The sequence below is a fragment of the Macaca thibetana genome, chromosome 14, assembly GCF_024542745.1.
Source record: "Macaca thibetana thibetana isolate TM-01 chromosome 14, ASM2454274v1, whole genome shotgun sequence".
In the NCBI taxonomy this organism is placed as follows: Eukaryota; Metazoa; Chordata; class Mammalia; order Primates; family Cercopithecidae; genus Macaca; species Macaca thibetana.
In genome coordinates, this window is record NC_065591.1 from 25807200 (window position 1) to 25879288 (window position 72089).

General features: G+C 35.9%; 1 long non-coding RNA gene across 1 annotated transcript; it reads left to right on the forward strand.

The window, feature by feature from the left end:
- The first annotated feature begins 14008 nt into the window (after window positions 1–14008).
- LOC126935003 (uncharacterized) lies at window positions 14009–39428 on the forward strand. The gene is made up of 3 exons (XR_007719189.1): window positions 14009–14098; window positions 32257–32398; window positions 39313–39428. It is a non-coding gene; the product is annotated as an uncharacterized LOC126935003 (long non-coding RNA).
- The last annotated feature ends 32661 nt before the right edge of the window (window positions 39429–72089 follow it).

The following is a 72089-nucleotide window of genomic DNA, read 5'->3' on the forward strand; positions in this document are numbered from 1 at the left end:
CATGCCACTGCACTCCAGCCTGGACCTGCGAAACAGAGTAAGACGTTGTTTGGAAAAAAGAAAAGAAAAAGACCCACGATTCAGATGATAAAGAGTGATGGATAAGCATAGGTGTCTATCTCAGCATACTCTTCTCTCCCCATTCCATTTTTAAACTTAACGTTACTTTCCATATTTGGCTCTCTTATTTTCCTATAAATTCTTCCTCCTTAGCAACTCCCAGAGTTATAACTAATACACCAAAGTAAACTATGGTTCATTCATTTCCATTTCTGACTTCAATTTTTTTTTGTTGAGACGGAGTCTCGCTCTGTCGCACAGGCTGGAGTGCAGTGGCGGCTCACTGTAAACCTCTGCTGACCGGGTTCAAGCGATTCTCTTCCCTCAGCCTCCTGAGTAGGTGGGAAGACAGGCGCACGCCACCACTTCCGGCTAATTTTTTTTGTATTTTTAGTAGAGAAGGGGTTGCGCCATGTTGGCGAGGCTGTTCTCGAACTCCTGACCTCAGGTGATCCTCCCGCCTCAGCCTCCTAAAGTGCTGGGATTACAGGCGTGAGCCACTGCGCCTGGCCCCAATTTTTCAGTTCAAGTGGAAGTCCACTGGATGTGTCCACTGGATGTGTCCACAGGAGGGTCTGCTAAAAGCTTTAATCACACATACTCAATATCCTTCCGCCCCATATATATCTCTAATTTGGGGTTCCTTGTTTTGTCTGCCATCAGTTAGCTTCTTAGTAACTGAAGTTCTAGGTCTCAGTCAACCTTGATTTTCTTTATGTTGTTATGTATTGGCCATACAGTTCATTGTTGGAACATTTCTTATATCTAGTCCCTTCTTGCATGTCATTGCTACTACCATCTTCCAAATCCTTGTAATATTTTCTTAGACTTTTTCATTTCTCAGTAACCTGTTACCTTGCTTCTGGAATGCATCTATTTTATCTCATGTAAAATGTTTCTGTTAAATTCTCCAAAATACTATTATAATTTTGTTTTCCTTTTTTTGAAAAATAATCAGTGGTTTACCATTACCTATACCAAAAGCTAGCAGGCAGTCTCTGTAAAGGGCCAGGTGGTAAATATTGTATTTTTCTGATATATACTGCCTCTGTTACAGCTGGTCAAATATACCATTGCAGTGAAAAGCTATAACCAATATCTAAACTAATGGGTATGGTTTATATTCCAGTAAAACCTTATTTACAGGCAGGGTTAATCTGTAGGCCCTAGTTTACTGACCAACATGTAGAGTTACTTTTCATATTTGGCTCCTTTTATACCCAGTAAATCTAGGGATCTGTTTTAAGAAAGACTGGTCTGAAGATTAAAGTCTGACTTTTTATGCTACTCTTCAACAGCTCTCATGTTCTTCCTATATAAGCTTTCTAGGTACCTCCTTTTCAGGCCTGGTATGCCTATCTGACCAGGTGACCTCTTTCTTCTGTCCTTATTATCTCTATAATCTCCTTTTCACTGTCTTTAAGTATACCTTTTGCTTCCGTGCACAAGTCCTCTCTGATTTCTCCAACCATAGGTGGATTCACTACTCCTGAAGTCTGTGGACTCTACATGTTTATGTTAAGGAAAAAAAAAATCACACACACACACATCCACACACACGCACAAACACACACAAACACACATACATTATATAAATATGTATAATGTATATATTATATATAATGTATATATAATATAATGTATATATAATATGTAATATATAATATATAATGTGTTTGTGTGTGCATGTGTGTGGATATACATTATATAAATATATATTATATATTAATATAATGTGTGTGTTTGTGTATATAATTTATGCATATTTTAATATATATATCCTGGAAAGGAAGAGATGTTACTAGGAGTTTGATGTCACAAACAGAATGTGCAAGGTACAGTGTATAATAAGTATGGGCTGGTAGTCTAGTACAACATCAAGTTGAAAATGCAGAAGAGAAGGCAATTTTTCTACTGTAGATAGTTGATAAATAACACTACTAAGAATTTTAGGGGAAGAACTTGATCTTGGAGTCAAATGGCTTTAGCTATAAGGAGAAGTGTAATAGACAGGTGGAATTAGAAAGTGACCTTGTCATGGGGCACGTAGTTTTCTAAAGAAGTGCATTTTTTTCTGAACAGGCACTTAGATTGTTAGTATCAGAGGTTAGTTCAAGAATAAGTCACTCCAGAGTGCCTCCTTATGTATTATACAAACTAGGCCTGTTTCTTCAGATCTTTAGTAGGAGCCAAACCAACTCCTCTAGGGACTACAGGACCTGCTAGTTTTATTCTGTGTGTTTTCTTCTCCTCTTCATCTTTAATATTGACGATTCGGAGAGATCCTAAAAGCTATCAAAGTTCCCTGTTGGTGTTCAACACACATCAAATAATAATGAGAGGAGACTTGAAGGTGACATCCCTCTAATCCAGTTTACAGGGACAAGTTTGCTCTTGCAATAGCACACCATGAAACTTTAATAATTTAATAACTTTGCAAAAGAAATAATTTACGTATCTCTAGAGTTCTTTCCTTCTCTTTTCCTGACACCTCCTGTGATATTTTCCAAGAATGCACGCATATTTTAAACTAAAGTGTGTTTTGAGACAACTCTACACAAAGAGTAGTATGGGTGTTTGCTGTGATTCTCTGCAGTGGGGTGGCTTCTGGGAAGGAAATGCGAGGACAGACATCTCAGTAGCCTTTCTTCTCCCAGGAATATATATATGTTTCTTGCTGCTCTTGAGGTCTACACAAAATAAGTAAGGGTAATAAGGAATTTTACTATTATGACTAAGTGGATTGAAGGGAAGGGGAATTATTACCAATACCTCCTACAGGAAAACAGATTTTGTCACAATACTATAACCTCAACTCCTCTGGACTTAGGAGACCTGATTATCTTGGTAGGGAAGAATGTATTTTTCTTGCAATGAACGTCTATACATGTATAAGGTGGTAGAGCCAAAAAAAAAATCATTTCTGTGTACTTGCTCATGTGGGGCATATTCACTAATGTTTTTTCCTGCTTGGTTAAAGATATTGAACTTCATAAATATAAAAAGTTGTTTACTAAAAATTTTGTTCACTGGGCATAGTGGCTCACGCCTGTAATCCCAACAATTTTGGAGGCCAAGGCGGGCGGATCGCTAGTTCAGGAGTTCAAGATCAGCCTGGCCAAAATGGTGAAAACCCCTCTCTACTAAAAATACAAAAATTAGCTGGGCATGTGTGTGCACCTGTAATCCAGCTACTCGGGAGGCTGAGGCAGGAGAATTGCTTGAACCCAGGAGGCAGAGGCTGCAGTGAGCCGAGATTGTGCCATTGCACCCCAGTGACAGAGCGAGACTCAGTCTCAAAACAAACAAACAAAAACAAATTTGTTATACTGTTATAAGATCATGAAAGCTCAAATATGTGGTTAGGAAGAGGTCTTTGTATATTCCATAAAGAGAAATTAATGCCCTGGCTTTGTTCTATGGGACACCCATGATTAGACATGGTTAAAGGTAAATAACTACACATATATACATAAATTTTATTACGTCAGTGTTCTATAGTAACAGCAATAAAAGAAATGGAGAAAAGTTTAGTCTATTTGATTTTTTTTTCTTACTCAACATTTACTAAGCATTTTAAAGTGAGGAATACTATATTAAAGTATCAAAATTAAAAAAAAAATTCCGCATTGGCTGATCTCATAGTTTAGCAAAATAGAAAGTTTCATCAAAACTATATAAAAAACAAAAGCTATAAGGAATCTCTAAAGGAATAATAAACCTATTGCCACCTGAACCTACAGTGTTTTGCATGTTCGTTGGTTGTTACGGTTTATGCTTTTTGTATCCTATTGAAGAAATATTTGCCTAATCTGAAGTTGCAAGGATTTTCTTCTATTTTTTTTCTAGATGTTATATGGTTTTAGCTCATAAATTTAAGTACACAATATACTTCATTTTTATACGTATATGTAGTGTGAGGAAAAAAAGTTTTTTCGGATATGGATATCTAATTATTTCAATACCATTTATTTACAAAACTACCTTTTCCGCATTAAATTATTTTGATACCTTTTGAAAACTCAATTGCCTATATATTTAGGGACCTCAGAGATTTTTAATACTTCTGTATGTGGCAATATCTAGTCTTTTTCACTGAGTCATACAAGTTTCTATTTTATCTGCCTGCCTATGCCCTAGATGACATTTTTCTCATTTGAGATATGTAATGAAGGTTCCCCCCCTCCTCTTTTTTCATACCTGAGACATGCAGAGGGAGTTTATACTTGTGCAGTGTAGGGTTAGATTATTTATTTTGTCACAGTGGGGAGAAGGTTGGGGACAAAGCAGGTAATTGTGCTTTTAAAAAATGATTGACTCTGTCACGATAATATCTTGAATTTCTAGGGTTAAAAGACTTTAAATTATGTTTGATCACCCAGCAAATTGTCACTTGTTCATTGTCATGGGATGCTGATGGTGCTGGGTGGCCATCTGGCTCTTATTTCCAATGCCAGAAAGCAAGCACTTGACAGTATATTTCAGTTATGTTTAGAGGCAAACTGGACATTTTCTTCTCGGTTTGAAGCCATGAATTATATAGTTTAGCTTCAGAACTCAGACTGAGAAAATAAGGAAATGTTTAATCTTTTTACATCAACTTTGACTTATCAGCTGAGGTACTTAAATCACTTTAGAGCTTACAGACTGAAATGTAAAAAGAATTGGGGTCTGCATTTTGTCTTTATTTCCCTAAATTTTTAAAGTCAGCTCCTTCAAAAGTTGCATATGCATGGTATCAATTTCGCATATGAATGCAAATTAAAACAAGTCCATTATTTAAATATGTCCTATTCAATAAGTCTTATTATCTAGGGGCATCCCCTTTGTATCAACTTTTATTAAAGTCTTATTTTTTAAAAAGAAATTCTCACAAAAGAGCTATGCAATTCTAGGTCAACTCAATTGTAACTTGGCCAAAAAGTGTTTGTGAAGGCTTAATGATTCTTTTTTTTTCAGACAAGGTCTCACTCTGTCACCCAGGCTGAAATGCAGTGGCATGATCATGGCTCACTGAAGCCATGACCTCTTGGGTTCCAGAGATCCTCCTGCCTCAGCGTCCTGGAGTAGCTGGGACTACAGGTGTGTACCACCGCACCCGTCTAATTTTTTGCATTTTTTTTGTAGAGACAGGGTTTCACCATGATGCTGAGGCTGTTCACAAACTCCTGGGCTCAAACAATCCACCACCCTCAGCCTCCCAAAGTGCTAGGGTTATAGGCCTGAGCCACCACACAAGACCAGGCCCTAATGATTCTATTGAAAATGTTGCCATACTGGCATTTTACTTTATATACTAAAGCAGCCCCAGGGCCATCTTAAAAACTCAGAAAGGGACTATATTCATTTTTCAACACTGTATTTTCTACTCTAGAAAACATAGATGTTCTTCTGCTCATAAAACTCTAGGCGCTGTCCACTGTCAATGAAGTAAAACCTAAACTTCTGGGCTTGTCATTCAGGTCTCTTTATGATTTTACGATACCATGTCATCCAATCATCCTAGTCTCTAAATTCAACCTTTACTTATCTCACATACCAAAAGCAACAATGTGTTGGGATCATATTACAGCCAGATGTTTCTTTAATTGTGTACCATCCTTTGTCTAGTAATACCTTTCTTGCATTGGTTCTATGTGTCTAAATTCTAAAAGATTAAATTTTAGAGGACTAAGCTCAAGTGGCAGTTGATCCAAGAATGATTGTTTCATTAATTTTAGCAGCTAGTAGTCCACTTTCCTTATAGTATTTATTTTATTAATATTTGACATAGTCATATAGTTTTATTCAGATTCCTGAGAGCATGGTCCATAACTCATTCAGCTGAGAAATTGTACCTATCTCAGGACAGATCACAGTACCTAACTCAGGGACTTGGTTATAGTAGGCATTCATTTCAAGATTGGTTAGATAATAAAATAAACAAATTATTTGTTTTAGATACTTACACTTGAAAAATCCACACTAGAAATGGTTTAGATACTTCTTCAAACCTAACTGATAAATCTTTTCCATTCTAGACATCAATCACTCTGAAACTGACAGTCTCCCATTTTAATAACTCAGTATTAACTTCCTCTAAATGAAATGTATACATTAATCAGCATCTGATATAAATAACATCTGGCATGGCTTTGTGAGTGATTCAGTTTCAATGTTTCAGGTTCAACACTCTAGAGTCTTTCTACAGTAAAAATTACTCTCGTGAGCACTTCAGTGGGTCATGGTTGGTAACAGCATTTCCAGTCAAGTTCTCCTTTCACTGAAATATATAAACTTAAATTTCTGTTATTCTCCCTTCCCAATACCAATGTTAGAATCAAACACAATGTTATAGATATACTTCAAATGGTACTTTTGTACTACTGTTGTCTTCAAAAAAGGTATAAGAATCCAAAATTACATTTTTGCTGTTCTTATAGACAGAACCTCAGTAATTAACGGCAGTGAGAGATTGATAGCATACATGCCAATTATTGTGAAGTTATCCATGTGCAGTGTGTTTCAATAACTTCACTTGGATTGTTTATATGATTATTTGCAGCAATTTCTGGGCATTTTGGGAAAATATACATTGTAGTCCAAGAAGTTTTTGTACAAGTATTATTGGAATCAGTTTCTGGAGAACTGAAAATTGGATACTGAACAAAAACAGAAAATTAGTATAGTGGTGATTTTAAGTATATTGCTAGAATTGAAGAGAAGTCCTTTATCACAGAAAATGTATCATAAACATAAAAAATGGAAATTACAGTATTTATGGATAGTTGTAAGTGATAATGTTTTCATCATGAAAAAACCTGTGGTTTGGATTGTAAAAAATAACTTTCTTTTTTGGAGATAAGCAAATCTTATTATTGTGAGATTATTGATGATTAATAATTATTTTTGATAATTATTTTTTAAAATAAATAATTATAGATGTTTATAACCCCAAACCTTCTAACATTCAATCACAAATACTCTCCATGAGAAGAAAAGGTGAACTGAGAAGGAGAGATTAGAGTTTATTAGTGAAGTGCTAAACAAGTAAGATGCTTAAGGAAATGGAACAACCTGAATGTTCCATTCCTTATTACAAACATCCTGAAATGGACCCCTGAACGTTACTTGTGTGCTGTAAGACATGAACACCAATGCACTGAAGAGAATACAGAAGTCGAAAGATGTTCAAAGTAAGTGTTTTGTTTTTCTACCAGATCTATAACCCTTGGATCTAGGCTTATTGACAAACATTTCAGAATTTGGAGGTTACCTAATGGGTGACACAAAAAGATCGTTTCTGATGTTTATATATAGCTAAATAACAACTAATTAATATTGTTTCTTGCCTGACTGTATAGTTGTCAATCCCTAAAGAGAGTCTCTACCTTGGTCAGACTCACATAAAAATCGTATTGATTAATTTAAACCAAAAACATTAATTGTTTCCCAGCCACATAATTCTCCTTCATGATATACATATTTTTTTATATACTTTAAGTTCTAGGGTACATGTGCACAACGTGCAGGTTTGTTACATATGTATACATGTGCCATGTTGGTGTGCTGCACCCATTAACTCGTCATTTACATTAGGTATATCTCCTAATGTTATCCCTCCCCGCTACCCCCTCCCCACAATAGGACCCAGTGTGTGATGTTCCCCTTCCTGTGTCCAAGTGATCTCATTGTTCAATTCTCACCTGTGAGTGAGAACATGTGGTATTTGGTTTTCTGTTCTTGCGATAGTTTGCTGAGAATGATGGTTTCCAGCTGCATCCATATCCCTACAAAGGACACGAACGCATCCTTTTATATGGCTGCAGAGTATTCCATGGTGTATATGTGCCACATTTTCTTAATCCAGTCTGTCACTGATGGACATTTGGGTTGATTCCAAGTCTTTGCTGTTGTGAATAGTGCTGCAATAAACATACAAGTGCATGTGTCTTTATAACAGCATGACTTATAATCCTTTGGGTATATACCCAGTAATGGGATGGCTGGGTCAAATGGTACTTCTGGTTCTAGATCCTTGAGGAATCGCCACACTGTTTTCCACAATGGTTGAACTAGTTTACAGTCCCATCAACAGTGTAAAAGTGTTCCTATTTCTCCACACCCTCTCCAGCACCTGTTGTTTCCTGATTTTTTAATGATTGCCATTCTAACTGGTGTGAGATGGTATCTCATTGTGGTTTTGATTTGCATTTCTCTGATGGCCAGTGATGAAGAGCATTTTTTCATGTGTCTGTTGGCTGTATGAATGTCTCCTTTGAGAAGTGTTTGTTCATATCCTTTGCCCACTTTTTGATGGGGTTGTTTTTTTCTTGTATATTTGATTGAGTTCTTTATAGGTTCTGGATATTAGCCCTGTGTCAGATGAGTAGATTACAAAAATTTTCTCCCATTCTGTAGGTTGCCTGTTCACTCTGATGGTAGTTTCTTTTGCTGTGCAGCTCTTTAGTTTAATTAGATCCCATTTGTCAATTTTGGCTTTTGCTGCTGTTGCTTTTGGTGTTTTAGACATGAAGTCCTTGCCCATGCCTATGTCCTGAATGGTATTACCTAGGTTTTCTTCTAGGGTTTTTATGGTTTTAGGTCTAACATTTAAGTCTCTAATCCATCTTGAATTAATTTTCGTATAAGGAGTAAGGAAAGGATCCAGTTTCAGCTTTCTGCTTATGGCTAGCCAATTTTCCCAGCACCATTTATTAAATAGGGAATCCTTTCCCCGTTTCTTGTTTCTCTCAGGTTTGTCAAAGATCAGGTGGCTGTAGATGTGTGGTATTATTTCTGAGGGCTCTGTTCTGTTCCACTGGTCTATATCTCTGTTTTGGTATCAGTACCATGCTGTTTTGGTTACTGTAGCCTTGTAGTATAGCTCATAAAGGTATTTACATGAAGTATTGCATTCTATGCATGAGAATTTAGATAGTCTATCCTCTAATAAAAAGTCATTTTGAGTAACAACATAGAGTTAACTAAGGGAATTTGAGTTTAAAAATTTGAAACTTTTACTAATCCTGTAAATGAGATACTACACAATCAAGAATATTTAAGAAAATAGTTATATATATGTGTATATATATATATCCCTTTGGTACTTACCTTGAAAAGTTTTAATATGAGATGCTACACAGAAATGTTTTAATATAGCCAGTATTTTTAATTTATGATTTAATATTTATATGCTGTTAATTAATCTTTATTTTACTTCTGAAAAAACAAAATATGTGCTTTCAAGGGCTTTCAAATATTCTATGATGAACTCACCTCCTAACATGAATTTTTTCCATAAACTGTTAATTTCTATCACTACTGAATCTTCTCCCATAGAAAATTTTCTGGAACTTTGATTATTGGTTTTAAAGATGATTTTATAATATCATATACCTCTGGATTTGAGAAAAATAATTTTCATCTGTGCTAAATCTAAGTATACTGAGTTTGGACATTTTCATCCTCTATTTGGGATTTTCTTCTGGCAATTTATATTTCTATATACTCTTACTTCCTTTCCAATAGGTCAGAATAAAGAAATTTCCTAGGCAGACTTAAAAATGTTATTTTAGTCATTTCATCACATACACAGTATAATGCTAATGAGTGTATCATGTAATAATAATAACTTAAAAATATTTACCTTTTATTGAGTGTATGCTATAGGCTAGATACAATACTAGCTACATTTTTATGTTTGATTATTTAATCCTTACAAAACATTGTAAAATAGTTATCAGCATTCCCATGTTGTTAACTGAGATAATCAACTGATATTCAAAATGTTTAAGCCTAGTGTTGGTAAAGAGTAGATGCTCAATAGCTATCATTATCTACATAAGCAATATGAATTATGGGATAGCTATATAAATGAGTGAAGAAATAAATAAACAATGAAAGGATGAATCAATTTGTAACCTTGCTTATGATGACCCAGTTAGTATAAATGGAATTAGGATTTGGAGCTAATCTGTCTGACTATAGAGATGATGGTCTTTCTTCAAAATACATTTCCTGACTCTCAGCTCTTATCCTATAGTAAAGTTGATTGAAACAGTAGAGTGTTGTAATTAGGAGCATAAATACTGATTGACCTTTCAATTTAAAAACGGCTCTATCACTGTGCAATCTTGAGTGAGTAATTAATCTGTTCTGAGATTTTTATGTTGTGGGCAATGCTGTAGGGTTTGTGGAATAATTTAATGAAGTCCCGTAAGCAAATCAATACAAAACAATTGTTATTATGTTAATGACTTTGATATAGATTACAAGTTTTCCAAGAGCACGAGATCCTCAACTTTAATCCAATAGAAGTTCTAAAATTTCCAGATCATCTAGAGATGTATATAAACTGCAGATTATCCTGGCTGCAGAAAGCAAGAGTTGTATTTGTGTAGTTTCTAACTTTCTACAGTAACACTAGGGACCGCCTGGGTGACACCAGCAAGCGCTTGCATTTTATGGCTTCTTTCAGTAGACTAAATTAGAGCTAATGCCTAGATGCAAAAATTCCCAAGGGACTTTTGTTCATTCTCTTAATTTCATAGATTAGATACTATGACAAGGGTAGAACAAAACAAAAAGTAAATGAAGAATTCTATCTTTATACCCAGAAAAATATGTTTTTATCTTTCCCCCATTCCATGCACATGCAGAAACACTGACACATACTCACTTTTGCAACTGCAGTGACAGCCATCTCTATGGTTACTCTGCTTTCTAAATCTCACATTGTTCTTCACACCTTCCCATAAAGAGAAGAACTATTTTGTCTACAATAGTTCAAAATCTTAAATATCTCAGTAAACTTCAATTAACCAATTCATTCCAGTTACTTCAAATCATTATCTCTCCTCCTCTTTCACTTATTTTACTATCCATTCTTGGTCAAGGATTCCAGAAAATGAAAAACAACCTTACTTCTTCCTTAAAATTCTCAATTTACTTGACACTCTGTTTCTTTCTTTACAATGCTCTGATCTTAAGCCCTGAGTGTTACTGAGGAAATTAATGCTATTACTTTAGTAGGCTTTCATTATTGTTCATTACAAAATATAGTTGTTCTAGAAATGACTGGCATATTTTTAAGAGTGATTCTTCCAAGCTTATTCTGCTCTCTTAAAACTCTCTACCCTTAGAATCCTAACAGTCTTCATTATTTTTATTATGCAATGATGTTTGTTTTTAAAAAATTTAATATAAAATACATGCTTAAACACTGCTTCTCTAAGATAAACATATAAACTACCCATACTTCCCCCCATCTCATACTCTCTCTTACAATGAGTTGGATTAAGGAATAAATTAAACAAAGAGAGGAAATCCATTTTTCAGATGTGCCAAAGCAGGGGTTAGGGCTGGTGGGATTCAATTACAAGCAAGTAGTCTTTTGTATGTAATGACTGCTATTGAAGAAAGATATTCAAGAAAGAACTAAATCCTCATCACAAATGTGATCTGCCTTCACTAGTGTGTGGCTTGCTGAAATAGTGCTTAAAACCTGATCATTTTTAGCATGCTCTAGAAGAAGAACCTGCAGCATGTATCCAGAAAGAGTCAGTCTAAAACTTAAGGAACTATAGCGACTTGTCACCATAATTATATTTATTTCTAGATGCATTTGTTTTGAGGGAAGAAACTAAGATTACGAGAATCTCTTGGTCCAAATATTGAGGAAAGGAGGAATCTAAACTTGTGTTATTTTTTTTTCTTCAATTTGTTACAAATATAAAAGTTTTGGTTTTAGGAAGCTAACAACTATTCTAATCATTCACTGTGGTGGAGGAAATGAACTGATTATAATACTAAAACTGATCATGTTTTCTGTTGGTGGTGGTATCAAATTCAGAGTTTAAAGAATACTGAGTCCTAAAAAGGACGAAAGTGCATTGTATAACCAAGACTAAATTAAAGCATATGGTCATAAGGGAAACTTGAGATGATAGAGACAGCGTGATGAGTGATTAAAGAACTAGGATTAAATATTGGAAACAGTAGTATGAGAAAGAATATTTTGTGAGATAGCCAGGCATGGTAGTGCACGCCTGTATTCCGAGCTACTCAGGAGGCTGAGGCAGGAGAATCGCTTGAATCCAGGAGGTGGAGGTTGCAGTAAGCCGAGATCGTGCCACTGCTATCTGCCTGGGTGACAAAGCAAGGCTCTGTCTTAAAAAAATAATAATATCTTGTGTAGGAGTATTGAAATCTCTTAGGGAGTGGCCTGTATCAGATCTTGAATGAACCACAATTTGCCTAAGCCAGGGATTTTCTTATTGACTCCCTTGATCAAAGTAGAACTATCTGAAATACTGCTATAAAACCATTATAAAATTATTTTTATGTCTATGTCTATGTGTAAATTCTTCACTTTCCCTAAGGTAAATAATTTGTAATTATAGGATTAGGTTATGAGTTTGCACAACGTAGACCTACTCTCACTTTTACTTTGATGAATTTCTGTTTTTAGGTCGTTTAGAAGCTACAAAGCATCTAAGATGAATTTCTTCTACCTTTCTATCTCAGGACCTGTGAAAATTCTTTTAGTTTTCCCTATTTCCAAGCTAACAAATTAGCCTCACAATATCATGGATGCTGGCAGAAGATGTGAAACTCCTGGATCAGAGACCATGAGCTTTATTATTCATAGTGAAGCAGGAAGCATGAGCTTCGTGCTCAAATGAATTCCCTTTGGCCCTCAAGTCCCATGGGAATGATGTGGAGCAACCCAGAGGGATTATGTATATACAGTAGGTTATTGTCACAACTGTGGAACACTGAAAAAATAATAATCACCTAGAAATAATATATATTAACACTTAACACCTTCTTGCTAAAGATTCTTCGATAACTAGGCTATTCTTTATTCCCTTCTCCCCACCTATATGTCTAGCACACAGTGGATAATCAATAAATAATAGGCACAAAAGTAACTTAAGAAAATAATAAAAAACCAGTGTGGATTAGAATTTTACATATGTACTGCTTTATTAAGGAAGTAATAAAATCTAGTATGGTCTATAATATACTTACTTGTCCTTATGGACCAGAGCAGGGAAAAAATTAAAATTAACCCAGAAAATTTACTTAATATATTTTATTTTTTCAAGCATTAATTTCATATGTGAATTCCATTTTTTAGGAAACTCCTCAGTAACCAGGAATGTTAGTTTCAGTTTGTGCTGTTGCCAGTAATCTATTGCATTTTTGGCTTACAACTTCATAACTTTAATCTCTGCTTCTGTCATCACATGGCATTCTACCACTGCCTTTAAAACATCTTCTTATAAAGGCAACAGTCATATTGAATTAAACATGCTAGTCAGTGGCTGGGCTCTTATAAACTATCCCTGTTTTAGAAAACGTAGCTCTCTTAATCCCTCTCTCTCTCTCTCTGTATACATATGTGTGTGTGTGTGTGTGTATCATATATATGTGGGATTCATATATATATGAATCTATAGATAGTCATACCTATATATATATGAATCTATCTACATACACACACACAGAATTGGAATTAACTGCATTCTTCTGACTTAAAGATATAGAAATCTTAAGCCAGACTGATATGATTCTCCTGCACCCTTCAGTTTTATTAGTCAAAGGCTACCAGAATACATTTTTTTTTCAAATTGAATTATCTACTTAAAAACAAATGTAATATGGATATATTTTGTGTTCATTATTGCTTTCTAACCCCCTTTGGAATTAATAAAGGATGGTACAAACACAGTCTTTACTTTTCCATTCTTTGTCATGTAGGATTTATGTATCTCAATTGCTAGGATTCAGAGAACTCAAGAATTCACCTATATGTGTTCATACAGGGCTAATATAGGGCTAATCTTCCTCCTTTAGGAAACTAAATATGGTGGTGAGACTTCTAAAGAAAAGTGTGCTCTTTCTCCCTCCCCCTGATTCCAGGGAGTTCTCATTGTTTGGTGTAAGGTCTTGGTTGTTATGGTGACTGTAGTGGGCTGAATTTGAAGTGAATTAGAGAAAATATTTCACAGATGAAGAGAAGTCTTGGCCTATGCATCATTCAGTGAGAAGTGTAAGTGTATAAAATAGGCTTGGAAACATTCTAATGATCGTGTTCACCATGACAGTAGATTAGAATAAAATTGGTTTATTTGTTGCGATAACAAAGGAATCAAACTCTCCATGCCTAAGAATAACATTATATATTTTCTCATATAATGTTTAGCTCTGTTTACTATAGTTTCTTGAAGGCACAGACATATAGAGCCTCCATCGACTTATTATATTGCTGTGTCTCCAGTAAGTTTCAGTATTTATAATGGTAGGGGAAAGGACATAGAGAAGCACACACCAGATCTCACATAATTCACCTTAGAAATGGTACAAATCATTACTGCTAGTATTTCATTGGCCAAAAAATTACATAATCAAGAAAATATAATCTCCTTATGGATCTGGCTAAAGAAAATAACTGAAAATAGTGGAGGGTACTATATACCTACTACAGTGTTAGGAAAATAAATATGTTTGCCTTCAAGTTCCCCACCATATTACATATTTTCTCTTAGTTTTATTTTATTTTATTTTGAGATGGAGCCTGGCTCTGTCGCCCAGACTGGAGTGCAGTCGCACAATCTCAGCTCACTGCAAGCTCCGCCTCCTGGGTTCATACCATTCTCCTGCTTCAGTCTACCCAGTAGCTGGGACTACAGTCACCCGCCACCATGCCCGGTTAATTTTTTGTATTTTTAGTAGAGATGGGGTTTCACCGTGTTAGCCAGGATGGTCTTAATCTCCTGACGTCATGATCCGCCTGCCTCGGCCTCTAAAAGTGCTGCCATTATAGGCATGAGCCACCACGCCCGGCCAAGAGTGGTATCTTTTTAAATTTTATTTATTTTTTTAGAGGGACAGGGTCTCACTCTGTTGTCCAAGAATTTCTTGGGATCTGACCTCATATCGAGAGAAGGCTTACTGTAATTTGATTTGATTCATCATTTTATATCCTTCCTTTCTGTTTCTCTTCATTTTAGGAATGGCCCAAGTATTAGGAAGCATCTTTGTCATGTTCCTAATTTTGAATGTAATTATTTGTGAAATATCAAAATAATTTTGAATGTAATTTTTTTGATATTTCACAAATAATTACATTTACTGAGATATTCATCATGACTCTAGCTAGATTGTTTGAGTTTTTTACATTTATTCCACTTATTTCTATGTATTAGAAATTTTATTTCTACCAAACTATTTTGCACTTATTTTGTTCTATTTTTTTTGCTTTTTAGGGGGATGCTAATTAGGATGTTTCTTTTACTTCTTTGAGTGTTCTTTCTACTCCAACCTTTTTGGCTGAAAATCATAAATGTTGATTTGCTCAAAATTCTGTTGGTTGGTAATTTGGACTGATCTCAGCTCCATGTGGTATCAGTTAAGCTCACTTCTATAAATTAGATATTTTCTGTCATTTGCAAGCAATAATTTCTATCTTCTAGAAGAATAGTGAGACTGCAATATTATAGTTGCAAGAGGATAAAATCCTATCCCATATTAGTTTTTCAACCTGGTATAGGAACTATGAAAACAGCAAAAATCTGTTATAAAAGAATAGACATAGGTTGACTCTCAAATATAAATGTTAGCAGTTGTTTATTTAACTATTCTGTTGGATCAAAAGTTCCTAATAGCCTGTACTACACTTCTTGTAATGTCTACTGCTTTGTTCAGTAACTTCCATCAGTTTTTGAACAGATGAGTCTAACCACAGTCCAAGCCTATGCACTCCAGATTTTGCCTGACTGATCCACTTTAAGATCCAGTCTTCATGAACACATTGCATCTAAAGCGGGCATCGTCTCTAAGTGAATTTTAGAAAACAAAAATATGTGAAGATGGAGACTGTCTTAAAATAAAACATGCTGGTGAAAATAGTAACTAAGGCAACAGCAGTAATGGGAGAACTGTTCAGTACAATCTACAGATGGCCATCTTAAATAAATATTCCAATTATTCTGCAACTGATTTGGCTAGAGCACATCCAGTGCAAATGAGTTGGCTGGTAAGGAGCTATTACACTGTTTCTGCCATAGTCCAGGTTGTTTTTTTTTTCATTATATCAACTCAAATCTAACAACTCTCCCATATATATATATATATATATATATATATACACACACACACACACACACACACACATATATACATATATACATACACACACACACACACATAAAAAATTCTGAATGGATTTCTAATTATATATATCTCTTATATATCTAATATCTAATATATAATATATAATAATGTATCTAATATATATCTATTATATATATTATATATATAATTCTGAATGGATTTATTACACATAGCAGTTTACTGATATTCTTTGTGTATATGTTCTTCTTTTCATCTGGATTTTGATGTCTATAAAGGCAAACAAAACATTTTATTCAACCTTAATATCTTTGCAGATAATAATAGCTGTTGGCAGAAAATTTATTGTAGCAAAAATCAAGAGATTAGGGATTAATGTGATCCCTGCTAAATTGCATGGGCATAGTCACCATATTTTTCACTGGGTCTCAGATTCTAATATAAAATTAGTATTAGTGATTTTACAATGATTAGGAAACATTCCTAATAATTTTCATATTATTCTTTAAAAAGTCATTTCACTTCAGCTGATGAATTAAATTATATAATATATCCCTTAGGTGTGGTCAGTTACCAGCTGGAATCTATTAAATACAACTCAGGGTTTTTAATTGATGGCAATTAGGATGTGTGTTGAACTGAAGAGATAGTATGGTTTAGGGATTAAGAAACTATGTTCAAGAGCCAGACTGACTGTTTAGCAAGTTAATGAATAATGTGTTGCCTCAATTTATTCATCTGTAAAAGGACAAAATAATATTTATTTCATCGTATTATTATGAAGATTAACCAAGAGTACTTCAAATGTGTCTGGCATATTAAAGGGCTCATTGCCTAGTGTTATCATTTGCCATTGTATGTTGTTGTGATTTGGGAAGACTTTTGGATGCTCGCTCGGATACATTTTCATTTATCTCAAAGCCAGGAAGAACTAGCAGCCTGCATCATCATGAGCTGACTCACAAAGTAATTGTTATTGAGAAAATTGTGGACTATCTAAGGAGAAAACAGGGTATAGCGCCATATTTAAGAGATATATTTGTATATATCAAATACAGGGTATAGCGCCATATTTAAGAGAAACTATTTCACATGTGGGGTGCTTCTTTGTTTTGTGTTGTGTTTTTATTAACTTTAAGATAAAATACAATATTTTAGAAATGACATTATCCATGGAGTCGTCATTAAGAAGTTCTACAAAATAACTATTTTAAACAATTTAGTAAAATTAAACTTTCATTTTTACTCAGTGAAAGCAACCTAACCTGGAAGATTCAAGATGAATTGTGTCTTTCCTGAGTTTATGAGCTTGATTCTTGATTTTAATTGAGTCAATTCAGTGTTTGCTGCTTCCTTTTGACTTTTACTTGTACACCAAATAAAAGTAGAGGAAGGCAATGCTTGCGTTGTCCATAAATTGGGGAAAGGACATCCTGTATCGCCTGGTGTTACCTGTTCATCCTGGACTCTTTTGAGATGTTACTCAGAAGGTTGTTACCATTGTTCAGTGTTGTCCTTGACTGATGTCAGTGGTCTAAGCGTCTTCTGCGTTTCAAATGCACATATTCTTTATATCAGATATAAACTATATTTAAACACAGCTCCTCGACTGGGGTAGAGGTAGGAAATAGGAGTAGAAGTACGCATAGGACACTTTCTCAGAAATCCAGACAGTTTTTAATCTAAACACATGCCTACTATTTCTCACTCTAGCAAGCAGCGGTGTAAGGTTTTTGAGTTGGAATTAGCTCTGTAACTCTTAACCTATAAATACTGGACCCTTTTTTCTTCCTATAGATTCTACAAAGTCTACAAAAGCCTGAAACTGAACTCTGTTATTTCTCTTTTTCATACTCTTAAACCTAGGCAGAAATAAAATAGTTCCTGCTGCTTAACTAATGATGGGAGATCTTGGAGTTAAAAAGAAGAATTGTCAAAATAAGAAGTTTGATCTAAAACAATTACTGCCTATAATATTCATAACTGCAAAATATTAGGCAAAATGTAAGTCTAGAAATGAAATATGTAGGTGAATTAAATGAGATTTTTTGATGAAATTTCTAACCATGTAGTTGAAGAAAATAGACCAGGTCAATTTCAGACAAAAGGGCAAAAGGTGAAGGTCCATGTGCATTGGATGTAATGGGGTCTGCTGGTCATCAGCAGATAGTATTTTTTGTTTTGTTTTGTTTTGCTTTTTTACTATTCTGTTATTCTTGATTGTTTGAAAATACATTTATTACTTTTTTAAGATTTAGGGGAAAAATTACCTTAATTTAGCAAGCCAATAATTAAATTGCACCAACATTGCCATTTATCTGCTTTTCCCCTACCCATTTACTACTAAGCCTGTAATATTAATTCAAAACTAGATCAATAGAGTCAGCACCATCATTTAATGCAGCTTTCCAGATGGTTTCCAAGACGTCTCTGGTTTGAATAATTCTTCTCTTCTCCTCATCCTTTTGGGCCTAAAATTATCATCAGATTGATTATAATACCATCTATGTGACTGTTAGACATTTTGAAAAATATAAATATCCTGATAGTGTTTTCATTTTTTCCTTTCAAGGAAAAAGGAGGATAAAATGATCACAGGGAGATTAAGCTTTGTTACTGTACTGTAAGGCCTAAAACTAAGGCTCAATAGTGTATGTTGCTTTTCCATCTGGAGAAATAAGGATGACCTCAAATTGCCTACCCTGAAAATTCTCTCTTCATTCTGTTCCTGTAAATAAGGTACCCTAGCCAAACAACCCTTTTTCTCAAATGGAGGAGGTATAGTTCCTGCTCATCCCTGAAAGGGTTCCCTTCCAGCCTGAGAAATTATTCAAATATGACAATAATACACTCTCATAAAAACCAGGGACACCTCAGTCTCTTAATACTACATAGCCTGTTTCCTACAGCCCATGGTTGCTCACATTGTTCCCTAGTGCAAGCCTTGTATATGCCTGGCCTATGGTGTCTTCCTCCTCCTGGCTGTGAAAATGTATAATCAGTGAACTTCCCTATTAGTCTGTTTCACGCTACTGATAAAGACATACCAGAGAATGGGAAGAAAAAGAGGTTTAATTGGACTTATATTTCCAAATGCCTGGGGAGACCTCAGAATCATGGCGGGAGTTGAAAGGCACTTCGTACATGGTGGTGGCAAGAAAAGATGAGGGATATGCAAAAGCAGAAACCCCTGATAAAACCATCAGATCTTGTGGAACTTATTCACTACCACGAGAACCATATAGGGGAAACTACCCTCATGATTCAAATTATCTCCCACTGGGTTCCCCTCCCCACAACACATGGGAATTATGGGAGTACAATTCAAGATGAGATTTGGGTGGGGACACAGAGCCAACCCACATCAACTTCTGTGAATCTTTATCTGTCCACTCAGGTGTTATGTGTTTGTCTATCTTCATAAACCTAAGGAAAGAGGTTCTCACCAAAAATGTAAATAGAAGGTGATTAAAATAATTTATTAATTTACTCAAAAATCTATTGGTTCAGTGGTTCCAATTGGTCAGGGATTGAGCCAGGATTTTCGCTGATGTTAATATTTAATCATCCTAACAACCCTCCAGTATTGCTGTTATCTTCATTTTACAAGTAAGGAAACCTCTCTGTGATTCAGAGAGATTAAGCCATTGCCCAAATTTACAGAGAAAGTAATATTTGAACCCAGGTCTTATTCTAAATCTCACACTATTGTCACCACCTTCCATTGTTTTGTTAAAGGTGAATCTATTCTGTGTAAATATACAAGACAACATGCTATAAAAAATTTTTTTCAGGAAATAGGAAAATATTCATAAAATGGACAAGCAACTTTTTCCCTAGTTTATCATTTTTCATTGACAATGTTAAATAAAAAATGCCCTAAATCACATATTAAGGTTAATAATAGGCCGGGCGCGGTGGCTCAAGCCTGTAATCCCAGCACTTTGGGAGGCCGAGATGGGCGGATCACGAGGTCAGGAGATCGGACCATGCTGGCTAACACGGTGAAACCCCGTCTCTACTAAAAAATACAAAAAATTAGCCGGGCGAGGTGGTGGGCGCCTGTAGTCCCAGCTACTTGGGAGGCTGAGGCAGGAGAATGGCATGAACTCAGGAGGCGGAGCTTGCAGTGAGCTGAGATCCGGCCACTGCACTCCAGCCTGGGTGACAGAGCAAGACTCTGTCTCAAAAAAAAAAAAAAAGGTTAATAATAAAAGTGGAATGAAGCTGGAACAATATTTGAAATGTGTGAAATCCATTAGTGTGGTTGTTTTGTGCTAGAAAGGGTTCAAAAATGGGCCTAAAACACTGGGACTTCACTTTTGGTCTTGGGCTTTCTTTCACCAAACTTCTTGAGCTTCTCTGTAATAAACTTATTTAAGTTGTCCTCATTTATGTTCTTTTAAACATGACTACTCCCCAGAAAGTCTGAGTGGATGCACCAGAGGATGGATCCTAAAGAGACTTGGGAGTCTGCCTGAGGTTTACAAACTAATTGATCTGAAGGTCCAAATACTTTATCCTAATGATTCTGTTTTTCATATAAATGCTGTGAGCTCATTCTATTCTCTTCTATCAGTTTATTTTAAATACCTCATATAAATGGATTCATGCAGTATTTTCCTTCTGTGACTGATTCACTTCATTTAGCATAGTGTTCTGCAGGTTCATTCCTGTTGTCACAAATGGGAGGATTTTTCTCTTTTATAAGGTTGAATAATATTCCATTGTATTTACACACACCAGGTTTTCTTTCTCCCTTTATATGAAGATGGGCATTTGGGCTGTTTTCATATCTTGAATATTGTGAATAATGCTCAATGAACATAGGGGGTAAATATCTCTTCAATATCCTGATTCCAATTATTTTAGATTTATACCCCAAAGTAGTATTGGACCATATGATATTTCTATGTTCAATTATTTGAGGCACATTTGTACTGTCTTCCATAGCGCCTACACCATTCTACATTCCCCTCAACAGTGTATATCAAGGTTTTGATTTCTCCACACGCTCACCAACACTTATCTCTTATCTTCTTGGTAATAGTCACGCTAACAGGTAGGAGGTGATATCTCATTGTGGCTTTAATTTGCATTTCACTGATGGATAATGATGTTGAACAGCCTCTCATATACTTGTTGGACATTTGTATGTCTTTTCTTGGGATGGAGTTTCATTCTTGTTGCCCAGGCTGGAGTGCAATGGCACGGTCTCAGCTCACTGCAACCTCCGCCTCCCAGGTTCATGATTCTCCTACTTCAGCCTCCAGAGTAGCTGGTATTACAGGTGCCTGCCACCATGCCCAGCTAATTTTCATATTTTTAGTAGAGACAGGGTTTCACCATGTTGGCCAGGCTGGTCTTGAACTCCTTGCCTCAGGTGATCCTCCTGCCTTGACCTCCCAAAGTGCTGCAATTACAGGCATGAGTCACCGTGCCCAACCTTATGTGTCTTTTTTAGAGAAATTTCTATTCACATCCTTTGCCCCGTTTTTAAAAAGCAGAGTTTCTTGGTTTTACGGTTTTTTGTTTGTTTGTTTTGCTATTGAGTCATGGGAGTTTATTATATATTTTAAATAATAACCCCTTATCAAATAGATGGTTTGCAAATATGTTTTCCCATTCTGTAGATTGCTTTTTCAATGTATTGATTGCTGTGCAGGAGCTTTTTAGTTGGGTGTAGTCGTACTTGTCTATTTTTGGTTTTTTTGCCTGTGCTTTTGGTGTAAAATCTAAGAAATCATTGCCAAGACCAATGTCAACAAGCCTTTCCACTTTTATGAGGTACTTAAAATAGTCAAACTCATAGAGGGAGCAAATAAAATGGTGGTTGCCAAGAGCTGGGGAGAGAAGAAAATAGGAAATTGCTACATAGTGGGTATAAAGTTTCAGTTATGCAAGATGAATAAGTTCTAGAAATCTGCTACACAACATCATACCTATAGCTAGTATGGTGTTGTGTGCTTTAAAATATAAGAGGATAGACCTCACGTTAGGTGTTCTAACCACAAAAGCAAAATTCAAGAAAAGTACACACACACACACACACACGCGTGCGCGCACGCGCGCATGCGAACACAGGGAAATTTTTGGAGGTGATGCATAGGTTTAGTACCTTGATTATGGTGTTCGTAGCGCAAATGTAGACATAAGTACAAACTTATAAAAATGTATACATTAAATATAAGCATTTGTGAACATCAGTTCTATTTCAGTAAAGTAATAAAAATATCACAGGAATCTATATCTATCTCCAATACTCTTTCCTCACAAAAAGAAAACTAAATGGGGACATGATCTGGGAAGATTCTATTTACACAGACACTTCTAATTAAGGATGTACTTAACACCACAATTCACTTCCTAATTTCAACTTCTCTCATGACTCATGATCGCAGTTATAATGTATTGAGAGTATGTGTGACAGACACTTGCTATACATTACTTGCTATACATACATCACTGTGTTTCTGCATGTAATTATGTTCTCACAATAATTATTTCCACTTATCAATGAATTTGTCAATGCTTAGACATACAAAATATATTTATGTCATGTGATTAATAAATGGAAAAAGTCAGGAGTCAAAATCAGGTCCAATTCTGCAACCTATACTTGACTCACTTGGCTGGACTGAATGATTTGGAATCACCACAATTTGCTTTGAAGGCAAAACCTGCTCGCGCACAAATTTTTTGGTGGAGGCAGGTCTTTTCACTGGCTTGCCTGCTAAAGCAAGTACTTCGGAAGCTAAAGTACTTGCTTCCTAAAAATATACTGTTGATTGTTCGTAGCTTCAGAGAAAATCATTTTTCCATAAAATGCCCATTATACTGTGTCAATGAACATGATAACGTACATAATTTACCTTGGGCGAGTATGTAATTAGAAAATTAACCTTTTACTCTTCTCCCGTTAATCAGTTACAGAAAATGATAGAAGAATAACACATTAACAACCATGTCCACTGTGCTATTGTGCTTTCAATTTCTAAGTTACTAGATAGAAAGAAAATGCTTAAAGACAAGAGCCTAAATATGTTAAGGAGAGATGGCATTTTGCACATATATGGTGACTTATTCCCCGTGTTTTCCATATTCCTTCAAATTTTAATAGTTTCTTTAATTGGAGGCAGCATTTTACTCAAATGAGATAGGAAATTCAGGATTCTATTCTTTACCTTTAAAATAATCCTTACTTTTCAGAAAGCATGACATTTGTATAAGGTTTATGTGTGCTTTCATGAAAGGGTCGGAAACATGTAAAGTGAGTGTGCTGTGTCCTGAGAAATAGGAACCAGCAGCTCCACTGTCAAATCCTATCCTCCCTCTACAGATGTGGACTTGCTTTCTTACCTTTGAGAAAAGCTTAATTATCTAAACGACAGAATGTGGAGTCATTCTCATGAAATTGAAAGATTTGAATGCCTCTAACTCTGGAACTCACAGATGATCGGCAGCATTCTCTTTGTGTTTTGAAATCACAGGGTTACGGCTTTGATTTTAGGCAGATCATTTGTGATACTTCATTTCTCAGAGACCCGACAATGTGTGAGAAGGTAGAAAAATCTGAGATATATTAAAATTGTATATGCTAGAGGGGGAGGCATTGAATCAGTGGACTTGGCCAAGTTTTACTGGCTGACTGGTTTTTAGCACATTAGTTAAGTTCTGAGAGCCTTATTTGTTCTCTTTGCAAAATGGGGCTTTTATTTTTCTTGGTTCCTCAAAGAATTTCTAAACAGAAGAATTTGGATTAAAAAATATATGCCAAACATTATAAGTGTATGAAATACGAAATGTTATTTCTATCTGCTGATAACTTTAAGTGGATAAATTTTTATTTCTATAGCAAACCCAAGGTAAAGGCAGGATTCTATGTGTCCTTAGTCTCAAATTCTCCATAAATATAACTTCCATACTCTAAAAATGTCCTGTATTTCCTTAGTACAGGGGTCATTCATGTATCACCTGTGACCTTGAAACCTTTACCTTTCAACCTCTTGCCTTATCCCCATCTGTGGTAGGCTAGTTAATTCCCCTTAAAAGATCTGTTATCTCCTAATGCCCTTGAATTATACATTTCACCCCATATTTATTTATTTATTTATTTTGAGACAGAGTTTCGCTCTGTTGCCCAGGCTGGAGTACAGTGGCCGGATCTCGGCTCACTGCAAGCTCCGCCTCCCGGGTTCACACCATTCTCCTGCCTCAGCCTCCCCAGTAGCTGGGACTACAGGCGCCCGCCACCACGCCCAGCTAATTTTTTTGTGTTGTTAGTAGAGAGGGGGTTTCACCGTGTTAGCCAGGATGGTCTCGATCTCCTGACCTCGTGATCCACGTGCCTCGGCCTCCCAAAGTGCTGGGATTACACGCGTGAGCCATTTCACCCTATATTTAGAAAAGGTCTTTGCAGATGTGATTTAAGAATCTTGAGATGGGGCAATTCTGCGTTATCAAGTAGGGCCTTAATGCAATCATAAGGTCCTTGTAAGGGAATTTGATGCAGGCAGAAGTGAAGAAGCAATGTGACCACTTAGACAGGGGAGGGAATTACAGGGCCACAAGTCAAGGAATGATGGCAGCCACCAGCTGCTGGGAAAAGCAGGGATCAGATTCTTCCCTAAAGGATTCAAGAGGCGTGTGGTACTGTGAATATCTTGATATCTGCACAGTGTAACGATTTTACATTCTGGCCTTTAGAGTGTTAAGAGAATAAATGTGTGATTTATTAAGTCACCAAGTTTGCCATAATTTGTACCGGCAGCCATAGGAAATGACGACAGTGCCCCTACCATCAGAACAAAGAAAATTCTAGCCCAAATCCGGAATGACTGTGCAGCCTCTTTCCAAATACCTAACTTACTCCTCACCCATCTTCTTTACTGCCCCTTTCTAGCTCTTGAGCATTCATCTTAAGACTTTGCAAAATTCAATATTATCTTCCCAATGAGAAACTGTGGGATGCATTATCTTCTCTCATGAATGCTTATTTGCTTGCATCCTAGGTCATTTATGACACAAAAGGAACACTTTTAGATGATAAAGATTGTTGGAGTTAAATGAGTTGTAAAATATGAAGTGGAGTCTCCCAAGTGGAATGATTTAGCTAAATTTATCTTTGATGGTTTGAGGATAGATCTGAAATTTTTTTATTGAGATTCTTTCATTTTCCTTTCTACAGTGAATTGTCATACATTATGTGTCTTAGCAGATTCTCGTAAGACATGTTGAATGGAAAGATGAAGTTTTCTATCTACTCAGATTTTCCTTTCCACTCCTTTCAACCCATGCTGTTGGCTTAAAAACACTTTCACTGGAAATTTAGTGCCTCTGTTTTTACTCTGAAACAAAACAAAACAACTTTAAACTAAAAGAAACTCTTAATGCTATAGTGTTAAGAAAATCAATGAGACTTCTTGAAAGGTGACATATATATTTTATACATATTATATATTTGTATATATTTTATACATTATATATGTAAATTTATATATTTATACACACGTATGTGTGTGCGCATGACTTAAAAAACAGAAATTTATTTTCTTATACTTCTGGAGGCTAGAAGTCTAAGGTCAAGGTGTCCATAGGATTGGTGGCTGGTGAGGTCTCTCTCCTTGGCTTACAGTTGGCTGCCATCTCACTGTGTCATAATATATATTCTTCAATAGATTTTAATAGAAGTATGGTAAGAAAAAATAATTTTGTTCACATTTCTAAATTTTTCACTGTTGTCTGCAAGATTTTTCTTTTCTATATATAGGCTAATATGCTGCTATTTCTGCCACTTTTTAGGATTAATTAACCACAATTGATAGGAGTGAATTTACCCAGTTGGCAATGTCTTAAAAACTATAGCGAAAAAGGCTATTTTCAATTAGTATATATTGAATTAAAGAGCTGTTCATCAGAGATCGTCAGTGAATGAGAAACATCTGTATGTGCAGCTAGGTCGTTGAGCTATCCCCTAATATCCAGTGTCTAAGAGAGAAATATTTCTTTATGGCTTTAATGTATTGTGTACTAAGTACAAATAAATACTCAGAGTTTTATGTCTAAGACCACAAAATGATTTTAAAAATAATGCCACTAAACATAATGCAAAATAAATTGCTAAAACAGGTAACAGGGAAAAAATTATCAATTAAGTGAAAAGAAGAATTATTTATGGCTTTAACTAGCACATTAATACAGATCTCTATCATACTGGTATATTTCTTTTTCTTTCTCTTTTTTTTTTGAGACGGAGTCTTGGTCTGTTGCCCAGGCTGGAGTGCAGTGGTGTAATCTCGGCTCACTGCAACCTCCGCCACCCAGATTCAAGCAATTCTCCTGTGTCAGTAGCTGGGACTCGCAGGTACATGCCACCATGCCTGGCTAATTTTTATATTTTTAGTAAAGATGGGATTTCACCATATTGGTCAGGCTGGTCTCGAACTCCTGACCTCAGGTGATCCACCCGCCTCAGCCTCCCAAAGTGCTGGGATTATAGGCATGAGCCACCGAGCCCAGCCCACATACTGGTATATTTCTAATGCTTATCTCTACAGCCATTTATCTTTTAGCCTTTGCCCCCATTCTTTTACGTATTTACTATATTACTGTGCATGCTTGTATGTGAGTGTGTGTTTTAATTAGTAAGTCAAATGAAGGAGTAAGTTAGAAAATTCTAGACTGGGGATAATATAGGCAAAAATAAGAAAAACAGATGGCCTAGCAAAAAATTAAAGGAGGTTGCACAAAGAAAGACTAACACATTCAATATTAAGCTATTTCAGTGAATGAAATGAAAGATTTTGAAGCCTGTTTTTGATCTGGGTACTGATGATAAATGTATACTCCTTAAAAAAATACATTATCTGGTATCCCTGTAACTAGTGCACTTTACTGAACATGATGCAAATTTTAAAATTTCACTTAGAAGTGTGAAATAAAGTGCCCAAGACATTGATGAAGAAAGAGGGAAAAACTTAAAAATAAGAGTATTGGGAAATATTGAAATCCTATTTTTCTCATATTTTTGAGAACTTGCCCTTTTTAAAGAAAAACATTTTACATTTGATTTAACTCAGCTGCTAATATAGTTCGGTTTGTTAGACATATGTTATTGCTTTGGGTCAGTTACAATTAATATACCGTTCTATGAACAATGAGTTTACATGTCACTATATTCATATTTTTTAATTCTGAACAAATGTTAAAGTTTAGAAGTTTAAACTGTCAAGAGTTCATTTCAAAAGCACCCTTCAATTATGTAGGCAACAAAAGATGCATTTTATACTTTCCTTATATAAAAAGTTTGGAACAACAAAGGCATTATTTTCCTAGCATTAAGTAACTTTAAGTAAAGCCAAGGTCTTTTATTAAAATTAAAAAAAAAAAAAAGGATTGAGGGCTTACGGTAGGGTTTCCAAAGAACAGTTTCCAGAAAAATGTTGAGAAATTTTGTATTGAGAAGAAGAAGTATTTTATTAGTGTTGGTATACTCCTGCATTCACATTTCCACTTGGTTTTACATATTTAAAAATGTGAACACTTCCCTAAATAACAGAGGTCAAATTATAAAGTATATATTCTGCTTAATGTTCACAATCTTGAGAATGCACATTTTATATGGAAATTTGGAGTTAGGAGTTTCTAGTCCTACAGGGAGTTAAGGCAAAGAATATTCAAAGACACAGAAATATTCAAAGGTATGGTAAGATTTTTCAAGATCTTTTTCTTAAGAAAAAAATTTCAGTATTGCACCTGATGTCTTAGTGTTAGCTGTCAGTCATTGCGGAGATATTTAAGGTCAAATATTGAATAATGGGATGTGGGAGAGGGTGGATAACTTATGTCTTGGATGAAAGTAGAAAAAAATAAATGGAAAAATGGGAGTATGCTTCCATTAGAAAAAATAGATGAAAGCATTTCCATGAATAGGTTAGTATAATAATCATCATTGGAGAGCTGCAAGTACATAATGGGAAGGATGTGGAGAAAATGAGAACATCCTCATTTTTGGAGAAATGTTGGTGGACAAATTAGAAAAAAATATAGACCTAAATTGGGGCTCTAGTACTTGAGGTTTTCTTCCTTTGGGAAGAATTCAGGTTCATATCAGCCTTTGTATTACTGTAAAAGAAAATAATAAATCAGTTACACCACAGATATTGGTTCAGAAGTTTCTAGACTTACTAGGTATACAGATTTCCCTCCCATTCAGTGGCTGTTAAATTTAACTGGTAATTTACATGAAAAAATATTGTAGCAACTCTCAACCTTATTTTATTTTATTTCAGTAGCTTTTGGGGAACAGGAGGTTTTTGGTTGCATGAATATGTTCTTTAGTGATGATTCCTGAATTTGGTGCACCCATCACCTGAGCAGTGTACACTGTAACCAATGTGTAGTCTTTTATCCCTAACCCCACTCCTACCCTTCCTCCCGGTACCCCAGAGTACATTATATCATTTTTATGCCTTTGCATCCTTATAGCTCCCACTTATAAATGAGAACATGCAATGTTTAATTTTCCATTCTTGAGTTACTTCACTTAGAATAACGGTCTCCAACTCCAACCAGGTTACTTCACATGCCATTATTTCAGTCCTTTTATTGCTGAGTAGTATTCCATGGTGAAGATATATGTATATATACACATACACATATATATACACACACATATATATGATATATATACATATATATCACATTTTCTTTAGCCACTCATTGGTCACTGGGCATTTAGGCTACTTCCATATTTTTGCAACTGTGAATTGTGCTGCTATGAACATGCATGTGGAAGTGTCCTTTTTATATAATGACTTATTTTCCTCTGGGTAGATACCCAGTATTTTGATTGCTTGATTGAATGGTAGTTCTACTTTTAGTTCTTTAAGGAATCTCCATACTGTTTTCCATTGTGGTTGTGCTAGTTTACATTGCCAGCGGTAGTAAAAAAGTGTTCCCTTTTCACCACACCCACATCTATTTTTTTTGATATTATTTTAATCATAGACATTCTTGGAGGAGACGGTGGTATCTCACTGAGATTTTAATTTGCATTTCCCCAGTCATTAGTGATCTTGAGCATTTATTCATATGTTTGTTGGGCATTTGTATATCTTCTTTTGAGGAATGTCTATTCACGTCCTGTGCCCATTTTTATATGGGGTTATTGTTTTATTCTTGCTTATTTGAGTTTCTTGAAGATTCTGATATTAGTGTTTTGTCAGATGCTTAGTTTGTTACTATTTTCTCTCACTTTGTGGGTTGTCTGTTTAGTCTGTTGATTATTATTATTTTTCTTCCTATGCAGAAGCTTTTTTTTTTTTGCTTCCCTTTTAAAACATAAATTCCAATTTCAGATCTCTCTCTCAAGGACAGAGTTCCACAGATCTTGAGCACCTAGGTCAATGCCACCAGTCTCTTTGCTAAAGCATAGCAACAGTGACCTTTGCTCCATTTCCCAATAAATTCTTCATCTCCATCTGAGTGTACCTCAGCCTGGACTTTATTGTTCACATTATTATCAGTATTTTGGTTAAAACCATTCAAAAAGTCTACAGGAATTTCCAAACTTTCTTACATCTTCCTGTCTTCATCTGAGCCCTCCAAACTGTTTCAACCTCTACCTGTTACCTAGTTCCAAAGTTGCATCCATATTTTTAGATTGTCTTTATAGCAGTGCCCCACTCTCTACAGCACAACTTTCTTGTATTAGTTTTGTTTTCACACTGCTATAAAGAAATACCCTAGACTGGGTAATTTGAGGAGGAAAAATGTTTAATTGGCTCACAGTTCCACATAACTGAGGAAGCCTCAGGAAACTTACAATCATGACAGAAGCCTAAGGGGAAGCAAGGTATATCTTACATGGTGGCAGGTGAGATTCAGACATTGAGAAAGAGCGAGAGAGAGACAGAGTGAGAAAGCACAGAAAACTGCCACTTATAAAACCATCAGATCTCATAAGAGCTCATTCACAATCATGAGAACAGTATGGGGGAACCTGCTTCCATGATCCAATCACCTCCCACTAGGTTCCTCCTTCAATACATGAGGATTACAGTTTGAGATGAGATTTGGGTGGGGACACAGAGCCAAACTCTATCAGATGGCTTTTTTTTCATTGAGGTATATCCCTTCTATGCCAATTTTGCTGAGGGGTTTTTTGTTTTTTTTTTTTTTTTTTTTTTTTAATCATAAAGGGATGCTGGATTTTGTCAAATGTTTTTTCTGTGTCTACTGAGATGATATGTTTTCTGTCTAACTTATTTTTAATCATAGGCCTTTACTCAATAAGATTAATTTTGTCAGAATTAGCTCAGACACTATGAAAGTAGATAGTCTCAAAGCACACAGCGAAGGATTTAACTAGTCTGGGAAGTGAGAACATGGCAGAAGTCACAGTTAAGCAGAGCCTTGAGGAATGATGTACTACCAAGTAAAACTGAGTGTGCTTTAGAGGAGGGTGAATAGTGCTCCACCCAGAGGCAAAAGCACATGAAAAGGTTGACTAGGTGTATCAGCATATTAGTGCATTAGAAAAAGAGTGACACATTTGGGAGAAACTGAAGGAAACACAGTGGTGCCAGGAAGCAGGTGGCAGCACCATTTGATGTAAAAGCAGAGAATCAGAAAATAAAGTCTTATATTTTTTCTTAAAAAAAAAAAGGCTTTATTCTAAATACAATAGAAAGGCTTTGGAGTAAACAGATGATAATGTCTGTGTTTTTGAATTTTTACTGGCTGCAATAAAAAAAGTGGGTTGGAAGGTGATTCATGCAAAGCTATTGAGTAGTCCAGATGAGAGATGATAGTGGTTTGGCCTGCAACGGGGAAACTTGGATGAATAAAATGTAGTACATTCAAGAGGGACTTAGTAAAGTTTTACTACTGTATTATATAACTTGAGTGAGAAAGTAGTTGAATAGCTCATAGCTTTCTGGTTTCTGTATCTGATTATATAATTCAACCGTACAAGAGATGCTGACATTGGAATAATATCACATTTGATATGTAAGCCTATTGATTAAGTTTGAGGATAATGACATCAACATATCTTTGAAATATCTAAGTATAGATGAAAAATAAGTGGAATAGAGGAGAGGTTTTGTTTACCATACACCATAAAATGAATGATATTTAAAGCCAACAATGTATGACGTTGCTTACAGTGTGAGAAGAAGAGAGAGCCTAGGCCTGAGCTTTGAGGAATTTTAACCAGAAAAATAGCAGAGAGGAAAAAAAAACAGTATTGGTCATTGATTGCAAACTATGAGTCTTTCTAAAATAGTTTACAATCTTGAATGCTACTGAGAACTCCAAAAGCTAAGGATTGAAAAATGTTTAACTACATTTAGAGAGGACTCTTTGAACAGATTAACTGAGTCCACAGAGCTTGGTCTTCTACACGAGATGGAGATGAGATAACAAAGACAGTGCAGATAATGTTTCACAAAGGTTAACTAGAAACGGAGAGAGAAGTGTAGTAGTGATTGAGCAGAAAGTGGGGCGAAGGGATGCTTTATGAGAAAGGATAAACGTTGAGAAAGGTTAAACATGTAAAGAAGCATGAATAATCAATGCTGTAAAGGTCATGAAGAGGTAGAGAATGGAATCCAAGCAACAGAGATGGATCTTAGATAGGAAAAGATAACCTACTGAAATAAACTAGGCAATTGGAGAAGTCAAGATTTTTAAAGGAGTTGTAAAAGTCTGAAATACCTGTGGAATGTGATAGAGCAAACAGATCAGAGAAATATAGATCAAATTTTGGGTCATGTTGAGATTGCATTTGTGCTTGGTAATCATAAATCTAAAGTGGAACCAATCTGCACTTTTGTGTGACCTTTTCCAATAGGGCACAGTTATCTTAGTTCTGAATGTAATAGATGGGAAATGCAATAGATAGATTTATCTAGTTTGAGAGTTTTGCTAGATATGAAAAATAAAAAGAGAAGTAGGTGTGATAAACTATGCTACTGCCAAGTATAAAATTGAAATTATGGACTGTGGACTTTCTTTTGAATAAGGAGTAAAATAATGTCTCAAATAAGTGCGGCTGTTTCTACCTTTGTGCAGGTAAAGTTTGCAAAGACCTAAAAACTATGGTCAAATAAGTACAAAATCTCCCAACAAAAAGAGAAGTAAAGAATACCGAGGCGGTATCTACCATTGTGTTTACGTGAAAGATCTACACTGAGCTATCTCGAGGTTGCAGTGGGTAAGTAGGCTTACTTTCTCTGTTACTCTACTAATTTACTCTGTGTTCATTTTTCCAGTTGTTTGTTTATAAGAGCTCACAGAACCCTCAATTTGTCCGAGTTATTTCTGTCAAGCATTCGTAACAACACCTTTATAAGCATTAAAATTAAAAATAAAACCAAGGAAATTAAGAAAGCTATAACTTGGCTGGGTGAGGTGGCTCACGCCTGTAATCCCAGCACTTTGGGAGGCCGAGGCGGGTGGATCACGAGGTCAGGAGATCCTGGCTAACATGGTGGAACCCTGTCTCTACTAAAAATACAAAAAAATTAGCCAGGCATGGTGGCGGGCGCTGCGTCTGTAGTCCCAGCTACTCGGGAGGCTGAGGCAGGAGAATGGTGTGATCCCGGGAGGCGGAGCTTACAGTGAGCTGAGATCGCGCCACTGCACTCCAGCCTGGGCGAAAGAGCGAGACTCTGTGTCAAAAAAAAAAAAAAGCTAGAACTTATGCTCAAATATCTTGACCCTTAACATGGGTAATCATTCATAGCCTTAGTTGTCAATGACATAATATGTTGCAGATTCATGTGTTGCAGAAGATGAGCCAGACAAAGCACATCTAAATAAATTAATATTTAATATTACTTTAGGGGCTGTTATGCCTTGAGGTACAGTGTAGTTATTTGAAAATTAATTGTGGCATTCTAAATATTCTTCACATTTTTCTACCAAAAATACATTGCTAAATGCTATATAATTTAACTGTTTGTCCCTTTTGAAATTCATGTTAAAACTGAATCTCCATTTTAATAGTATCAAGAGGGTGGGAAATCTGACTACAGTAATGAAAGCTGGGAACTTTGGGAGGGAATTAGAATTAAATAAGTTTATGAGGGTGGGACATTAGTAGCTTTGTAAGAGGAGAATAAGACCGTGAACTATCACACTAAGTTCCCTAACCATGTGATGCCTATACTGCCTTGAGACTGAAGAGATGCCTTACTAGCAAAAGGTCCTTCACCAGGCATAACCCCTATACCATGTATTTTCCAGCCTTCAGAAAAGTAAGAAATAAGTTTCTTTACTTTAAATATTACCCAGTCCTAGTATTTAGTTATAGCAACAGACAACAGCATATGACATTAACAGACAAAATATTTCACATAATTTTAGGGAACCATTTATGAGATACTAAAAAGTCTTACATGAGGAATTACCAAGAATGATATCCTGAAATTTGGCAAATGAAATACATTAAACAAACATGACCACAGGGCACATTTCAAAATGATAATAAAGTTGTCATTGGTACATTTAGATCACATTTTGATCTCATCTGAAAAGACAGAAAGAAGAAGAAATATTAAATAAAAATACATACGCAAAGTTTTATAATGATTATTCCTGGTATTTCGTTGCTCTTGAAAGATACTAGTCAAATTTTAGTACTTTCAGTAAATAAGCAAGCCAAGAAACAAATAAATAAAATTTAAAGGAAGAAATTGTGAATAGCAGACCAATGCTTTGTTCAAACCCATACTTTTTCAAATATACACTATGGTGATATATATGTACAATGACAGTTCCACCAAGTAGGAAAAATGGGCCTTGAATTCAGTAAAAAAACTACTTCTAGCAGAATGCTTATGTTCATTAAAACAAAATTAATATGTTTTTAGTTTCTATAGGACTTATAAGCAAAAGATGGTGAAAAAGTGAAATTAATCGGTATAAAGGTAAACTTGATGGCATTTGGCCATAAGCAGTTGTATTGATTCCTAAGAGATGTAAACATTAATTGACAAAATTAAGAGAAAGGTCAAGGAAGACAATAAAAAAGTCTGAATAGTAAATAAAATGTAGAATATCATCGCACTCACACATGAGAAGAAAATGCACTTCTCACTCTTATAGAGTATTTTAGAATGTCATTTACTCTTCTATCTTTCTTCTTATCCTGTATAATTTATTATGTTTTGTTTGAGCTTTAGTCTAACATTTATCTAAATTTGAACTATCTTTTCATTGTAAAGAAAATAGTTCTACAATTAAAATCTCATAGGCATGAGATTAAAGAGTACCTTCCAAAAGGGTGGAAAAAAGGTATAAGCAGGAGTGTTTTTTTACAAAAGATATTTTAAATGGCAGTCAACTCCAACTCTGTCTACTTAATCAAATTTTTTTCTTAGACAAATTCAATATAGAGTTAAAATAGAAGAGCTAATTTATTCTCAGCTTAATAATCTCAGTTGACTTTTCATTAAAATTTAAAATTGAGTATCACATCAGAAAAGTCAGCTACAGTATGCATTTAGAGAAAGGTAACAGTCGCAAGATCAAGGTACCCATTGCCTACACATAACATGAATCCTATGTGAAGTATGAATACTCATCCACCAATGGTTTCATGTAATGTGCTTGTGTAAATAAAATCACTTCTTCTATGGGAATGCCATCAGCAAGATTTTAGAGTGAGAAGTCTTGGGCCCAACTAAGAAAGTTCAACTAGTAACTATCCATAAAATAGAACATCCTTTTAAAAACTCCAACCTCTGGAAATAATCCTGAGATACTCATATGGCATGCAGAATGAAACACAATCTGAATTTAGAAGGGTAGGAGGAATGGTTCTCTCTCCAAACAAGCAACTTCCTGCCCCAAGTCAACATAGTGCCAGACAGAGAGAGTTTCCTTAACTCAGTTTTTTTTCAGAGAGAAAGAAAAACAAAAACTGAATCCAGCTTCCCTAGCATTCTCAGATAGCCCAGTCAGGACTGACTTCACAGGGAATAGTGGTAAAATCAACATGGCTTGACTGCCTGATGAGTCAGGCAAAAACAAAGAGGACTAGCACACAGATCTTCGTGGCACCTCTGCTTTCCTGCCAGCTTCAGTACTTGATCAGAAATATCAGCCAATCTCATAACACACCTGCAAAGCTGAGATGGTGGCATTTTCGCATTTAGAAGTAGGATGGGAAGCACAATCTAGCTTAAGCTCCTAGACGGCTTTCCTCCCAACCCAGCCTCAGAACCGCCCCCCACCTCCCTTCCCAATGATCTCATCCAGGAAGAGAGACTTCTACCCTGTGGGTCTCAGATAAGTAAAGGGGCTATACTGACTTGACCCATGAAGGCAAGCAGCGGCCCCATACACCCAAAATGCCTGCTTAATGATCCTGCTTAGGAAGGAAGACTGCCGCCTCTGTGCATTTTGGAAAAATGGAGTTGCTAGTACTACTTCAACCAGGAAATCAAGCAGCCATTTGTCTCAGCCAAAGGCCAACCCCACAGCTCAACCCAGACAAGGGAGCAATCTCTAATTTCATACTTACAAAGGAGCATAGCCTCAGTTCATTTCCTTGCCTAACCTCAGAGCCCAATCTGCAGCCCTTGCCAAACTGCAGATAACAAAGAGTGAGATTATCCAGCCAGGGAATAAATCCTGTGACTGGCCTGACCAGAACCCTATGCAGTACTTAGCCAGCAACTTCACCTGAAAGCAGAGCCAGCCAGTGGTCTCACCAGTCAACAGACCTCAGCTAGTAGCCCCCGACAACATGAAAGCAATGGCAGCACCCCCAGCTCACTAGATAACTCACAGCAAGCACTGCCTCCATAATGTCATCATTAGCTGGCCCTTACATAATCATAGGCTAGATAAATAATGAAGCTCTATACCTGCCAAAGAGTATCTGTAAAGGCCAGAAGAAGGAGATGTCTCCTTAAATGCATAGACAACAACATAAGGACACAGGATTGCAAAGAATCAGGTAGTCATGATGCCCCCAAAGAAAACTAATAAACCTACAATAACAGACCCTCCAAAATGAAGATCTATGAAATGACTGATAAAGAATTCAGAATAATATTCATTAAAAAGTTAGGTAAATTAAAAAAAAATACCTATAGAAAATGTAATGAAATTTGAAAAACAATAAACACAAAGGTCAGATGAACAAAGGAACAGACAAAATAAAAGAACCAGAGAGATAAATAATACAAAGACTGAAATGAAAAACTTAATAGAAAGCTTCAATAGCAGACTCATGTAGTAGAAAGAATCAGTGAGTTAAAAAACAAAACATTTGAAATTATCCAGTCAGAACAGCAAAAAGACCAAACAATAAAAAAGAATAAAGGAAGCCTAATGAATTATGAGACTGAGGGAGGCTGAGGCCGGAGAATGGCGTGAACCCGGGAGGCGGAGCTTGTAGTGAGCTGAGATCCGGCCACTGCACTCCAGCCTGGGCAACAGAGCGAGACTCCGTCTCAAAAAAAAAAAAATAAATAAATAAAAATAAAATAAAATAAAATAAAAAAATAAAAAAAAAAACCAGAATATCCTTCAAACACGAAGAAAAAATAAAGACTTTCCAAGATAAAAGCTGAGGGATTTCTCAATATCAGACCTATCCTACAAGAAATACTCAAGGGATTATTTGAATCATAAAGAAAAGAACATTATGAGCAATAAATAATCACCAGAAGGTAGAAAATTAGGTGATAATAGTAAGTTCATATAAAATCACAGAATATTATAACACTGTAAATGTATTTGTAAATGACTCTTATCCAAATTAAAAAGACTAAATATGAGCCAATCAAAAATAATAAGTACAGGACAGGTGGGTTGGCTCACGCCTATAATCCCAGCACTTTGGGAGGCCAAGGCGAGCAGATCACGAGGTCAGGAGTCCCAGCTACTCCAGAAGCTGAGGCAGCAGGATGGCGTGAACCCAGGAGGCGAAGGTTGCAGTGAATCGAGATCGCGCCACTGCACTCCAGCCTGGGCAAAAGAGCAAGACTCCATCTCAAAAAAACAACAAAAACAAAACAAAAAACAAAAAAAAAAACAGTTCAACAACATTTAAGGACACAGTACAATAAAATATAAATAGAAACAAGAAAAAGTTTTGAAGTGGGGGGATGACGTTAAAGTGAGATTTTATGAATTTTCTTTTTGTTTGTTTATGCAATAGTGTTATTAGTTTAAAATAATGAATTATAAGATATTATCTGTAAGCCTCATGGTAACCTCGAATCAAAAAACATACAATGGCTACACTAAAAAGTAAAAAGAAACTAAATCATATCTCCACAGAAAATCACCTTCACTAGAGGAAGTCAGAAAGGGAAAAAAGAAGGAAGACTGAAAAACAACCAGGAAACAAATAACAAAATGTCAGGAATAAGTTCTTACTATCAGTGATAACATTGAATATAAATGGACTAAACTCTCCAGTCAAAAGACATAGACTGGCTGAATGGCAGAAAACAAAATGCATTGATCTGTTTCTTATAAGTAACACACTCCACCTATAGAAACACATAAACTGAAAATAAAGGGATGGAAAAAGATATTCTATGCCAATGGAAATAAAAAAGAAAAAAAAGCAGGAGTTGCTATACTTAACCGACTTCAAGACAAAAACCGTAAGGAGAGAGATAAAATAGATTTCAAGACAAAAGCTACAAGAAGAGACAAAGAAGGTCACTATATAATGATAAAGGGGTCAATTCAGCAAGAGGATATAACAGTTTTAAATATACATGCACCGATTACTGGACCACTCAGATATATAAAGGAAATATTAGAGCTAAAATGAGAGATAGGCCCCAACACAATAATAGCTGGATACTTCAACACTTCACTTTCAGCTTTGGACAGATCTCCATACAGAAAATCAACAAAGAAACATCAGACTTAAGCTGCACTATAGACCAAATGGATCTAATAGATATTTATAGAACATTTCATTCAACAGCTGCAGAATGCACGGGTCTTTTCCTCAGCACATTGATCATTCTCAAGGATAGACTATATGTAAATCACAAAATAAGTCTTAAAACATTCAAAACATTGAAATAATATCAAGCATCTTCTCTGACAACAATGGAATACAACTAGAAATTAATAACAGAGGAATTTTGGAAACTCTAAAAATATATGGAAATTAAACAATATGCTTCTGAATGACAGATGGACCAATGAAGAAATTAAGAAGGAAACTGAAAAATTTCTTGAAACAAATGATAATGGAAACACAACATATCCAGACCTATGAGATAAAGCAAAAGGAGTACTAAAAGGGAATTTTATAGCCATAAAGGATCAGAAAAGAGTAAAAACTTAAGATAACAATATAACAATGTTACAAAGAGTAAAACTTAAAATAAACAATGTAACAATGCATGTTAAAGAACTGGAAAAGCAAGAGCTAACCAAACCCAAAATTAGTAGAAAATAGAAATAATAAACATCAGAGTAGTAATACATGAAATTGAAGTAAATACAAAAGATCAATGTAACAAAAGTTGTTTTTTTTAAAATGTAATTAAAATTGACAAAACTTTATCTCAACTAAGTAAAAAAAAGACAAGATACAAATAAATAAAATCAGAAGTGTAAAAAGAGACATTACAAATGATACTGAAAAAAATTAAAAAATCATTAGTGACTACTATGAGCAACTATATCCCAGTAAATTGGAAAATCTGGAAGAAATGAAGAAATTCCTAGTCACAGACAACCTACCAAGATTGAACCAGAAAGAAATCCAAAACCTGAACAGACAAGTAACAAGTATAGAGATTGAAGTATAAAGATTGAAAGTACTAAAATGTCTCCCAGTAAAGAAAAGCCCAGAACAAGTGGTTTCAGTGATTGTCACAAGTGCAGGCTATGTTCTGTTTACACTTTCCCTTGTTATAGTTGACAATGTACAGTAAAACCTTTAGGCCAAGCATAAAATATTTAAGGAGGCAGCTTTAGGCTAAATTTGATTTAATAGTACCTAGTCTTCTAGTTCCTACTACTCCTTTACACCTATTGAAATTGCCTTGTTCTCTCACATTCTATAATTTTTATTCTTGGTAACTGTGCTTCCTCCACAGACTGTTAATCCTCATTATTTGTTTTCTTTATTAACAGGCTGACCAAATTGTGAGGAGAAATCCTAACACAGTGATTTTTTAGTTTACTAAAAATCCATTTGCAGTTCTAAGAGGATATTCTGTAAATCTTAGAGTGAAAACCAATTAAGTGTATCGATGAGAAAAGTAAACATTATATAATAAAATGATATGAACTTGATTCCACTGTTTGGATCCTAAAAATTATTTATATAGGCTGGGCGAGCTGGCTCACATCTGTAGTCCCAGCACTTTGGGAGGCCGAGGCAGGCGGATCACGAAATCAGGAGATGGAGACCATCCTGGCTAACACAGTGAAACCCCGTCTCTACTAAAAATACAAAAAATTAGCGAGACGTGGTGGTGGGTGCCTGTAAGTCCCAGCTACTTGGGAGGCTGAAGCAGGAGAATGGCATAAACCCAGGAGGCAGAGCTTGCAGTGAGCCGAGATCGCGCCACTGCACTGCAGCCTGGGCGACAGAGCGAGACTCCATCTCAAAAAAAAAAAAAATTAGCATTTCTGTATGACAACAGTGAATAATGAGAAAAAGAAATTTAAAAAGTAATTCTGGCTGAGCACAGTGTCTCACGCCTGTAATCCTGGCACTTTGGGAGGCCCAGGCAGGTGGATTATGAGGTCAGGCTATCAAGACCATCCTGGCCAACGTGGTGAAACCCTGTCTCTACTAAAGATACAAAAACTAGCCAGGTGTGGCTATGTGCAAGTGTAGTACCAGCTACTCAGGAGGCTGAGGCAGGAGAATGGCTTGAACCCAGGAGGCAAAGGCTGCAGTGAGCTGATATCACACCACTGCACTCCAGCCTGGGTGACAGAGTGAGACTCTATCTATCTCAAAAAAAATAAAAAGAAAAAAAAAGTTATTTACTATAGCCACACATAAAATTAAACACAGCAATCTACAGGTTTATTGCTATTCCTATCAAAATACCAATGACATTCTTCACAGAAGTAGAAAAAACAATTCTAAATTTTATATGGAACCACAAAAGACCCAGAATAACCAAAACTATCCTAAGCAAATGAACAAAACTGGAAGAATTACATTAACTGACTTCAAATTATACTACAGAGCTATAGTAAACAAAATAGCATTGTACTAGCATATAAACAGACATATAGACCAATGGAACAGAATGGAGAACCCAGAAATAAATTCACACACCTACAGTGAATTCATTTTTAACAAAGTTGCCAAGCACATACACCAGGGAAAAGACAGTTTCTTCAATAAATGGTGCTGGGAAAAACTGTATATTCATATGCCAAGGAATAAAACTAGACCCCCATCTCTTGCCATATACAACAATCAAATAAAAATGTATTAACAACTTAAATTTAGGACCTCAAACTATGAAAATGCTACAATAAAACATTAGGAAAAGTCTTCAGGACATTGGTCTGAGCAAAGGCTTTTGAGTAATACCCCCACAAACACAGGCAACCAAATAAAAAAATTGACAAATGGAATCACATCAAGCTAAAAAGCTCCTACAGGGTATAGAAAGATGGCCAAATAGGAATAGCTCCTGTCCGCAGCTCCCAGTGTGATCAACACAGAACACAGATGATTTCTGCATTTCCAACTAAGGTACCTGGTTCATCTCACTGCGACTGGTTGGACAGTGGGTCCAGCCCACAGAAGGCAAGCCAAAGCAGGGCGGGTCTTCACCTCACGCAGGAAGCGCAAGGGGTGAGGGTATTTCCCTTTCCTAGCCAAGGGAAGCCATGACAGACTGTACCAGGGAAAAATGGGACACTCCCACCCAAATACAGCACTTTTCCAATGGTCTTAGCAAATGGCAGACCAGGAGATACTACCCCACACCTGGCTCAGCAGGTCCCATGCCCACAGAACCTTGCTCACTGCTAGCGCAGGAGTCAGAGATTGATCTGCAAGGTAACAGCCTGGCAGGGGGAGAGGTGTCCGCCATTGCTGAGGCTTGAGTAGGTAAACAAAGTGGCCTGGAAGCTCAAACTGGGCGGAGCACACTGCAGCTTAGCCAGGCATGCTGCCTCTGTAGACCCCACCACTGGGGGCAGGGCGTAGCTGAACAAAAGGCAGCAGAAACTTTTGCAGATTTAAATGTCCCTGTCTGACAGCTCTGAAGAGAGCAGTGGTTCTCCCAGCACACAGTTTGAACTCTGAGAACAGATGGACTGCCTCCTCAAGTGGGTCCCTCAACCCTGTGTAGCCCAACTGGGAGACACCTCCCAGTCCGGGATGACTTACACCTCATACAGGCACATGCCCCTCTGGGACAAAGGTTCCAGAGGAAGGATCAGGAAGCAATATTTGCTGTTCTGAAATATTTGCTGTTCTGCCGCCTCTGCTGGTGATACCCAGGCAAACAGGATCTGGTGTGCACCTCCAGCAAACTCCAACAGACCTGCAGCTGAGAGACCTGACTGTTAGAAGGAAAACTAACAAACAGAAAGGAATAGCATCAACATCAACAAAAAGGACATCCACACCAAAACCCCATCTGTAGGTCACCAACATCAAAGATCAAAGGTAGATAAAACCACAAAGAAGGGGAGAAACTAGAGAAGAAAAGCTGAAAATTCTAAAAACCAGAGCACCTCTTCTGCTCCAAAGGATTGCAGCTCCTCGCCAGCAATGGAACAAAATTGGACAGAGAATGACTTTGAGGAGCTGACAGAAGTAGGCTTCAGAGGGTCAGTAATAACAAACTCCTCCAAGCTAAAGGAGGATATTCAAACCCGTAACAAGGAAGCTAAAACCTTGAAAAAAGATTAGAGGAATGGCTAACTAGCATAAACAATGTAGAGAAGACCTTAAATGACCTGATGGAGCTGAAAACCATGGCATGAGAACTTCCTGATGCATGCAGAAGCTATAATAACCAATGCAGTCAAGTGGAAGAAAGGGCATCAGTGACTGAAAGATCAACTTAATGAAATTAAGTGAGAAGTTTCGAGTAAAAAGAAATGAACAAAGCCTCCAAGAAATATAGCACTATGTGAAAAGACCAAATCTACGTTTGATTGGTGCACCTGAAAGTGATGGGGAGAATGGAACCAAGTTGGAAAACACTCTTCAAGATATTATCCAGGAGAACTTCCCCAACCTAGCAAGGCAGGCCAACATTCAAATTCAGGAAATACAGAGAACACCACAAAGATACTCCTCAAGAAGAGCAACTCCAAGGCACATAACTGTAATATTCACCAAGGTGGAAATGAAGGAAAAAATGTGAAGGGTAGCCAGAGAGAAAGTTCGGGTTACCCACAAAGAGAAGCCCATCAGACTCACAGCAGATCTCTTGGCAGAAACTTTACAAGCCAGAAGAGAGTGGGGGCCAATATTCATTTTTAGAGAAAAGAATTTTCAACCCAGAATTTCAATATCTAGCCAAGCTAAGCTTCACAAGTGAAAGAGAAGTAAAATTCTTTAGAGACAAGCAAATGCTGAGAGATCTACCAGGCCTGCCTTACAAGAGCTCCTGAAGGAAGCACTAAACATGGAAAGGAACAACCAGTACCAACCACTGCAAAAACATGCCAAATTGTAAAGACCATCGATGCTATGAAGAAACTGCATCAATTCACGGGCAAAATAACCAGTTAACATCATAATGACAGGATCAAATTCACATATAACACTATTAACCTTAAATGTAAATGGGCTAAATTCCCCAATTTAAAGACACAGACTGGCAAATTGGATAAAGAGTCAAGACCCATCAATGTGCTGTATTCAGGAGACCCGTCTTACGTGCAGAGATACAGATAAGCTCAAAATAAAGGGATGTTGCAAGATCTACTAAGCAAATGAAAAGCAAAAAAACAAACAAACAAACAACAACAACAAAAAAAAACAGGTTGCAATCCTAGTCTCTGATTAAACAGACTTTAAAACAACACAGATCAAAAGAGACAAAGGCGGCCATTACATAATGGTAAAGGGATCAATTCAACAAGAAGAGCTGACTATCCTAAATATCTATGCACCCAATACAGGAGCACCCAGATTCATAAAGCAAGTTCTTAGAGACCTACAAAGAGACTTAGACTCCCACACAATAATAGTGGGAGACATTAACACCCCACTGTCAATATTAGATCAATGAGACAGAATGTTAACAACGATATCCAGGACTTGAACTCATCTCTGCACCAAGCAGACCTAATAGACATCCATGGAACTCTCCACTCCAAAACAACAGAATATACATTCTTTCCAGCACCACATTGCACTTATTCTAAAACTGACCACATAGTTGGAATTAAAGCACTCCTCACCAAATGTAAAAGAACAGAAATCACAACAAATTATCTCTCAGACCACAGTGCAATCAAATTAGAACTGAGGATTAAGAAAATCATTCAAAACCGCACAACTATGTGGAAACTGAACAACCTGTTCCTGAATGACTACTGGGTACACAACGAAATGAAGGCAGAAATAAAGATGTTCTTTGAAACCGATGAGAACAAAGACACAACATACCAGAATCTGTGGGACATACTTAAAGCAGTGTGTGAAGCAAATTTATAGCACTAAATGCCCAAAAGAGAAAGCAGGAAAGATCTAAAATCGACACCTTAACATCCCAATTGAATGAACTAGAGAAACAAGAGCAAACAAATTCAAAAGCTAGTAGAAGACAAGAAAAAACTAAGATAAGAGCAGAACTGAAGGAGTTAGAGACACACACACACACACACACACAAACCTTCAAAAAATCAATGAATCCAGGAGCTGGTTTTTTGAAGGGATCAACAAAATTGATAGACAACTAACAAGACTAATAAGAAAAGAGAGAGGAACCAAATAGACACAATAAAAAATGATAAAGGGGATATTACCACTGATCCCACAGAAATACAAACTACCATCAGAAAATACTATAAATACCTCTACACAAATAAACTAGAAAATCTAGAAGAAATGGATAAATTCCTGGACACATACAACCTCCCAAGACTAAACCAGGAAGACATTGAATCTCTGAATATACCAATAACAGGCTCTGAAATAGTGGCAATAATTAATAGCCTACCAACCAAAAAAGTTCCAGGACCAGATGGATTTACAGCTGAATTCTACCAGAGGTACAAAGAGGAGCTGGTAGCATTCCTTCTGAAACTATTCCAATCAATAGAAAAAGAGGGAATCCTCCCTAACTAATTTTATGAGGCCAGCATCATCCTGATACCAAAGCCTGGGATACACACAACAAAAAAGGAGAATTTTAGACCAATTTCCCTAATGTACATCGATGTGAAAATCTTCAGTAAAATACTGGAAAACTGAATCCAGCAGCACAACAAAAAGCTCATCCACCATAATCAAGTCACCTTCATCCCTGGGATTCAGGCTGGTTCAACATATGCAAATCAATAAACGTAATCCATCATGTAAAAAGAACCAAGGATAAAAACCACGATTATCTCAATAGATGCGGAAAAGGCCTTCCACAAAATTCAACAGCCCTTCATGCTAAAAACTCTCAATAAACTAGGTATTGATGGAACGTATCTCAAAATAATAAGAGCTCTTTATGATAAACCCACAGCCAATAACAAATTAAATGGGCAAAATCTGGAAGCATTTCCTTTGAAAACCGGCACAAGACAGGGATGCCCTCTCTAACCACTTCGATTCAACATAGTGTTGAAATTTCTGGCCTAGGCAATCATGCAAGAGAAAGAAATAAAGGGTATTCAATTAGGAAAAGAGGAAGTCAAATTGTCCCTGTTTGCAGATGACATGATTGTATATATAGAAAACCCCATCATCTCAGCCCAAAATCTCCTTAAGCTAATAAGCAACTTCAGCAAAGTCTCAGGATACAAAGTCAATGTGCAAAAATCACAAGCATTCCTACACACCAATAACAGACAGAGAGCCAAATCATGAGTTAACTCTCATTCACAATTGCTACAAAGAGAATAAAATACCTAGGAATCCAATTTACAATGGATATGAAGGACCTCTTCAAGGAGCACTACAAACCACTGCTCAAGGAAATAAAAGAGGACACAAACAAATGGAAGAACATTCCATGCTCATGGATAGGAAGAATCAATAGTGTTAAAATGGCCATACTGCCCAAGGTAATTTATAGATTCAATGCTATTCCCATTAAGCTACCAATGTCTTTCTTCACAGAATTGGAAACAACTACTTCCAAGTTTATATGGAACAGAAAGAGAACCCACATTGCCAAGGCAATACTAGGCAAAAAGAACAAAGCTGGATGCATCATGCTACCTGACTTCAAACTACACTACAAGGCTACAGTAACTAAAACAGCATGGTACTGGTACCAAAACAGAGATATAGACCAATGGAACAGAACAGAGGCCTCAGAAATAACAACACACATCTACAACCATCTGATCTTTGACAAACCTGACAAAAACAAGAAATGGGGAAAGGATTCTCTAATTAATAAATGGTGCTGGGAAAACTGGCTAGTCATATGTAGAAAGCTGAAACTGGATCCCTTCCTTACACCTTATACAAAAATTAATTCAAGATGGATTAAAGACTTAAATATTAAACCTAAAACCATAAAAACCATAGCAGAAAACCTAGACAATACCATTCAAGACATAGGCATGGGCAAGGACTTCATGACTAAAACACCAAAAGCAATGGCAACAAAATCCAAAATAGACAAATGGGATCTAATTAAACTAAAGAACTTCTGCACAGCAAAAGAAACTACCATCAGAGTGAAAAGGCAACCTACAGAATGGGAGAAAATTTTTGCAATCTACCCATCTGACAAAGGGCTAATATCCAGAATCTACGAAGAACTTAAACAAATTTACAAGAAAAAAACAAACAACCCCATCAAAAAGTGGGCAAAGGATATGAACAGACACTTCTCAAAAGAAGACATTTATGTGGCCAACCAGACACACATGAATAAATGCTCATCATCACTGGTCATCAGAGAAATGCAAATCAAAACCACAATGAGATACCATCTCACACCGGTTAGAATGGTGATCATTAAAAAGCCAGGAAACAACAGGTGCTGGAGAGGATGTGGAGAAATAGGAACACTTTTACACTGTTGGTGGGACTGTATATTAGTTCAACCATTGTGGAAGACAGTGTGATGATTCCTCAAGGATCTAGAACTGGAAATACCATTTGACCCATCCATTCTATTACTGGGAATATACCCCAAGGATTATAAATCATGTTACTATGAAGACACATGTACACATATGCTTTTTGCAGCACTATTCACAATTGCAAAGACTTGGAACCAACCCGAATGTCCATCAGTGATAGACTGGATTAAGAAAATGTGGCACATATTTACCATGGAATACTATACATCCATAAAAAAGGATGAGTTCATGTCCTTTGCAGCTACATGGATGAAACAGGAAACCATCATTCTCAGCAAACTATCACAAAAATAGAAAACCAAACACTGCATGTTCTCACTCATAGGTGGGAATTGAATAATGAGAACACTTGGACACAGGGTGGGGAACATCACACACCAGGACCTACCGTGGGGTGGCTGGGAGGGGGAGGGATAGCATTAGGAGAAATACCTAATGTAAATGACAAGCTGATGCATGCAGCAAACCAACATGGCACATGTATACCTATGTAACAAACCTGCACGTTGTGCACATGTACCCTAGAACTTAAAGTATAATTTTGAAAAATAGAAATTAAAACTCCATGAAATGATATTTAAAAGTTGATATGAGGGTAGAGAGGGGGATGAATAGGCAGAGTACAAAGAACTTTTCAGGCAGTAAAGTCTTCCGTGTGGTGGATACATGACATACCAAACCCACAGAATGTACCATACCAAAAGTGAACTCTGAAGTAAACTATCGACGTTGGGTGATAATGATGTGTCAATAGGTCCATCTAACGTAACAAATGTGCCATGCAGGTAGGTGATGTTGATTGCATCTCACCAGGGAGAGGTTGTGGAGGGGGTCATGGTGAGGGGTAAATGATAACTGTACATATCGCTCAATTCTGCTGTGAACCTGAAACTGCTTTCAAAAATAAAGTCTACTAAAAAAATAAAATAAATAAAATAAAATAAAAAGCTTCTACACAGTAAAGGATACAACAACAAAGTGAAGAGACAACCCACAGAATGGGAGAAAATATTTGCAAATTACCCACCTGATGAGGGATTAATAAACAGAATATATGAGTTCAAGCAACTCTATAGGAATAAATCTAATAATCTAATCAAAAAATTGGCAAAAGATTTGAATAGACATTTTTCAATAGAAGACATACAAATGGCAAAGAGGCATATGAAGAGGTGCTCCACATTACTGATCATCAGAGAAATGCAAATTAAAATTACAATGAGGTATTTTCTCACCCCAGTTTAAATAGCTTATATCCAAAAGACAGGCAATAACAAATGCTGGTGAGGGTATGGAGAAAGGGAACCCTTGTACTCTGTTGGTGGGAAAGTAAATTATTACAACCACTATGGAGAACACAATGAGGAACAGTTTGAGGAACCATTTGGAGGTTCCTCAAAAAATTGAGCTACCATATGATCCAGCAATCACACTGCTGGGCATATACCCAAAGGAAAGGAAATCAGTATATTGAAGAGATAGCTGTACTTCTATGCTGCAGCACTGTTTACAGCAGCTAAGGTTTGGAAGCAGCCTAATTGTTATCAACAGATGAGTGGACAAAGAAAATGTGGTACGTGTAAACAATGGAGTACTATTCAGCCATAAAAGGGAATGCTATCCAGTCATTTGCAACAACATGGACAGAACTGGAAATCATTAAGTTAAGTGAAATAAGCCAGGCACAGAAGGACAATGCATATTCTCACATTTTTGTGGGATCTAAAAATCAAAACAACTGAATTCATGGACATAGAAAGTAGAAGGATGGTTACCAAAGGCTGGAAAGGGTATTGCAGGTTTAGTGGGAGGTGGGCTAATGGGTTAAAAAGTAGAAATAATACCTACTATTAAATAGCAAAATAAGGTGACTATAGTCAATAATAACTTAATCATACCTTTTAAAATAATTTTAAAAATGTAATTGGATTGTTTGTAACTCCAAAGTTAAATGCTTGAGCAGATGAATACCCCGTTCTCCATTATGTGCTTATTTCACATTGCATTCCTGTATCAAAACATCTCATGTACCCCATAAAAATGTGTACTATGTACCCACAAAAATTTAAAAAATTAAAAATAAAACATTAAAATTAAAAAATAATCACCTTGAATTTAAATGTATTAAATTCTACGATTTAAATTTAAAAAGTAACTGAATGTATAAAAAAGAAAACAAGCTGAACTATATGTTGACAACAAGCTACTCACTTCAATGGTAAGGACACATATAGACTAAAAGTGAAGTGATGGAAAAAATATTCCACGTAAATGGTAACCAAAAGGGAGGAGTGGCAGCAATACTTACATTGGATAAAATAGACTTCAAGATAACATAGTAAAACAGAGACAAGGAAGGTTATTAAGTAATGGCAAAGTGGTTAATTCAGTAAGAGTATATAACAATCACGTATATTAACCCACCATCCAATCACACACACACACACACACACACATACACATGACTGGTCTGTCTTTTTGCATTTAGATCTATAATGCATGCATTTTCTCTAACAATAAATTGATTGCAGTATACTAACAGTAAGGAACTTTAACACTCCTCCCCCTACTTATAGCAACAGACAGGTCATCCAGACAGAAAATTGTAAAAGAAACACTAAATTTAAACTGCATCCTAGACCAAACAAACCTAATAAATGTTTGCATATTTCATCCAAGAGGTGAAGAGAATACATTCTTCTCAACTGCACATGGAACATTCTCCAGAACAGATTATATACTAAGCTAGAAAACAGATCTTACCAAATTTAAGAAGGTTGAAATTATATCGAGTGTCTTTTTTGACCACAATGGTATTAAACTAGAAATTAGTAATAGAAAAAAAAAAATCAGACACTTTACAAATACATGAAAATTGAACTACATACTCCTGAAAAACCAAGGAATCAATAAAATAATTCAAAGGGAAACTTAAAAATTTATTGAGACAAATGAAAATGGAAACACTTCAAATCCAAACCAATGAGATACAACAAAAGCAACACGAGGAGGGGAGTTTACAGCAATAAATGCCTACATCAAAAAAGAAGATCTCAAGTAAACAACCTATCATTGCACTTCGAGGAGCTAAAAACATAAGAAAAGAACAAACCAAAAATTAATTGAAGGAAGGAAATAATAAAGTTCAGAGCTGATATAAAATAGATATAAAAATACAAAAGATCAACAAACTAAGAGTTTCTCTTTTGAAAAGATAAACAAAATTTGCAAATCTCTAGTCAGACCGAGAAAAAAAGAGAAGATTCATGAAAATAAAGGTAGAGATTAAAAAGAAGACATTACAACTGATACCACAGAAATACAAAGGATCATGAGAAATTATTATGAATAATTATATGCCAAAAATCAGATAAATTCCCTGACATATACCACCTATCAAGATTGAATTATAAAGAAATAGAAAACCTGAACAGACCAATAATGAGAAATGAAATTAAATTAGTAATAAAATGTTTCCCGTCAAAAGAAGTTCAGAACTTGATAGTGAATGAGAAGATGGCCGAATAGGAACAGCTCCAGTCTCCAACTCCCAGCGCGAGCGACACAGAAGACCGGTGATTTCTGCATTTTCAACTGAGGTACTGGGTTCATCTCACTGGGGAGTGCCGGATGATCGGTGCTGGTCAGCTGCTGCAGCCCGACCAGCGAGATCTGAAGCAGGGCGAGGCATTGCCTCACCTGGGAAGCGCAAGGGGGAAGGGAATCCCTTTTCCTAGCCAGGGGAACTGAGACACACAACACCTGGAAAATCGGGTAACTCCCACCCCAATACTGCGCTTTAAGCAAACAGGCACACCAGGAGATCATATCCCACACCTGGCCAGGAGGGTCCCACGCCCACGGAGCCTCCCTCATTGCTAGCACAGCAGTCTGTGATCTCGCAGCAAGGCAGCAGCGAGGCTGGGGGAGGGGCGCCCGCCATTGCTGAGGCTTAAGTAGGTAAACAAAGCTGCTGGGAAGCTCGAACTGGGTGGAGCTCACAGCAGCTCAAGGAAACCTGCCTGTCTCTGTAGACTCCACCTCTGGGGACAGGGCAATAACAAACACAGGCGAAACCTCTGCAGACGCAAACGACTCTGTCTGACAGCTTTGAAGAGAGCAGTGGATCTCCCAACACGGAGGTTGACATCTGAGAAGGGACAGACTCCCTGCTCAAGTGGGTCCCTGACCCCTGAGCAGCCTAACTGGGAGACATCCCCCACTAGGGGCAGTCTGACACCCCACACCTCACAGGGTGGAGTACACCCCTGAGAGGAAGTTTCCAAAGCAAGAATCAGACAGGGACACTCGCTGTTCAGAAATATTCTATCTTCTGCTGCTGATACCCAGGCAAACAGGGTCTGGAGTGGACCTCAAGCAATCTCCAACAGACCTACAGCTGAGGGTCCTGACTGTTAGAAGGAAAACTATCAAACAGGAAGGACACCTACACCAAAACCCCATCAGTACATCACCATCATCAAAGACCAGAGGCAGATAAAACCACAAAGATGGGGAAAAAGCAGGGCAGAAAAGCTGGAAATTCAAAAAATAAGAGCGCATCTCCCCCGGCAAAGGAGCGCAGCTCATCGCCAGCAACGGATCAAAGCTGGACGGAGAATGACTTTGACGAGATGAGAGAAGAAGGCTTCAGTCCATCAAATTTCTCAGAGCTAAAGGAGGAATTACGTACCCAGCGCAAAGAAACTAAAAATCTTGAAAAAAAAGTGGAAGAATTGATGGCTAGAGTAATTAATGCAGAGAAGGTCATAAATGAAATGAAAGAGATGAAAACCATGACATGAGAAATATGTGACAAATGCACAAGCTTCAGTAACCGACTCGATCAACTGGAAGAAAGAGTATCAGCGATTGAGGATCAAATGAACAAAATGAAGCGAGAAGAGAAACGAAAAGAAAAAAGAAGAAAAAGAAATGCACAAAGCCTGCAAGAAGTATGGGATTATGTAAAAAGACCAAATCTACGTCTGATTGGGGTGCCTGAAAGTGAGGGGGAAAATGGAACCAAGTTGGAAAACACTCTTCAGGATATCATCCAGGAGAACTTCCCCAACCTAGTAGGGCAGGCCAACATTCAAATCCAGGAAATACAGAGAACGCCACAAAGATACTCCTCGAGAAGAGCAACTCCAAGACACATAATTGCCAGATTCACCAAAGTTGAAATGAAGGAAAAAATCTTAAGGGCAGCCAGAGAGAAAGGTCGGGTTACCCACAAAGGGAAGCCCATCAGACTAACAGCAGATCTCTCGGCAGAAACTCTCCAAGCCAGAAGAGAGTGGGGGCCAATATTCAACATTCTTAAAGAAAAGAATTTTCAACCCAGAATTTCATATCCAGCCAAACTAAGTTTCATAAGTGAAGGAGAAATAAAATCCTGTACAGATAAGCAAATGCTTAGAGATTTTGTCACCACTAGGCCTGCCTTACAAGAGACCCTGAAGGAAGCACTAAACATGGAAAGGAACAACCGGTACCAGCCATTGCAAAAACATGCCAAAATGTAAAGACCATCGAGGCTAGGAAGAAACTGCATCAACTAACGAGCAAAATAACCAGTTAATATCATAATGGCAGGATCAAGTTCACATATAACAATCTTAACCGTAAATGTAAATGGACTAAATGCTCCAATTAAAACACACAGACTGGCAAACTGGATAAAGAGTCAAGACCCATCAGTCTGCTGTATTCAGGAGACCCATCTCACACGCAGAGACATACATAGGCTCAAAATAAAGGGATGGAGGAAGATTTACCAAGCAAATGGAGAACAAAAAAAAGCGGGGGTTGCAATACTAGTCTCTGATAAAACAGACTTTAAACCATCAAAGATGAAAAGAGACAAAGAAGGCCATTACATAATGGTAAAGGGATCAATTCAACAGGAAGAGCTAACTATCCTAAATATATATGCACCCAATACAGGAGCACCCAGATTCATCAAGCAAGTCCTTAGAGACTTACAAAGAGACTTAGACTCCCATACAATAATAATGGGAGACTTCAACACTCTACTGTCAACATTAGACAGATCAACGAGACAGAAAGTTAACAAGGATATCCAGGAATTGAACTCATCTCTGCAGCAAGCAGACCTAATAGACATCTATAGAACTCTCCACCCCAAATCAACAGAATATACATTCTTCTCAGCACCACATGGTACTTACTCCAAAATCGACCACGTAATTGGAAGTAAAGCACTCCTCAGCAAATGTACAAGAACAGAAATTATAACAAACTGTCTCTCAGACCACAGTGCAATCAAATTAGAACTCAGGACTAAGAAACTCAATCAAAACCGCTCAACTACATGGAAACTGAACAACCTGCTCCTGAATGACTACTGGGTACATAACGAAATGAAGGCAGAAATAAAGATGTTCTTTGAAACCAATGAGAACAAAGATACAACATACCAGAATCTCTGGGACACATTTAAAGCAGTGTGTAGAGGGAAATTTATAGCACTAAATGCCCACAAGAGAAAGCAGGAAAGATCTAAAATTGACACTCTAACATCGCAATTAAAAGAACTAGAGAAGCAAGAGCAAACACATTCGAAAGCTAGCAGAAGGCAAGAAATAACTAAGATCAGAGCAGAACTGAAGGAGATAGAGACACAAAACACTCTCCAAAAAATCAATGAATCCAGGAGTTGGTTTTTTGAAAAGATCAACAAAATTGACAGACCACTAGCAAGACTAATAAAGAAGAAAAGAGAGAGGAATCAAATCGACGCAATTAAAAATGATAAAGGGGATATCACCACCGACCCCACAGAAATACAAACTACCATCAGAGAATACTATAAACACCTCTACGCAAATAAACTGGAAAATCTAGAAGAAATGGATAATTTCCTGGACACTTACACTCTTCCAAGACTAAACCAGGAAGAAGTTGAATCCCTGAATAGACCAATAGCAGGCTCTGAAATTGAGGCAATAATTAATAGCCTACCAACCAAAAAAAGTCCAGGACCAGATGGATTCACAGCTGAATTCTACCAGAGGTACAAGGAGGAGTTGGTACCATTCCTTCTGAAACTATTCCAATCAATAGAAAAAGAGGGAATCCTCCCTAACTCATTTTATGAGGCCAACATCATCCTGATACCAAAGCCTGGCAGAGACACAACAAAAAAAGAGAATTTTAGACCAATATCCCTGATGAACATCGATGCAAAAATCCTCAATAAAATACTGGCAAACCGGATTCAGCAACACATCAAAAAGCTTAACCACCATGATAAGTGGGCTTCATCCCTGGGATGCAAGGCTGGTTCAACATTCGCAAATCAATAAACATAATCCAGCGTATAAACAGAACCAAAGACAAGAACCACATGATTATCTCAATAGATGCAGAAAAGGCTTTTGACAAAATTCAACAGCCCTTCATGCTAAAAACGCTCAATAAATTTGGTATTGATGGAACGTACCTCAAAATAATAAGAGCTATTTATGACAAACCCACAGCCAATATCATACTGAATGGGCAAAAACTGGAAAAATTCCCTTTGAAAACTGGCACAAGACAGGGATGCCCTCTCTCACCACTCCTATTCAACATAGTGTTGGAAGTTCTGGCTAGGGCAATTAGGCAAGAGAAAGAAATCAAGGGTATTCAGTTAGGAAAAGAAGAAGTCAAACTGTCCCTGTTTGCAGAAGACATGATTGTATATTTAGAAAACCCCATTGTCTCAGCCCAAAATCTCCTTAAGCTGATAAGCAACTTCAGCAAAGTCTCAGGATACAAAATTAATGTGCAAAAATCACAAGCATTCTTATACACCAGTAACAGACAGAGAGCCAAATCAGGAATGAACTTCCATTCACAATTGCTTCAAAGAGAATCAAATACCTAGGAATCCAACTTACAAGGGATGTAAAGGACCTCTTCAAGGAGAACTACAAACCACTGCTCAGTGAAATAAAAGAGGACACAAACAAATGGAAGAACATACCATGCTCATGGATAGGAAGAATCAATATCGTGAAAATGGCCATACTGCCCAAGGTAATTTATAGATTCAATGCCATGCCCATCAAGCTACCAATGAGTTTCTTCACAGAATTGGAAAAAACTGCTTTAAAGTTCATATGGAACCAAAAAAGAGCCCGCATCTCCAAGACAATCCTAAGTCAAAAGAACAAAGCTGGAGGCATCACGCTACCTGACTTCAAACTATACTACAAGGCTACAGTAACCAAAACAGCATGGTACTGGTACCAAAACAGAGATATAGACCCATGGAACAGAACAGAGTCCTCAGAAATAATACCACACATCTACAGCCATGTGATCTTTGACAAACCTGAGAGAAACAAGAAATGGGGAAAGGATTCCCTATTTAATAAATGGTGCTGGGAAAATTGGCTAGCCATAAGTAGAAAGCTGAAACTGGATCCTTTCCTTACTCCTTATACGAAAATTAATTCAAGATGGATTAGAGACTTAAATATTAGACTTAAATATTAGACCTAATACCATAAAAATCCTAGAGGAAAACCTAGGTAGTACCATTCAGGACATAGGCATGGGCAAAGACTTCATGTCTAAAACACCAAAAGCAACGGCAACAAAAGCCAAAATTGACAAATGGGATCTCATTAAACTAAAGAGCTTCTGCACAGCAAAAGAAACTACCATCAGAGTGAACAGGCAACCTACAGAATGGGAGAAAATTTTTGCAATCTACTCATCTGACAAAGGGCTAATATCCAGAACCTACAAAGAACTCAAACAAATTTACAAGAAAAAAACCAACAACCCCATCAAAAAGTGGGCAAAGGATATGAACAGACATTTCTCAAAAGAAGACATTCATACAGCCAACAGACACATGAAAAAATGCTCATCATCACTGGCCATCAGAGAAATGCAAATCAAAACCACAATGAGATACCATCTCACACCAGTTAGAATGGCGATCATTAAAAAGTCAGGAAACAACAGGTGCTGGAGAGGATGTGGAGAAATAGGAACACTTTTACACTGTTGGTGGGATTGTAAACTAGTTCAACCATTATGGAAAACAGTATGGCGATTCCTCAAGGATCTAGAACTAGATGTACCATATGACCCAGCCATCCCATTACTGGGTATATACCCAAAGGATTATAAATTATGCTGCTATAAAGACACATGCACTCGTATGTTTATTGCAGCACTATTCACAATAGCAAAGACTTGGAATCAACCCAAATGTCCATCAGTGACAGATTGGATTAAGAAAATGTGGCACATATACACCATGGAATACTATGCAGCCATCAAAAAGGATGAGTTTGTGTCCTTTGTAGGGACATGGATGCAGCTGGAAACCATCATTCTTAGCAATCTATCACAAGAACAGAAAACCAAACACCGCATGTTCTCACTCATAGGTGGGAACTGAACAATGAGATCACTTGGACTCAGGAAGGGGAACATCACACACAGGGGCCTGTCATGGGGAGGGGGGAGGGGGGAGGGATTGCATTGGGAGTTATACCTGATGTAAATGACAAGTTGATGGGGGCAGCACAGCAACATGGCACAAGTATACATATGTAACAAACCTGCACGTTATGCACATGTACCCTACAACTTAAAGTATAATAATAATAAATTAATTAAAAAAAAAAAAAAGAAGTTCAGAACTTGATGGCTTCACTGAGGAATTCTACCAAACATTGAAAGATCTAACAGTAATTTTACTAAAACTATTACCAAAAATTAAAGAGAAAGAAATACTTCCAAACTCGACAAGGCCAACTACCCTGATACCAAAACCAGACAAGAACAAAACAAAACTATAGTCCAATATCCTTGATGAAAATAGATGAAAAAATCCTCAACAAAATACTATCACATTGAGTTTAATGTCATATTAAAAAGACCATTCACCATGATCAAGTTGGATTTGTATAAGGGATGCAAGAATAGTTCAATAGCATGTGAATCATATGCAAATCAATAATCGTAATACATTACAATAACAAAATGAAGAATAAAAAAACATGTAATTATTTCAATAGATATAGAAAAAAATTAAAAAAATTAATATCACTCTCTGGTTTAAAAAAAAGTCTCAATAAATTGAGTATAGAATAGAATGAATGCACATCAACACAATAAAGCCATACATGACAAACCCACAGCTAATATCATACTGAATGAGGAAATGTTGAGAAGTTTTTCTTTAATATGTGGAACAAGACAAGTATGTCCAGACATTTGCCTTTTTTTTTTTTTTTCAGCATGGCACTGGATGTCCTAGTCAGAGCTATCAGGCAAGAAAATAAAAGACATTCAGATTGGAAAGGAAGATGTTAAATTGTTTGTTTGCAGATGAAACAATCTTATATTTAGGAAACTCTAAAGATTCCACTAAAAATTATTAGAATTTATTTTTAAAATTCAGTCAAGTTGCAGGATACAAAATCAACTTATAAAAATCAGCAGCACTTCTATGCAATAGCAGCAAACTATCTTAAGTAATCAAGAAAACAATTTCATTTATAAGAGGTATGAAAAATTAAATACTTTTTATTTTGAGATAGAGTCTTGCTCTGTTGCCCATGCTGGAGTGCAGTGGCACAATCTTGGCTCAATGCTGTCTCTGCCTCCCAAGTTCAGTGATCCTCTCACCTCAGCCTCCCAAGTAGCTGGGATTACAAGCATGTGCACCACACCAGCTAATTTTTGTATTTTTAGTAGAGAGGGGGTTTCGCCATGTTGGCCAGGCTGGTTTCGAACTCCTGACTTCGAGTAATCCACCGGCCTTGGCTTCCCAAAATGCTGTGATTACGGTGTGAGCCACCACACTTGGCCTGAACTAAATATTTTAGAATAAATGTAACAAAGGAGTTGGCAGATCCCTGCACTAAAAACTATATATAAAAACATTGATTAAAAAATTAAATTAAAGACAAATAAATGCTATTACACACTCATGAATTGGAAGAATGAATATTGTTAAAATTTCCATACTACTGAAAACAGTCTGTAGATAAAATGCAATTTCTATCAAAGACCTTGAGTAACCAAAGCAATCTCGAGCAAAAAGAACAAAGCTGGAGACATCACACTACCTGACTTCAAAATATACTACAAAGCTATAGTAACCAAACAACATGGTGCTGGCCTAAAGTGAGACATATAGACCAATGGAACAAAATAGAGAACACAAAACTCAGCACCTGTACTTAAAGCCAAGTGGTTTTTGACAAAGATGCCAAGAACACACAATGGAGAAAGCACAGTCTCTTCAGTAATTGGTGCTGAGAAAACTGTGTATCCACATGTGAAAAAATGAATCTAGGCCTCTATCTTTCACCACATACAAAAATCAAATCAAAATGGATTAGAAATGTAAAGGTAAGGCCTGAAAGAGTTACATTCCTGGAAGAAAACATTTGGGAAATGTTTCATGAGATTGGTCTTGGCAAGAATTTTCTGGATAAAACCCCAGAAGCACTGGCAACGAAAGCAAAAATATACAAATGGGATTGAATCAAACTAGAAGTTTTCTGCACAGCAAAGAAAATAGTCAACAGAATAAAAATAACGTACAAAATCAGAGACAATATTAGCAAACCATGCATCTGACTAGCAGTTAATATCCAGAGTATATACAGAACTCAGAAAATAGCAAAAACAAAACAACCCACCCCCCCCAAAAAAAACCTCAAATAATGTGACTAAAAAATAGGCAAAACGTATGAATCGACATATCTAAAGAAAAGACATACAAACAGCCAACAGGTATTAAAAATTATCGGTATCATAATAATCATCAGGGAAATTCAAATCAAACCAAAAACATACTGAGACATCATTAGGATGACTATTACTACAAAGGAAAAAGAATAACAAGTGCTAGTATGGATATGAAGAAGGGGAAACTCTTCTACACTGGACCTAAGTGTCTATCATGGCCAATAAATAAAGAAAATGTGAAATATATATGCCATGAAATAGTATTCAACCATATAAAAAGAATAAAATCCCATCATTGTGGTAATATGAATGAACCTAGATGACAGTATGTTAAGTGAAATAAGCCAGGCACAGAAGGACAAATAATGCATGATTTCATTCATATGTGGAATCCAAAGAAGTTGATCTAGAAGTAGAGAGTAGAATAGTAGTTACCAGGGGCTGGGGAAAGGAGATGTGGGGAGATAGAGAGAGATTAGTTAATGGGTACAAAGTTACAGTTAGACAGGATGATTAAGTTTTGGTTCCCTGTTGCAGCATAGAGTGACTCTGGTTAGTAACATTATATTTTATATTTCAAAATATATAATTTTTAGAATTCTAGAAGAGATTTTGATTGTTCTCACCACAAAGAAATGATGAATTTGTTAGTTTATGTATATGCTAATTATCCTGATTAGATTTTTATAAAATGTATATATGTATTAAAACATCACACTGTACCTCCAAAAATATGTATAATTATTACATGTCAATTTCAAAGAAAATTTAAAAAGACTTCTTTTGAATCTATAATTTTTCAGAATACTGTGGTTTTCTCTTAAAACCTGCTGTACCAGAAACATTGGCTTGATATTCATTATTCATAAAGTTAATTTCATTGGCACCAATACCATATCATTTACGAATGCTCTACTGTCCATATATTAAAGGGTTGATTGTTGGCAGTGTAAATATTTGTCTTATGTAAGATCAATTCCTCTTGACCACACTCATATGCTCTGGTCATAAATGATATTATTTTAATAGTTGACTGAGTTAATGTGCCAATACTGAAAAAATAAATATACATTACTAACTCTCCTCCCTGTTACACTATAATAGTATGAGTCTTTTCATAGATTTACACAGTTCAGATACTGCATACTAATCTATATGCATGGGTAGAGAATAATCTTATAATGATAAGAAAATTGTTAAGTCATATCAACTCTTCTAAAAGAGAGAGAGAGAGAGAGAGAGAGAGAGAGAGAGAGAGAGAACTGCTGCTCCTGTTTCTGATATGAGGGGAACAACTTCCCTAAACTTAACGTTTTTGACTGCAATGTTCACTAAGCTTGTAATATAATTTACTATTGGTTTCGTTCATTGAAGTATCTCAAGTACCTAGGATGGTAAATGGCTCATGATAGGTGTTCAGTAAATTATTGTTGAATAAATAAGATATATGTTGGCATTGGAGAGGCTAGATCACTGTCATAGTTGGGATTGCATAAAACAGACATAAAAAGCAAAACATTAAGAATCATTGTCAAAGTAAGAAAACAGAAAGCACAAAACAATTCTATGTTGTCTGAAACCTTATCATTTACTGCTTCTAAAGAATCTCTTTATACATTTTTGTTAATATTTGAAATTGACATTAGAAATCTAATGTAAATTACATTGACATTAGAAATATTGTATTAGTGTCTAGTAGCTAAGAAATAAAAGTTCAATGCAAAGATATGTAACATAGCTGGGTGTTGTAAGTGGATTTCACTATAGTTTGACAGTCTGATCATTTATTTCCCTTTGGGAAATGTCTGTTTTATTATACTCTATGCTGGGGGTTATAATTATTTCCAGAGTTGAAAGTCAAACAAAGGTGTAAAGGTCAATTCATGAATTATTGAATCAGAAAGCTGCTGAAAATGGTCACTTGCTAGTGTTCAACTTTATGAAATCCCAAACCATACCCAGGGGTGATCCAGTTAGAACAATACTGGAGCAGCAGCGATATTTCCTAGAAGTTGAAAGCAACTTGTAAATAGTAAATTGTGATGCCAGGGGCAAACATCAGTTTTAGATATTCTAATTCTCTAACACATTTTTGGCAAAGGATACACAGTAACAGATAAGCCACAGATTTTGTTCAGAGTATGATGAAGAAATGAAATTGAGAGATGGAGCGGAGATTCCAGGTTGAGTGGGCATTTACACAATTGTATCGTTAGCTCATTATGTACTAAAATGGGTACTTTACCAAGAATAGCAACAAAGTAATATTATGAATTAATATTGTAAGTTACTACTTTGACTCGATAGTAGTCAAAGTAGTCAAAGTAGTAACTTACAATAAACTCCATAAACTTAGAATATGGAATAATTGTCACCATGAATTGAGAAATGTTTTGTAATAATGATTAAAGTACCAAAATTAATCCATGACTTTTAGTTTTATGTTCAAGTCTGTTTAAAGATATTCCCAATTTAGCATCATTCTCTCTTGAATTCTCATATATTCTTTATGAAGGGAAATAACAAAAAGATACAGAAACTCTAGTGAGCTGGGTTTCCTGCACAGTCTACTGGCTATCTTATTGTTATACAGAAGTGGTGAGTGATCATTTCTGTTTGGTTAGTGATTGTAGCAATTCCAACTTATTACAGCTCTTGAATTATACTTAATTTATCTAGTTAATGTCATCATAATCTAGATTGTCCTAGGATGTGTTTCAACCTTATCTATCATATTTCTCATGTATTATTCAACATATTGTTTAGTACCTACCATACATATTTCACTGTTCTAGCATATGGGGATTAATCTCTGGCCGTGTGAAGCTTGTAATCTAAGGTATCAATCAAAAGAAACAATGAATACAAAAGATATATTACAAATATGTTAAAAAACCATCAACTCTAAAGAGAAAGAGAAAAATGTGCCAGATAATGCTACAGCGTGATGCTGAGTGATAAGAAGTTGCTCTTTTAGACAGGTAATCCAAAGATAGTCTTCTTTGAGAAAGAGATATTTTAGGAGATACTTGGAAATACAGGAGGAAACTTCTGGGAAGAAAAAAGATTCATGTACAGAGAAGAGCCAGTGAAAAAGCCCCAGGAGGGAAATTATGCCTGGCATGATCAAGGAACAAGAAAAGAAGTATGTCTGAAAATTTGGGGAATTTCAGAATTAATTTGCTAATTTATCTTAAAATTATTTTTGGAAAAGGACTCATAAATATAGACAAAGTCATGAAGTCAAAACAAAAAATTATACTTCAAACAAAGAGAAATTGGCATTATAATGTCAAAAGGTTAATTATTGGAGTAAAAAGTAGAGAAATAAAAAAGAGCACCTGATTACAATAAAAGACTAAAAATATCAGCCAAACAGATGAAATATCTGAAATATTTTAGCATCAAAACTTACAGTAGATATTTAAGAAAAGAACAATATTTTGTTGTATAATAGGAGACTACATATTTTTTATTCCAGCTCAGAAGAGACTGAGGGAGAAAATTATTTAAAAATATAGAAGTTATTTAAAAATACAGAAGTCTATAAAAACCTATTAGAAAAAATAAAACAGATACAAATTATATGCATCAAATCATACAATGCAAAAACAGTGAATATACATTATTTTAAAATACCTATGAAACAGTAACTGCAACAACTACAAAATACACAAAAGCACAAATAATATTACAATAAGTTGCCAAAAAAAATAGAAATGTAGCAGGGATCGTTACCTAATCATAATGCAGTCAAACAGGAAATTAGTTGTAAATCAAATAATCCATCCAGAAATTAAGTAAACAAAGGAAACATTTAGCATTTGATACAAAGGGGAAACCAAATCAAGATAGAATATTATAAAATGAAGACAATGAAAATAGATCAGAACCTGTGACTGAAGTGTTACTCAAAGAAATATTTATATCTGCCTATCCCTATATTACTAAAATGAAGGTAAAATAAATGTAATAGTCATGAATGATAAGAAAACAAAAAAATTGATAACCTAATAAAAAGAAAGGGATGTAAGTGAATTGGTAAAGATTAAGAATAGAATTTACCAAATTAGCAGAAAATTATAGAACTTATAATTAAATCCAGTGTGGATAATTTTTGAAAATTTTAAGTAATTTGGATGAATTTTTACTAAATTTTATACAAAATAATGATGAAGAGAAAAACTTTAGTACAGATACAATAAAAAGAAATAATTTTTCTGAACTTCTGCAGAAATAAATAAATACAAGAAACACTAATGTATGATTCTCTAGAAGGCTAATAATTGCCAGACTAACCTGTGAAGATATTTCTATCACCACTATTGTTCAACATAATTTTTTTCAGAGATTATATTAACAAAGCAATATGAAAAGAAAATTAAATAGTTTGTAAGGGGAGAAAAATACTATTTATAGATCATATATTAATTTAAATAGTGGAATTAAGAAAATCCTAACAAATTAACGACTTAACACCAAGGAGAGAAAAAGATTCCTTAAATAAGATCTTCCAGTATCACAAAATATAAATCCACAATATACAAATATCTCATATATATCATATAAATATCTTATATATTTATAGATATATAACTTATATATAAATATATGTATCATATATAAATATATGTAACTATATTAAAATTAAGTACTTTTATCAAGAATATGACAAGCTAAGATTAAGAATGATTATAGGATTAGAAGAAAATATCTGCAATATATTTAATTTTTAAATAATAGGTATCTAGAGTACCAAAAAAAAAAAAGATATATTAACAAGGAAAAAAGAAAACCAAAGTGACCCATAACACTTTTTTTTAAGTTTCAAAATTTGCATTTAAATAGAGCTTGCAGTTTAAAATATTGAAAATTTAAAAAATACATATCTGACATTATAAGATGATTTACTACAAAACTTTTACATACCAACATGTACAAAAACAAGTTATTACTACTGCAAGAAAAACCTATTAGAAAAAATAAACTGGGCGCAGTGGCTCACGCCTGTAATCCCAACACTTTGGGAGGCTGAGGCGAGTGGATGACCTGAGGTCAGGAGTTCGAAACCAGCCTGGCCAACATGGTGAAACCCTGTCTCTACTAAAAATACAAAAAGTATCTGGGTGTGGTGGTGGGTGCCTGTAATCCCAGCTACTCAGGAGGCTGAGGCAAGAGAATCACTTGAACCCGGGAGGCGGAGGTTGCAGTGAGCTGAAATCACGCCACTGCACCCCAGCCTGGACGACAAGAGCAAGACTCCATGTTAAAAAAAGACAACAACAACAACAACAAAAAAGAAAATCTTCAAATATCTATTATATATCTTTTTTTAAATTATACTTTAAGTTCTGGGATACATGTGCAGAACATGCAGTTTTGTTACATAGGTATACACATGCCATGATGGTTTGCTGCACCCATCAACCCATCATCTACATTAGGTATTTATCTTAATGCTATCTCTCCTATAGCCCCCCAACCCCCAACAGGCCCCAGTGTGTAATGTTCCCCTCCCTGTGTCCATGTGTTCTCATTGTTCAGCTCCCACCTATGAGTGAAAACATGCGGTGTTTGGTTTTTTGTTCCTGTATTACTCTGCTGAGAATGTTGGTTTCTAGCTTCATCCATGTCCCTCCAAAGGACATGAACTTATCCTTTTTTATGGCTGCATAGTATTCCATGGTGGATATGTGCCACATTTTCTTTATCCAGTCTATCAACGATGGACATTTGGGTTGGTTCCAAGCCTTTGCTATTGTGCATAGTGCTGCAATAAACGTATAAGAACATGTATTTTTGTAGTAGAATGATTTATAATCCTTTGGGTATATACTCAATAATGGTATTGCTGGCTCAAATAGTATTTTTGGTTCTAGATCTTTGAGGAATTGCCCCACTGTCTTCCACAATGGTTGAACTAATTTACACTTTCACCAACAGTGTAAAGGAGTTCCTATTTCTCCACATCCTCTCCAGCATTTGTTGTTTCCTGACTTTTTAATGATCACCATTCAAATTAGCATGAGATGGCATCTCATTGTGTTTTGATTTGCATTTCTCTAATCATCAGTGACGATGAGATTTTTTTCTCATGTTTTTGTTGGCTGCATAAATGTCTTCTTTTAAGAAGTGTCTGTTCATGTCCTTTGCCCACTTTTTGATGGTTTTTTTTTCTTGTACATTTGTTTAAGTTCCTTGTAGATTCTGGATATTAGCCCTTTGTCACATGGATAGATTGCAGAAATTTTCTCCCATTCGGTAGGTTGCTTATTCACTCTGATGATAATTTCTTTTGCTGTGCAGAAGCTCTTTAGTTTAATTAGATCCCATTTGTCAATTTTGGCTTTTGTTGCCATTACTTTTAGTGTTTTTGACATGAAGCTTTTGTCCATGTCTATGTCCTGAATGGTATTGCGTAGGTTTTCTTCTAGGGTTTTTATGATTTTAGGTCTTATGTTTCAGTCTTTAATCCATCTTGAGTTAATTTTTGTATAATGTGTAAGGAAGGGGTTCAGTTTCAATTTTCTGCCTACGACTAGCCAGTTTTCCCAACACCCATTTATCAAACAGGGAATCCTTTCCCCATTGCCTGTTTTTGTCAGGTTTGTCAAAGATCAGATGGTCGTAGATAAGTGGCATTATTTCTGAGGCCTCTGTGCTGTTCCATTGGTCTATATCTCTGTTTTGGTACCAGTACCATGCTGTTTTGGTTACGGTAGCCTTGTAGGATGGTTTGAAGTCAGGTAGCATGATGACTCCAGCTTTTTTCTTTTTGCTTAGGATTCTCTTGGCTGTATGGGTTCTTTTTTGGTTCCATATGAAATTTAAAGTAGTTTTTTTCTAATTCTCTGAAGAAAGCCAATGGTAGTTTGATGGGGATAACATTAAATCTATAAATTACTTTTGGCAGCATGGCCATTTTCACAATATTGATTCTTTCTATCCATTAGCATGGAATATTTTTCCATTTGTTTGTGTCCTCTCTTATGGTTTGTAGGTCTCCTTGATTATCTTAAGATATGTATGAGCTTACTATTGAAGTAAAATACCTTCTTGTATTTATTATTTAAAGAAAACTAGAAAATTATGTAATATCGAGGTACTCTCCTTATGCTGCTATTGAGATGTTAATTTGTGAAGCCCGCTTTGAAACTAACCAAACAGTACTGATTGTATTTAATATGGACATTCTCTGTAATCTTGCAATTTTGATTCCAAGGAAAACCTTTGAATACATTTACAGGTATATATTTAAGAAGAAGTTCATAGTAATGTTACTTTTTCTAACAGCGTTGAAGGCAATGTAGGTGTCCATCACAAAGGGGAATAGATAAGGTATGAGCTAAATCTACTGTTGCAATATGACTAGATCACTGAAACATAATGTTTAGAACAAATTGGTATTACTCTACCCTAGGTGTTTTTCCCTGAGAAACAAATACAACTGTCCATCTTTCTTCTTTTGGATATTTTCTTAAATATCATCTTTTCAGTTAGGGCTTCCTAGACATCATATTTAAAATATCACGTTAACCAGAACCATTCCTTCTTCCAGCTTTATCTTCCTTCATAGTACTGTCACCTACTGTATTGCATGTTTAAATTATGTATTTTTTGTCTCTTCTCAGAATCTGTATTGAACAATGGTTTGTTCCTTGTGTTTAATGTTTGTTGATTATGTTTTTCCTAAAATCTATTTGATCTGACATTAATATTGCTGCATCACTTATCTGTTAATTTTTTAAATTGGCCTTAACTTAGTATATTTTGTTTATTTATGAGTTTTCAAATTTTCTGTGTTATCAATTAAAATATGCATTTTCTAATTCAGATATAGTTTGTTTTTATCGTAATTCAATCAGGGTCATGACATTCATTGGTTTAATATTTATTTTGCTTACTATATGATAAGAAACTTTAGAGAGGTAGGTGATACATATCATGTTTAGTCCAGTGACTAGTATCATTTCTGGTATATGAATAACGTGCTAGTTGAATGAAGTTGATAAATGAAAACTTGTTTTTCAAAATATAGAACTAGATAACAACTGGCAGTGAAGAGAGTGTAACGAGTGAATTTAAAATATCATGAGCTGAATCATTTTACAGCTAAACATGTTTTAAAGTTTGCTAGTTATATATATGTATATTTATAAGTTTATATATATATACACACATATATAGACAGAGAGATTGAGAGAGAGAGAGAATACTCAATGGGAGTGAAAACACAATTGAAGTTAAATAACCTTTGTGACTTCAGGACTGAAAATATACATAGTTTCCACAGTATCAAACATGTTTATTTATGTAATGTTACTTCCACTAAAAAGAATTTTTTTTTTTAAATATTGAGGTTATAAAGATGCTCAACCCATTTTTATTTTATTGTTACAGGAATGTAATCCCTCTCATGAAGTGATTTACTGTATTATGGTAACACATTAGTCACTACATGTTAGCAATTTTTCTCCAAAAACAGGTAATGTTATTAAGTAAAAGCATGTTAGATGTTGGGCATTCCCTAAGGCTTCTGTGAAAAATGCCATGCTACTTTCTTTTTAAAATTAAATTTTGCTAGCTTAAAAGCACTAATGGCTAAAATCCCACTTAATCATTTTTTTCTACTTTTACCTGTTCTACTTTAAATGATCTTTCTACATGGAAACAGATTGCATGCATAGATCATGATTCGCATTTTGACAAACAGAATTAGATGGCAAAAGAATTCTGGGAAATATATCGGGGATATTATAATATAAATCACCAAAAAGGCTGATAAAACATAAGCAGCTAAAATCATGAAGAAAATCTCTCTCCTCATGAATCCTTGTGGCTTTACTATTACAGTAGATAATCACCATGGTAAAAGCTTTGGATACGGAATAAGGATAGAGTAAGTCTTGGAAGATAAATTAAGAAAGTAAAATCCCATTATTATGGATAATACTGTTCAGATTACCATGTCAGAAGGGCTGAATAAATTAAAGAAGTTCCATCTAACTGAGACTTAAAATAATGATTTACAAAACATTGCATGATAGTACTGAATCTTTGGATTTCTTCAAAGAAAATTCGAATTTAAAGATCTATAAATGCTTCTAAATAGGTGACCAAGACAAAAACAACACAATATTGCTGATTTTCTTTTTAAACTCCTGTTCCTTGCTTCTATTATTTTGATCTTATATTCTTAGTAAGCAAGGTATCTGAACATTTTCCCAGAAATGAAAAAAAATCTTATTTTATTATTGTTTCTCTCTCTCTCTCTCTCTCTCTCTCTTCAAAAATTATAGTAGTTCTGATTTAGGTTCGGTGTGTGTTAAAGGAATTTCCAGTTTAAGGAAAATAGGAATTTCCACAACAGGCTATACTGTGGGCTGATAATGGCTCCTTATCTAGTTTAGAATCTATCTAGTATTACTCTACTTTCTTCACATAAGAAGCACATAACTTTTCTAAGCATCATGTGCCTTCTGTTCAAGGAAGCTCATCAGCATGTTACCTGTGGTTTTGGTGATACCAGAAGTGATATATTTTAGAGGCAAATGTATTTCTGATTAGGGCAATGGCTAGAAAGCTGAGCTGTTAATTATAGAGACTTGTGTCCTGGGAATCTCTCCTTTCTCAGATATTAGAACCTAAAGGATATCGTAGATACTTATTTCTGGAGAAAAGATCTTAGGAGAGAATGTTGATATATATTATATAAGTATATAAATACATAAGGAAATCTACATATTTGCAAAATATTTCTCTCTCTGTTCCTCTTCATTTTTCCCCTCATTCTCTCTTTTATTCAGTCATCTGCGTACTCCATTCTTATAGGTTAAGCACAGAAAATTCAAGAAGCAAGTGGTAGGAGATTTTTCCTTGGTGTCTTTCCACAAGATTTTCAGACCACATACCCTCCCTCAGAGCTTTAATCCACTCTCCTGCTGGCATACCTTCTCTGTACTTTTGTAGTTAGATATGAGAGCTTATGATATTGGGATGTCTATGTTGCTTGTGATTTAGTGGATATTTTAGAAGACATATGCTAATACTATGAAATACAATACAATGGACAAAAAATAAGGAATAACTATATGAACAAGCATGAATGATATTCTAAGGTATGTCTTTAAATTAAAAACACATAAATCATTTACAGCAAAATATCTACAATATGAAATAATATATTAACAACTCCCAACACACCCCTAAATACATTACAACTTCCCTCACTATACAAACACACATATTTCTTGCTGGTACATATGTGTATATAAATACTAGAAAAAAACAGTGATTAGTTGGTGATGGAAAGGATAGACTTGGAGAAAAGCATGCTAAAAAGGGATGTTAGTCCTATCTGCAAAGTTTATTATTGTATTTTTACATGCAAAATATATCTGTGCCTTATATAATTTTTTTTTTTTTTTTTTTTCTTGAGATAGAGTCTTGCTCTGTGTGCCCAGACTGGAGTGCAGTGGCACGATCTTGGCTCACTGCAACTTTTCCCTCCCAGGTACAAGCGATTCTCCTGCCTCAGCCTCCCTCATAGCTGGGATTACAGGCTCATGCCACCTCACCCAGCTAATTTTTGTATTTTTAATAGAGATGGGGTTTCGCCATGTTAACCAGGCTGGTCTTGAACTCATGACCTCAAGTTATCTGCCTGCCTCAGCCTTCTAAAGTGTTGGGATTACAGGCATGAGCCACTGCGCCCGGATGCCTTATATAATTCTTGAAATAAATAGAGGAAAGTGAGAAAGAGAGCAAGTGGTAGAAGAACAAAGGAAAGATTACGCTGTAACAGATCCATTAATAATATTTTTTAAAACGTGCAACTATTTGCTATCTAATAGATGTTCGGTAAATTTTTGCTGAATTAAAAAATTAAGTCTTATAACAATGGGAGTATTAGCAATTTAATGAAGCAGAATAACTTTCAAAATTAACTGTCTCATTTCTGTTCTGTAGGTTTCTTATAAGCAATAAGATATGTGTTGCATCTACATTCAAAGAGGATATATAAAACTTTGAGTCCTTGAGCCTCCTTTGTAACTAAAAGTTTCTTGATTTTTAACACTATCAGAGCCATGATATCCTTAAAAATATGTTTATGCCCCCTGTTCTATCCTGAATTGAAATTCATGGATAATACAGACCATCAAAACATGTACTTAAGTCAATTAATAATAATTGAAATAAATGGAAGAATAAAAATAAACATATTTCTTATAAATCAGAGTGTAATTTAACATGTGTATATTTTCTTTACCTTATTAAAAGATGTCATGGATTAACCAGAGATTAAAACTATACATACAAATGCAGACTAATACAAGTGTGCTGCATTGGTCACACAAATAACTCAGGAATTGCTACCTTTAGAGATACAGCTTTTAGAAAAGTTCTAAACCAAATAAAATCCAGTCTTCCATAGATACAGATACAAGAAGATTGCATACAGAAAAAATTCGTTTTACATGAAAATCTTGAAAAATCAGCTTATGAGAATAGGGAAAATGGGATTAGATTGTATGATCATATAACTACATTAGTGTTTCTATGAATATCTGTCATGTGATTTCAAAGTCATAAAGCATGCAAAGGATCTCGTATCATGTGGAATTGTTCAAATGTCTGGTATACTCCTGCCCTACAAAATGTTGTTTACTTTCTCATTAGTGTGGCAATATATAAAACATTAAAAATGTTTTCTAGGTGTATCATACTTACTAATAACTATTGTCTTAGATGCTTGGAAGTGAACAGACCAGATTTTTCTAGATGGAAAATGATCTGATAAGAGTGGCTTCTTAGAGGCAAGAAAGGTTAAGGGAGCTAGGATACACAGGATCAGTGGAAGAGGAAAGATGTACACACACACACACACACACACACACGCACGCACACATACACACACATTTGGGAACTCCATGCACAAGTTTGATACAGAATGGATGGATGCTACTTGTGGTGCAATTTGGCTTTTAGTAGACCTTGTCAGCCTAGGCAAGAATCCTGAGAGCAGCAGATATGATGGCTGCAGACCAGATTTGAACATTTTCCCTAGATTAAGTCAAAGTTTTGTTTACATACTAAGAAAATAGATTCTCTCCACTCACTATTTTACTCTCAAAATGAGGCCCAAGTCATGTTTAATTTCATTTAAAAAATGAATAAAATAGGAACGTTCTGGTTAGAAATCTTAAATTGAACACATGCATTTAGCTCTATTGTCTTTTGAAACCCCACCATCACCACAACAAAAAATATAACTCGAGAAGTAAATACACATACAAGCAAAGAAAAAATTAGAGGGGAAAACAACAGCATTTTATGTTTGAAAGTATGAAACAGACAAGTATCTAACCTAATAAGCATAGTTCTAACCTACGAGTAGGGAAAGCAAAAAAGCAATTCTACTTAAATCACAGAAGTTTCAAAAATCTCAAAGTCACCCCCAACACATAGTTTTTTTCCTGAAAAGGAGAATGATTACTGCCCCTCCCCCCACCAAAAAAAGTTTGCTTCAAGTGTGCTCAGGCTGCCATAACAAAATACCATAGACTGGGTGGATTAAACAACCAAAATTTATTTTCTCCTAGTTTTGAAGACTGGAAGTCCAAGATCAAGATGCGAATAGAACTGGTGTCTGGGGAGAGCTCTCCCATTGGGTTGCAGATGACCACCTTCTCACTGGCAGAGTGTGACAAGGAGCGCTGTGGTATCTCTTATCATGAGAACACTAATTCCATTAGGTCAGGGCCCCACTCTTAAAAACGTTATTTGATCTTAATTACCTCCTAAATGTCCTATCTCTAAATATAGTCAATTAGGGGTTAGAGCTTTAACAAATTAATTTTGAGAGGGACACAATTTAGTACGTAGCATTCTGACCCTGGCCTCCCAAAATTCATTTCCTTCTTGCATGCAAAATACATTCAATCCATCTTGATAACCCCAAAATACTTCCTTGATTCCAGCATCAACTCTGAAGTCAAAAATCCAAAGTCTCATCTAAATATGTAAATTAGATATGAGTGAGATGCAAAGTACAATTCATCCTGAGGCTACATTCAGCTTGAGCTGTGAGCCTGTGAAGCTAAATAAGTCTGAACTTCTAAAATAAGATGGTGGAACTAGCACAGGATAGAAATTCTCATTCCAAAAGGGAAAAATCAGAAAGAAGAAGGTTATCAGTTCCTAGCAAGTACAAGACCTAATAAAACAAATTCCATTTGATGCTAAGCCTGGAGAAGAATCCTCTTTGGCTTGATGTCCTGGCCCTTCAGGTGCAGTGGAGTAACTGCTCTGTTGGATGGATCTACATCCATATCACTGGGCCATGGCCTTGCCCCGGAAGAACTGGTTGAAAGCATCATGGTCCCCAAAAATGAAAGAGTCCCCACCCTTTAAAACTGAGAAAGAACTAGCCCTGGGCCCTGGGCCTGTGATGGGAGTGACAGTCCTACTGATACCTGAATTGCCTTTGAAGTAATTCTTTCATTTTCTTTAAGGTTTGCTGTGCTGTGAAGGTTTATGCTGCATGTTTGCAGCAAGAGGCTTCTGTTGGTACTATGTAACACAAGAAATCCAAGCCTTATTTCATTCCATCTCTTTCCCTTTCAGTTCAAATTGGCAGTGTTTCTTCTCATATAATCCCATACTCCTTTTATAAAAGATAGTCCAGCTACGTATTTTTGGTGTTCTCTTCTGAATATGATTTCTCATTTTTACAATATGGATAAACTGATAATTTTTCAAATAGTTAAGTTCGGATTATTTTTGCTTAATGGTATCTTCATCAATTTATCTCTCTCTTTTACATTTTGCTGTAAGTAGTCAGGAGGACCCAAGCTACACTCTCAATATTTTGCTTAAAAATAACCTCAGGTATTCTTCTAGGGTTTTTATGGTTTTAGGTCTAA